The sequence below is a fragment of the Sturnira hondurensis genome, unplaced genomic scaffold (genome assembly GCF_014824575.4).
Source record: "Sturnira hondurensis isolate 20B ecotype Veracruz unplaced genomic scaffold, ASM1482457v3 Scaffold0015596, whole genome shotgun sequence".
In the NCBI taxonomy this organism is placed as follows: domain Eukaryota; kingdom Metazoa; phylum Chordata; class Mammalia; order Chiroptera; family Phyllostomidae; genus Sturnira; species Sturnira hondurensis.
The window spans coordinates 17,246,005-17,309,023 of NW_028088227.1; the positions used below are offsets into that span (position 1 = coordinate 17,246,005).

Consider the following 63,019-nt stretch of genomic DNA (forward strand, 5'->3'; position numbering starts at 1 on the left):
CAGAATTTTTCATTTTGATATAGTGATATTTATCTATTTTTTCTTTTGTTCCCTATGCTTTTTGTGTTCTTTCTGGATTTTTAAGAAGATATGTAAACATCATAAATTCACACTGATATGTTCCAATTTAAATCTACACTTCAGGTTTTATAAAATTAAATTTAACACTATTGAACAGGCCTTTTAATCCCCTTATTCTCATGCTCAAAATCCCAGATCTTAACACCAACTCGATCACTACATTTTTTTTATACCACAAACACATCCAAAATAGAGATACCAACACAACCACAAACAGTTTGGTTACTGAGAGGAGTTTCGGATTTCTTTATTTTGTGTTCTTGGCTGTTCCTCTTTGGCCTTCAGGTATATCCTCCTCAGGCTGTAGAATCAAATTACTGTGTTTAAAATCAGTTGAATTAGTTCTTCTCTATGTTTTATGCCACCAACTCAATATACAGTTAGGTTTATTTATTTAATTTCCTTTCATCTGTGAAGATTGCTTTTATTTAAAATGTTGAAGCTCTGGCTGGTGTAGCTCAGTGGATTGAGCACAGGCCTGCGAACCACACAATTGCAGTTCGATTCCCAGTCAGGGCACGTGCCTGGCTTGCAGGCCAGTTCCCTGCAGGCCAACTCCCAGCAGGGGATGCACGAAAGGCAACCATACATTGATGTTTCTCTCCTTCTCTCCTTCCCCTCTAAAGATACATAAATAAATTTTAAAAAATAAAAATAAAATAAAATGTTGAAATATTGTACAAGGTGATTGCTTGGCTACAAAGTTAAGGTACACAAGCAAGATGTATTTTGAGAAGTCTAGCTTTGTTCCTTGGTGCTTCCATACTCATCTCTTCCTCAAATTGGTAACCTTTAAAAAAATGTTTTGGGTTAAGCCTTCCACTTAAAAATACATATGTATGTTTATTTGCAACTCATCTTTCTTGGATAAATGTTAGTTACTATGTATAGTTTTTTCTAACTTATATTTTCACTTAATATATTCTAGCAGACATCATCCTGTATAATAAATAAGATCTTGCTTATTTCTTTCTTATAGCAGTATAATACTCCATTTCATAGATGTACTATAGTTTATTCAATCAGTGATAGATATTTTGTTGTTTTTGTTCATTAATTAATACCAATGAATAGTCTTGTGCATATGCCTAAACTTAGTAGTTTACACAATACAGTATTCTTTTTTCAATTAGTTTAAGCAAAATATAGATACAATATTTTCCAAAATTGTTTAATATCTATCTTAAAAAATGATGACATCCTAAATAACCACAGTGTCAAAATCACACATTACATAATTAACAAAACAGTAGTTGATTTTCAGGGACAGCAAGAAGAAAAAACCAGTGCTGGCGGTGGTAAGGGGGAAACCTGTGGCCGTGTGCGGGGAAACTGATTCGAGGGACACTGAAGGAAAGGAGGTCGTTATTCAGTAAGACTTCATGCCATATGAGCACTTCTATCGGGGTTCTTTTAAGGTACATTCAGTCCATCTGCAAGGGAATATAAAATCTCTTTTGGTCAGATACCCACTTTCATTGTATTATACTCCATATGGTTTTTAGTTTTAAAGCATATACCTTGAGGAAAACGAGCCCTTGAGAAAACCAAAGGGTAGGCAGAATAAAGATCATTTATGTTATTTGTCATGGAAACTCTGGCCACTCCAGAAAATTAAGGGGCAGACCAAAAATGCGGTAAAGGTGTGTATTTGTTACTCCAGCCTATTCCTCGCCTTCTTCAGCAAAGCAAATTACCTGATTCTGGACACAATCTAGGATGTCTAAAACATCCTGGATATCCTCATGACAAAAGAAGTCTGCAATTTCAAGGTCACACTCTATGTCCTTTATATTGGTATTTTAGAGAACATTGACATAAACAATAGAAGGCCAAATAAATAATATAAAGTGATGAACAATATTTCAAGATGGGCCAATTAGACCTAGATACTATCATCTCATCTCATTCATTCATTCATTCATCCTGTATATTTGTCACTACCAAAAGGACTATCTAGTACTGACTGAGTGTCAGGGACTGTGCCACATTCTGGGAATTCAAAGATAAAAAAGATACACTGTTTGCCAAAGAGGAACACACAGATAAATAGGGAAGGAGGACATGCAGGAAAATAGTCAGTTTAGGGGGGAGAGATATGTAAACGATACTAAAGGAACCAGAGATTGGGGGCAACTCACTCAGTCCAGAGGTGGGGTGGGGGGATGGGTCAGTAAGGGGAGACTTTAATGAGTAAGTGACACATGTGGGAGGTTGATGAATTGGATTTCACTTCATGGATAAGGAGTACAGTGTGTCCTAGAAGCTATATCCTGCAGACAGGAAAGTTTCTGAGATGTTTGTAGTGTGGCTGTACCACTATCTCATCCGTATTTTCTAGAGATCCCTGCACTCCAGCGTGGAAATTAAAGTGGACTTGGGAACTAGAGATAAGAAACTAGTTAGAAAGCCAATCAGCCCCTAAATGAAGGAGTGGGGAGTCAAAAGGAGTTTAGGATATAGAATTAAAAAACCTTAGTAACAGATTAGATATAAGTAGTAAAAAGGGAGTAGAAAATGGATGAGGCTTTTCATTTTTCCAACAGGTAATTAACTAAGAAATGAGATATTGAAGGAAAAGATAGGGAGTGAGAGAATATAATGAGTTGAATTTGGGGTATACCAGACATCTGCTTCTGGGACATCAGGGTGGAGTGACTGGTGGGGTGAGCAGATTGGGAAAGAGGGTGAAGAGGGCAGGGTTTCTACGCAAGGATCACACTATCCAGACGCTGTGTCTCCTTTGACAAAAGTGCCAACCATGGAGGGGAACGAAGGAGATTTAGAATTAATAGCCAACAGAAATACAGGAGAAGAATGGGAATAGAGAACATTCGGGTAAACATTTTAATGTAAGATTGTGCATTTGGAAAACTGGTACTCTTTATCAATTTGAGCTGCTGTAATAAAATCCCATAGACTTGTCGGCTTACACAATTTATTTCTCACACCTCTGGAGCCTGAAATGTCTGAGATCAAGATGCTAGCAGATTTTTGGTCTAATTTGCATATGGCTACTCTGTTGTATCCTCACATGGGAGAGAGAGAGAAAGAGAGAGGGGGAGATTATGTTTTTCTTCTGGACCATTAATCCCATCATAAGGACCCATGCTTATGACTAAATCTAAACTTAGTCCCGTCCCAAAGGTTTCACCTTCAAATAATACCGAATTAGGCATCAGGGTTTCAAAATATGAAAACTGAGGGAGATGGTCAGTCAGTCCATAGGACATTCTATCTGCTACATCTTGTTTTATTAAAGTTTGCCAGTGGAAGGATGTGGGGTGCATTGGTGGCCTATTGGGGAAACAGGACCTCACCCCTGCTGTCTCTTCGATCCACTACAGTGAGGCTGCTTCCTCCCTCTGGCCCAGAAACCACCCTGGGGCAAAGGCCTTCTCCTGACAAAATTCAACATCCCTTCCTTAGCTTTTCTGTGTCACCTCTAATCACTCTGTTGTATTTGAAACTCCTTTGGCCTCAGTGTCACCACTTTCTCCTACATACACCTCTGACTGAAGTTTGGCCTTATTCGTTCTCTTCTTTCTTTGCTGCCTCTTGAATGGTGTTTTCCCTCCAGATTCTGCTTTTGCTCTCATACTGTCTCAAGTCCACACTCTTCCCAGAGGCTGCTGCCTACACCCACCACCTTCACTGGTATCCACATAGTGATCTCCTCTCTTCTGACCCCCTGGAGCTGTTTAGATGTTTCAAAGCACCTCAAACTCAAAATATCCCAAACTGATCAGCTTCTTTCCTGCACTGGCTCGGCCTCCTGCGGGCTCTCACTCAGCCTCCCAGGCAGGAGCCACGGCCAGCTCCCCTACTCACCAGCCCCTGGTCACAATGCACTTAAAGCCCTGCCAAGTTTAGCTCCTTGTCGTTTCCCACCCACCCCCTCTTTGTTATCCAACGCCTCACAGGTTGTTGGGAATATTAAGTGCCATAGCACATAGTTACAGTGCCTAGAACCTGCTACAAATCTCAACTGAATTCAAAACCAAGACAGCAGCATTTCTAGGGGCCTATATAGTTTGGCATGTATAGAACATTGGGAATTAGAATTTTCTCTCAGGTCATTAAAGGCTAGTGATTCACACACTGCACTGAGACAGCGAGTCACTATGTATCTTCTGCTGGCTTGAAAGATTTAGGCCACTAGGAGGCTCCAGAAGTCAGAGGATTGTTCTGACTTTGGAATTCTAGAGTGACTCTTAATGTAATTTAAGTTTCTGTTGGAAACAGTTGAAGCCAGGCTCTGAAATGTATGAGGTTCTTTTTGTTTTGGTTTGGATTTTTGTTTGTTTTTAAAGAGTTCACAGTGCACTGATACAGAATGCCTTCTTTCTATAGAATCTGCCTTTCTTGGGACTTGTGTGATAGGTACTTGAAAACTATAACTCAATTTCCTCTCTTCTCTTCTGTAACCTTTTTGTCTCTGTCAGGACAGGAGCTATTGTGAACCCAAATGTTATTTTGTTGAGCATTCAACTAACTATGTGCAAATGTAATAATGAACAATTCTCTTTGATATTCTCTAGTATGTTGCAAATTGTTTACCACATATTTATAATTCGATGAATTTTGTTGCATTACTGTAACAGAAACCCAACTTACTCTCTGAAAGACTACGGTAAATTTATGGGCTCACATAACAGGCAAGACTTTCTTCACTTCAGTCCAGTCATCCCTGCCCTGGGGTCTGGGGCGTGTCGTGTCTTGACTGCCTTATATGTGGCTGTCAATGTGGTGGTTTTAAACTGGGAATGAACCACCATGGCCAGGTGATGACTTGCTCTGAGGTCGTAGCTGTGGTGCTTAATAAAATGGTGAGCACCTGAACAGAACACTGTCATTCTCTCAGAAGGCAGAAAGATACAGGCAGTCAATAAATATCCATTACATGAAGCGTAACTGAAATAAATGAAATGGAAGAGGGAACAAAGAAGGAAGTAAAGGGGTTGTGGGAAGATTCTAGGCCCTCCATACACAGGGAGAAGAAGAACCTTTGCAGTTATTCATAAGAGTCTGTTCCAACTGCTAAAGAGATCCAGGCTTCTGATAACTAATAGATGGACTGGAGACATCTGAGAAGGCCATAAATAAGTGTAAAGGCTGCTGAGGAAGGTATTCCTGATTCTTGGCAACTTTAAATAGGTAACAGAAAGCCCTCCTCAGAGACCTGCATGCACACCACAATCTGGTGACGTCACTTGAAATCACTAAACTGTCTCTGCCCCAAACCTTTCTTTCCCCTTGGCTTTTCCGAGATAACCAAACTCTCTGCATTGATCAAGATTCCAGATTCTACTCCTGGTCTTCTGTGGAACTGGTTTGAAGGTCCTTCCATTGACGCTACAGCTGTTCCTGTGGCCCTATTTGCTTCTTAGTGCCAACCTCAGCGTCTTTCTGAAGAGACAGCTGGGTAGGTGGGGAACAATTTCCCCATAGTTTTCTAAAGTCTGAAAAGGTGGATTTTCAGTGGTTACTGATGTTGTTTGTTTATTATTGTAATTTTAGATCTTTTCATGTACTATCCTCTCATTTTACAAAGAGAGGAAGAGAGAGATTATACACCTTACCCAAGACCAGCTACTAGTCAGCATCAACTGAGACCACTACAAACAGAATGTGGCCTCATGTTCAGGCTCCTGAGTCCCAGGTGAGGCCGTCACTACCATGGTACTTACAGCAGTTTTAATTGATGGTGCCACACTAATTGCAACCTTTATTTTTAATTTGATTCTCTGCAGAATCCAGTAAACTCTGGACTGCCATAAAGATTACCCTTGTATGTGATGGTCTGGTGAAAGATTACTGTTTATTTAATCCAGTAATTTTAAATTTTAAATACATTCTGGTCACAGACAGAATATATTCTATCAGGTTTTTAGGTGATAAAAATGATAGTAAAAATTATAACTGAATAAGTTTTGAGATAAGAAAACATTCTCAAAGAACATTAGACTTCTCATTGTAGTGATTTTCTGGCCTCACCATCAGTAATATTTCATGAGAAAAGGAAAGAATTAGGTTAATGCCAGTAATCTAAAAATTAAATAAATTAAGTGCATTAAAATTGTTACTTTTAAATGTTACAGAAGTAGCATCCTAATAAATAGTATTGCCCTGTTGATTACAAATCCAGTGTAGCTTCAGAAAGCTGAAGTTATAAGCCACGCCAATACAGGAGAAAAACCTCATTTTTTTCATAAGTATGAAAGATTGGTACAAATGGAGCTGTTTCCACAGAGAATGCAATATACAGGACCTAGAAACTGAATACAGTGGATGGTCTATTGTATCATTTTACCCATTTCTTCATATGAGAAGAGAACTATACCAATTGTATAGGTGACAGAGTAGGGGTTTTTTTGTTGCTGTAAATAAATGAAACGAAAAGACTCTCTTATGCTGGACTATGTAATATGTGCAACATGCTTTCTACCTTATAAGGAGCTATTTGTATATGAAATTTTGACATGAGATTGAAATCGCGTGATTTAAAAGCAGAAGGAAAAAGACGGCCTCCTCTCCTAGTGCACGGCATTTCAAATTTCTGGCTGATTTATAATCCTTTTAAAGCCCATGCTATTAAGCAATTCAAAATTCCAGTGGCTGTATTTGTTTAGCTACCACTAACTCCTCAACTAGTCAGCCTGAGGCATTTTGCATGCTATTTTTTATTTTTTCCGTCTGTATTTTTTCTCATCTAGCTTTCTCAGGAATGTTATTCCTATTTCTGTTACACTGTCGCCTTTTAGTCTGTCTTGCAAGAATGCAACATCAGCATCCAAATGAACCTAGGAAAGAAAAAAAAAACTTGTGTCATTTAGGTTAAAGGAAAAAAACTCACTACATTTTTCCGTCTCTCTTTTCAGCTTTATTTACCACACTAGGAGCTGACTTTCCTTATGGAATGATAAAAAAGAGCTTGCTTTGTGGATGAAGAGCTCTTGACTGTGTGTCTTCCCCAGATGGCCTGGCCATGTGTGAGCTCCGTGCTGTGTGTCTGCAAAGAGATGGGCAGGCCAGGCCAGGCCCAACATGGAGGCCTCTGGGGCAAGCCCAGAGATGTGGGCCCATGCCAAGTTTTGCTCACTGAGTCACTTTATGAATCCATCTCAAGAAGAACATGGATTCCCAACTCAATGATAGCCTTGACCCAATGTGCCTTGCAAGCAGAACTTCCAAGAATAAAAGAATCCTGTCCAACCATCTCATTATAAATATTTAAGCCCTAGCTGAATAGCATATCACTTGCCCTAACAATATTTAGCAATCACTTATGGCTTTGACAGATTTGAAGAAATACAGACTAAATAAATTATGAATATAAAACTAAAGATTGAAAATACAGACATGAATATTTGATACTGAGGCCCTCTTTCCCTCTGTAAAGCATAGCCCATTTCCCAGACATTTAAGTAAGCCCAGAGGGCTAACTTCTCTGTTCATCAAAATATATTCACATAAGAGCAGCATGGTATTGCTGACCTACCCTCATTAGATACCACTCAGCTATTTTAAGTGAGTGTGAGTAAAGGAAATGAATAAGAGAAAGAACCCAATACAAGCAAATACCAATAAGTGGAAAAGCCTGGGCCCACTAAGCAATTAATTAATATAATTACTTAATTATAATCTTACCTGACTCATTCCCCTCTATCACTAAGAATGCCTTGGCCAACCAGCCTGCATTTGTGAAACCACAGACCTTGGTTTGCCAAGTTACTTGGATCAAACAGGGTACACAAACCACAGCTTTGTGAGCCCACCACCCAATAGAAGGGGATGGATGGCACATTAAAATAGAGAAGATAAATTCACCCTTTTTCCTTATAAGATCTTTTTTATCTTTGTCAAAATTTAACAGAAAATTAATTAAAATAACAAGAAGACTAGATTGAATCTTTTTGGATACTTGGGTCCACATGTGGTCTGATGCCTATGTGTAATTCTGCATATATCGTCCACAATTATCCATGAAAGATGAAGTCTTCTTTATCTTATCTTTAACTTGGTTTTCTTTTCTTCCTTCCTCCCTCCCTCTCTCTCTCTCTCTCTCTCTCTTTCTCTCTTTCTCTCTTTCTCTCTTTCTCTCTTTCTCTCTCTCTCTCTCTCTCTCTCTCTCTTTCTTTCTTTCCTTTCTTTCTTCCTTTTTGGTTCATCCCATAAACTGCCAGAACTCTACCTTACTTCAATTCATGGCCATTAATTTTAGGGCAAGCTTTAGAAAATGGTAAGGTAGAAATGTGGAATTTGGTGGGGGGAAGAGTGGGGAGAAAAGACAAACAACTGTAATTGAACAACAATAAAATAATTTAAATTTTAAAAATGTGGAATTTACTGGTGACTAATACATTATTTCTATTGCTTTATTCTTTTGGATTACCGGTTATTATGTCCTTCCCCAACTATCACAAATAATTGAAATTACATGCAGGCCGCATTACTGGTAAGCCAATACATGTCTAGCCTTGGGCTGTAATCTTGTCTCACTATTCTAAATAGCTATGCTTCTGGAAAAAGGAGACTCCTTGATTAATACCTCTGCTCAGCTGCTTTTGCACTATCAGTCTTTGACAGAATGTCTTCTCCCTTCATTTCCCCAAAACAGCTTTGACCAAGGCCATTCCTGACCTTTTGGTCCCTTAATGTTGTGAATATTTTTCAGACTTGTTTTACTTAGCCTCCACTGTACTTGGTCTTGCTACACATTCCCTTCTGTTGAAATACCCTCTTTCTTGGTATTTTCCCAAGCTCTGGTTGCCCCTTCTTGGTGTTCTTCACTGCCTTTATTTTCTCTACCTTACTTTGTTTTGTTGCTTCCTAGGGTTCCATCTGTGACTTTTTTTTTTTTACTCAAACCTCTCTCTAGATGCTCTTTGAGAGTTCCCGTGCCCTGCAGCCCACCTCTCTCTGTGACCTCCAGGTGTGGGTAACGACTGCTTAGCATGTCATCACTGGTGTGTGTAGACACACTGGCCCCAACAACTGCCTGAATGAACTTCTCCCTTTGTCTCCCCTGTCCCCAGAGGTACATCTCCTAGTTTTGCTTTCTTGATTAAGAGTATAACCACCCCTATAGGTTGCTCAGAAGCCTAAAAATCATTCCTGAGTCCTTTTCTCAACCTGTCCCTTTAGTCAACTGATTGCCCACTCTTAAATCTGCTCTTCTTAATGTTGTTGAAATCAGTCTTGTCTCCCCTCCTACTGCCAGGGCTTTATCTGGTTTATCTTGAGGTTACCATGATCAGCTTCCCAACTGCTTCCCCCTCCCTCCTTAATTTCTTCTGTCCACATTCACTTTGTTGACAAAGAATGAGATTTTTAAAACACAAATTTCAACTTCCAGCCAAAATGAAAGTGTAGGTAGATACACTTTGCTTCCTTGCACAACCAAAGAAGGACAACAACCTATTTAAAAAGAAAAAACCTCCAGAACTTCCATGAAGTTGAACTGTATTATAGTCCAGACCAAAGAGTTAAAGAAGGAATATTCATCCAGACTGGTAGGAGGGGCAGAGGTGGGCAGCCAGTGCAGAGAGGATGAGTGGCAAGGTGGCAGCTGGCAGAGAAGACGGGATAGGTAGTGGCTGGTGGACCCAGAGGTCCCACATTCACATGTGGATAACGGGGAGGAACAACTGGGGAGGGAGACAGACTGCACAAAATAGGGTTCCAGTGCGGGAGAATAAAGACTCAAATACTCTGGCTGTAAACACCTGTAGGTGTGTGGCAGCGAGGGGAACTCCCAGTTTCACAGGAGTGTCTGTGGGAGGGACCTACAGGGTCCTAAACTGCACATAAACCCATCTACCCAGGAATCTGCACCAAAAAGGTGCAATACACTTGTGGGTAGCAGTGGAAGTGTCTGAAAGTGTGGCAAGAGCCAAGCAAGTGGCACTATTCCCTCTCTGATTCCTCCTCAACAGACAGTGCCATGATGCAGTCATGTGGGTTACCCTGCCCTGGCGAACACCTAAGGCTCCACCCCTTACAATGGAACAGGTGCACTGAGACAAAGAAACATGGCCCAAATGAAAGAACAGATCAAAACTCAAGAAAAAGAACTAAGCAATGAGGAGATAGCCAACATATCAGATGCAGAGTTCAAAACACTGGTAATTAGCATGCTCACAGAAAAGATTAAGTACAGCCACAAAATAAAGGAAGAAGTAAAGGCTGTGCAAAGTGAAATAAAGAAAAGTATACAGGGAACCAACAGTGAAGTGAAGGATACCAGGACTCAAATCAACAGATTTTGAACAGAAGGAGGAAATAAACATTCAACTGGAACAGAATGAAGAAACAAAATTCAAAAAAATGGGAAGAGGCTTAGGAACCTGTGGTACAACTGTAAACGTTCAAACATCTGAATAGTAGTAGTACAGGGAGAAAGAATAAGAAATCAAAAACTTATTTGAACAAATGATGAAGGAAAATTTCTTCAACCTGGTAAAGAAAATAAACATGGAAATCTAGAAAGGTCAGAGTCCCAAAGAAGTTGGAGCCAAGGAGGAACACACCAAGACACAACATAATTAAATTACCCAAGATTAAAGATAAGGAGAGAATTTTAAAAGCAGCAAGAGAAAAAAGGAGACAGTTACCTACTAAGGATTTCCCAAAAGAACATCAGCTGATTTCTCAAAAGAGACCTTGCAGGCAAGAAGTGACTGGAAAGAAGTATTCAAAGTCATGAAAGGCAAGGACCTACATCCAAGATTATTCTCTCCAGCAAAACTTTCATTTAGAATGGAAGGGCAGATAAAATGCTTCTCAGATAAGGTCAAGTTCAAGGAGTACATCATCACCAAGCCCTTACTATATGAAATGTTAAAGGGGTTTATCTAAGAAAAAGAAGAAAATCAAAAGGATGAAGAGTAAAGTACCAACAAACACAACTATCAACAACTGAACCTAAAAATCAAAAACAAAAAGAACTAAAGAAACAGCTAGAACAGGAACTGAATCAAAGAAATGGAGATCACATGGAGGGTTATCAGCAGGCAGGGGAAGAATAGGGGAAAAGGTACAGGGAATAAGAAGTATAATTAGTAGGTAAAATAGACAGTGAGTGGTTGAGAATAGTATAGGAGATAGAGTAGCCAAAGGACTTATATGTAGGACCCATAGCAATAAACTAAGGGGGGAGAAATGATGGAAGGAAAAGGGTGCAGGGCAGAGGGGAACAACTGTAATAGCATAATCAATAAAACATACTTGAAACAAAATAAAACACAAATTTCAAAATATCATTCACCTGCTTATAAAACTATAATGGGTCTCTGCTATTTTTAATACAAAAATCTAATTCCCAACTTGTCGTGTGAATCCCTTTATGTATCAGGCCTCTGTGAAAAATCTGTACCTCCTTTCCCACAGTGAGTCCTCTTTCAATCTACATGTCAGTTGTACTAAACTAATTCAAGTTCCTTGTTTCTCGAAGGAAACATTTTTTGTGCCTCTGGACATGCTGCTCCTTCTACCTAGAATATTGTTCCCCCTGCTTCTCTTACCAAGGCCTCCACCTCACCTAATTTCTCTCTGTCCTTCAGGTGCCAGATCAGAGTTTTTTAAGTCTTTCCTGACCTTCCATCCACCCCAACCCAGGTCCTCCTGTACCCTTAGTCACACTGCTTTATAAATTTGATTTCTCTGCAGGACAGAACCTTCGTGAAAGGCACCAGCTGTGTCTTGTTCATCTTTGTAAGTCCAGTGCCTGACTCTAGCAGGTGCTAATAATTGTCTTAGTTAAGTCATTAATGAAGGGTAATGTAGGTGTGGAAGCCAGGTTCCAAAGTGGCCTGCAATGATCCCTGCCTCCTGTTATTCACGCCTTCAGGTGTCCCCTCCCACTGTGCACCAGAGTTGGCATCACCTACTGTGATTAGATGGACAGAGAAGTCTCTTTAGCAAGAAGGAACTTCGTGAAGCCTCTAGCCCACTGCCAGCAAGGCACTGAGGCCATTTGAGTGGGCTTGCAGAGTACCAACAGATCCTCTAGTTTCAGTCAAGCCTTCAGGGACCATAACCCTGACCAACAGCTCGACTGCATGAGTATCAAGCTGCGAAAATCTCTCAGCCACAACCTCCCTGCTAAACTGCTCCCACATTTCTGGTCCTTATGTAAGATAATCAACACTGGTTGTTTAAGCTGCTATATTCTAGGGTGATTTGTTACCCAGTGCTCGATAACAAATGTACCCGGCAAAATGAAGTAGGAGCTTTACCATTTCCAGGGCACCTCTGATAATGCCACAGAGCAAATTGCAGTAACACAGAGAAGACCGCCCAGCAGGGAGCTCTTCCACAAACTCCACCAGAGGATTCTTGTCCAGAATCAGTGAAAATTCATTTCTGCTTGAATTGTTACAGGCCACGCTTGGTGTGATTCCCAAGTACATCTTGAAAGCAACCTAACGAAAGAGAAAAAAAATTACAAAAAGCTCGGTCTGGAACAAATGTCTATGAACAGGGCAGCCAAACACCCTGTTCCAGGCAGTGCTGAGGAACGGTGAAGCTCGTGGAGTTCACATCAGGAAGCCCGTGCTCACACCTAGCTTTGAAATGTGCAGACACCGACTAGTGTAAGTCTTAAATCCTTTTGGTTTTATGGAACTAGACTAGGCTATCTTAATGGACTAGTGTCTGAGGAAGCAATATAACTTTATGAAAGCATTAAGTATTATTTCATAAAATCTTTTTCAAAAATAAATGTCCTTTAGGAGGGCAGGAGATTGAAGTATGACTAATTACCCACGTGTTAGTATGAATTAGGACAATATATTTGTCACACTAGTAAACAATGAGATCATGATTTAGAAGGCACACATCTGCCATATCTTCAATGATAGAGGGAAGGATGTTACAGGAAGCTTAGACTCAGAAGTACATTTTGGGAAGTGGGGGTTGTCACATGACTGAGGATGGCAAGTCTCGGATAAGGAGCGAAGAGAAGTGGCGAGAAGCCCAAAATGAGTCATGAAGTAGCTTCTCAAAAAGTCTCCTGGTTTTACAAGGCTCAAAAAATGTTTACAAAGCATACATGGAGGAAACCTTGACGATTATTTCTGTTTCATTCCCGTCTTCACAAATGAGTGAACTGGGGTTCGGAGAAGTAAAAGCACATTGTCAGGGCTTAACTAACCCTGGTTCCGTGGCTCCCAGTCCAGGGTCCTTTCTTTTCACAACACGCACAGGCCTGGGATGTGAGGGTTCTTCGTGGGAACGTGGCAGCTTGATGGGTTACTGTCTTCGGGTGCCTTCCTTAACTTAATTTTAAAAGTAACACCAGTGTAGGAGAGAAACGAAATAATTTCCTTGATTGTTTCTAATTAGAAGTACCTCTAATTAAGACTCTTTATTCACTCATTCACTCATTCAGTAAATCCTCAGTGAGCACTGCCTGTCTAGCATAGTATCTGGCACACAGTGTGAGTTCAGTAACTGTTTGACTTTGACAGCGTGTTGGACCCAGAATACAGGTTAATAAAACGCAGTTCCTACTTCATAAGAGCTTATAGTTAAAAGGGGGCTAGATATTAAGCAAACAACTGCAATGGTGTAGTAAGCCCTGCAGTACACTGTTATATATGGGGTGGGGTAAAAGTAGGTTTACAGTTGTGAGTATGTGAAATGCAGACTTTGTTCTTATATTATTATTTATTCATTAGTGCATTGCTTTCCATGTGAATAACTGCAAATCTCCATTTGCTCCACCCAGTATTATGAAGCAATCCTGAAAATAATCACAGAAAAAGAAACCTCTACCCTGTTCACGAATACTGACTGAGACTTTGTCAGAGGAACAAAGTCAGGAGGAGTGGGGATTTCTAGGTAGAGGGAGCAGGTCATGGGCATGGAAGACCATGATAAATCTCATGGGGGGCTGGCGCTTATCAACCTGTGGGCCAAGGGGAGGCCCAAAGCCACAAGTAAGCTAAGGCAGAATCAAATTTCTGCCTTAGAGGAAGCTCCTCCCGTGTCAGCTTAGGGGGTGGAGTTAGGATCGAGGGTGGGCTGGGCACGAGGCCAAAGGCAGAGATCGCTATCAGATCTCCTCCCAGGAGGAGATCACTATCAGAACCCAGGAAAGAACTGATGAAGACTCTCCTCATTTTCTCTTTTAATCAAAACTCAAAGGCTACCTATACTTTTTTACACAAATTTCTAACAGCCCACACCTGAAATTCGTTTCAAGTCTCTGACACTAGCCAGCTTTAAAGGATATAAAGGAAATCTTCTACCCCTTAAGTCAAGTACCAAGAAAAAAAAAAACCCAGCACAAAACTCCAGGCTTGGAGATTGGTTTGGCTCCTGACCAACTGGCTGAAACACATTTGTGGTAGTGTCGATTTCTCCGGCTGGAAAATTCCTAGACCTTTATTTGTCTGAGTGAGAATTTCTTTCAGATTTTCTATGTGTGGAAATAACATAAAAATGGAGGCTTTGCTCTGTGAAGTTAATTCTCCGTGTCTTGGCCCTCGGGTCATAGCCCAGCACAGAGCAGTAGGAGGCATTGTTTGGGCAGGATTGGGAAATATTCATTCCTCGGGAATGACCTTGTTTCCTTATCTGTCTGAATTCAGTCTGAGAAGGAGGACTGTTGTTGCAGATGAAGGGCGAGCTCCACCCTCAGTGCCGGCCACAGCGTCTCTGCCAATAAATAAGGGCAAAGCACTTGCCCTCTTTGTTTATCTCCAAAATGGATGCTTTCAATGGGATTTTAAAGTTCATCCTGAACCAGAAAACTGTGATTGGCTACAGCTTCATGGCTCTGCTGACCCTGGGAAGTGAGCGGCTCTTTTCACTCGTGGCATTTAAGTGCCCCTGCAGCACCGAGAATGTGGCCTACGGGCTGGTTTTCCTTTTTGCTCCTGCCTGGGTTTTACTGATCCTGGGATTCTTTCTGAACAATAGGTCCTGGAGACTCTTCACAGGCTGCTGCGTGAATCCCAGGAAAATCTTCCCCAGAGGCCACAGTTGCCGCTTCTTCTATGTCCTGGGGCAGATCACTCTGAGTTCCTTGGTGGCTCCAATGATGTGGCTGTCTGTGGCTTTGCTCAATGGGACTTTCTACGAGTGTGCCATGAGCGGGACAAACAATTCAAGACTCCTGGCACTGATTTGCAAGCACAGACCGAAAGAATGCTGGGAAGAGCTTCATAAAGTGTCCTGTGGCCAAACCAGCATGACAGCCACAGACAGTGAAGAGCTGAAACTGTCCCTGCAAGCCCAGTCTCAGGTAAAAAAGGACCTCTTGCCTTTTCCTCCCAGCTTGAAAGTATTCTCCCAGTTCTCCTTCCAGCCTAGGCTGAGTCTGAATCCGGCTAGAACACTCTGATGCAAGAACTTGGAGCCTGATGCGGTGTGAGGGCAATCTCAGGGGAAGTTTTTAGGCGTTGGATGGCTCAGTAACATGGTTGATTGAATTGTCTTTTGCATTTCCAAAAAGAAAATAGCCTCTGGGATTTGTGTGTTCGTAAATACTTAAGCACATTAAAACTATCTTTCTGGGTTGCCTTTATAAATAATGTATGATGTAAGTTAGAATTGAGTGTTAAAGATAGAACCGTGATTAGAAATTACTGCTTTTTATCAATTATTTATTTTTAAAACAGTTTCTGAGAAAAAACCCTACAAATACAGCATTGGTCTATTAAAATACAGCTAAACCAAATGAGCTAATACTTTGCAAAGTTGCATGTAATATAGTTAATACCAAGAGTCCCTTGACTGATTTCTGGCAGCTTCTATGTCCGTGTATAAATATTGCCAGGATTGAGAAATTTTCCCATATAACATAAGAATTTTAGTCTTCAAATAGTGTGCAGTGAAATGCAATCGTATTCTCTGGGGAGGGCACGTCCCACGCTTCTTGTACTACACAGCTGGAGAAGTCTTACGTGACTTTAGCCGCTAAAGATTTCGGGCATTATTTCATTTAACAGAAGGAAATGATAGCATTATCCAACTGACATAGGGAAGTAACTTGTCATCCTTGCAGGGACATGAGCACAAATCCAGATGTGAAGCCTTGTTCTGGCCTCCAAAAAGGCTGAATTCCTACTTGGGAGAAGAAGGAAGTGCATTCCCCAAACCAAAACCAAGCAATAAGAGTAGATAAACGATCCACAATTGCTCGGCAATGCTATTTGTTTCCAAATAAATGCATGGAATAGTAGCCTTTCATTTTCTCAACAAGAACTTACCTTTACAACAATACAACATGGCACTGTCTGTTTTTTAAAATCATGCATTCCAAAGCTAGTTGGCAATACCGTCATGTGCTTCATAAACCGATAAACCCAAACATGCCCAAAGTCTTTTGTGTAATGCATAAAGTACATTTTAGATAAAAACATGCCAGGCTCCCAGACATCCTCCTTCTTTTGTTGAAGGAAGACATTAATTATGAGTGTTATGACACAATGAGGGATTTATAATCTATGTCCCCAGGCACCAGGCTCCATTCAGTTAGTGCCAGATCCAAACACTCATCAGTGCGTAAGCTTTTCTTCTCCAAACACAAACACAAGGAAACCCTGCACCTGTTGTCATAGCTTAGCTGGGCACACTGACCTGTTTATTTTTCAGCAGAATGAAATGAACCTGGGGCTGACACCTAGGGGCAGGTGCATGAGAGATGTGGACAAGGAGAGCTGTATCAGTAGCAGGTGCTCACAGTAGTCCAGATAAACAGGAGAAACAAACAGTCCGGACTACTACCTGGCATGTGGGTGGGGCTAAAACAAGTGTCCCATCCATGGGTGGGATGGAGACACAAGCAATCCAGCTGGGCGGCACTCTTTTTCTAAGGAGAGTAGAGTGTAGTAGCAGGTAGAACCCTTGCAGATATTTTTTCCTATTTTCAAGTAGGCCCTGCCGCTGAGAAACACTAAGGGTCATTTTACTAAAATGTCAAGAGAAAGTTAAAAAGACCTCTGTTGGTTGTCCAAATATGAAATCCACTCCAATAGTTAAAAATGTAATTAGAACAACAAAGAAGTTTAGGAGAGAACTTGAACTGTTTAGACTTCTGGTTTTTTTTTTTTTTTAAGATTTTATTTATTTATCTTTAGAGGGGAAGGGAAGGAGGGAGGGAGAGAAATATCAATGTATGGTTGCCTCTCATGCGCCCCTTGCTGGGAACTGCATCCCCTACTTGGAACTGGCCTGCAACCCAGGCATGTGCCCCAACTGGGAATTGAACCGTGATCCTCTGGTTCACAGGTCCACGCTCAGTCCACTGAGCTACACCAGCCAGGGCTAGACTTCTGTTTTTAATATTCAGAGGGGAAATCCCAGCTGAACCAGCATGTACTTGGAGGGGAGTTTCTTTTTTCTAAATATCAAAATGCAGAACCAGTAGCCCTGAAGGTTGGAAATGACTGCAATTGTTGCCTCAGCTTTTACCAGGGTTCCAATTCTTACCATTTCAGTTTCCTTATTGCATTATGTCTGTTTCGTTGTGTCGTGGATGAAGAGTAATGATATTTCTCTCAGGAGGCATTGCTGCTCCCTGCAAACAGTAGAACTTGGGAAATGTCAGTCACCAGACCTGCGTACCCATTTTTCGACGCTTGAAAACATGTGGCTGAGGAATGGGTCTCTTGCTCAAATGACCACATTTACCCTCGCAAAGACTTTTTTCCTCTGATAGCTAATGGTATTTGAAGGCTTGCTTTATCTGATTAGGTAAGCTCTAACTGCATTTGACTGTTAAAAAAGTGTTGTTAAAATAAAAGATGAAGCGTTTCAACTGAGATATGGCCATGACTGTGGTTTCAATTTAGCCATATGCTTCCCAGTTATATCCCCCCGCTCCCTGAGAAGTGGCTTTGCTTTTACCTGTCCTAAATATTTCTTTCTTTCTAAGATTCTAGGATGGTGCCTGATTTGTTCAGCATCTTTCTTCTCTCTGCTCACCACTTGTTATGCTCGCTGCCGATCTAAAGTTAGCTACCTGCAGCTGAATTTTTGGAAGACATATGCACAAAGGGAGAAGGAGCAGTTGGAAAGTGCATTCCTGGACTATGCCAACCAGCTGAGTGAGAGAAACCTGAAATGCTTCTTTGAGAACAAGAGGCCAGAAGCCTTCCCCATGCCTACCTTTGCTTCCTGGGAGGCTGCTTCAGGGCTGCATTCTTTCGACCAAAGCCAGCAATACTACAGCACCCTCCATAAGGTGGTGGAGGATGGCCTGGAACTTAGCCCTGAAGAAGATGAGACCACAATAGTCCTTATGGGTAGCACTGACAACGTGTAGCTCATCTGCCATCGCTGACTCAAGGCGTCCAAGGGTTCACTTCTTCTGACATCTTCTTACTGCATCTGTTAATGCAAACTCTGAATATCTGCATTTTCTCACATTTTGTGTTTACAAGATGGTAACACAAAGGGAAGCAGCTTCGCAGCTCCCAAGTGCAGACAGTGTCATGATATGCTCAAACTGCTGCTGAGCGACTAGTCGGTCAAGGACATTGACAAAGGTGCTTTTGCACTGATGGATGGGTGGGTTCAGTCTTTTCAAGTTCTAAGATTTTATGATTGGGCCAGAAGACTCATGCAGCAAGGTCTGCCCCTCTGTGTAAATATTGATCATGGCAGACCTGGCAGCTTCTGAGTAAGACAGTTACTCTTAGCAGACTACACAGTGGGGTCGGCGGTGTGGTCAGCAGCAGACCTTGTTCTGGAAATCTAGCCCACTGCTCTTCAAGGCTGTATGAAGTTCCACCATTCAAAATTCATTTCCTCAGGTTCTCAAGACATCGATTTTCAAAGATGATATATTGAAAGGATATAACACCTAAAATTCAGACCTTTCACAAGGTTCCAAAGTACAATGAAGGTTTGCCCCTGCAGGTAGGGTTGTATTTTGACTTTTGTGGGCTCTAGATACTTTTGCCTTCGTGGATCTCTTTCTACATTAAAATACACATACACACACCAGTATATATTCATGGCTATATTGATTTAAAGAGAAATATATTTGTATAATGGACAAATATTATATGTTGAACCATTGCTTTCAACAAAAAAGTTCATTCATTTCCCTTAGGTTCTCCTAATTTTTTAAAATAATTTTTTTAAGTGTCTTAAAATTTATTTTCAGAGATGGGAAAGGGAGGGAGAGAAACAACGATGTGCGAGAGAAGCATCAATCTATTGTGTTTCGCACGTCCCCATCTGGGGTCCTGCCTTGCACCGGGGAGTGTCCTGACAGGCCATCAAACCAGTGACCTTTCTTTTTGCACTCAATCCACCGAGCCATGCCAGCCTTATACTAAACTATTTTTTTCAACCAAAAAAGTACATTTATTTTCATCAGATGTTATCTTTCTATACAGTTTTTTTATCTGTTTGAGTTCATTTTCTTCAGGTTTAAAAAATATTAAAGACACTTTTGTGGGCCCCTAGCAGTACCACAGGCACACTGCTTACCATGCTGAATGGTCAGCCAGTCGCACTGGTGGTCTGGGAAACAGATCGGAGCAGTGCTGTGTAAAACTGCCTCCCAGTTTTGTTTATCAGAAATAATGCAAATTCTGAATTCTTTATGCTGTGGCTCACATCTTATATCATTGAGAGTTCTTGTCTCTTAGATGGAGAATCCTGGGGATGAACTAGGTATTACTATGGGACAGTCTCCCAAACTGCGAAAGCTCCCTATAGGTATAAGGCCCAGGAATATACCCTTGGGAACTTGGAGGTATGGGGACAGGTAGGGTGTGTGTGTGTGTGTGTGTGTGAGAGTGGACAGTGGGGACTGTGAGATTGCAATAGTTGAAACAATCTTTGAGTGTCAAACAGTGGTGTGATAAATATTTAACAAAGCCTCCAAAAAAAGGCTTGATTTGAAATATTTACTAATTTCTATGGTGCAATTTCAAGTTACCAAAGTAATGTCACTGAACTCAGGGTTAGAAAGAGATGCTCCCAAGAGCTCTCTGGGGTTTTTTTGGAAATATATTTTATTGATTATGCTATTACAGTCATCCCATCCCCCCTTATTCTCCTCCATCCTGCACACCTCCTCCCACCTGCATTCCCCCGTTTTAGTTCATGTCCATGGGTCATACCTATAAGTTCTTCGGCTTTTCCATTTCCTATTCTATTCTTAACTTCCCTCTGTCTATTTTCTACCTTGCAACTATTTATGCTACTTATTCTCTGTACCTTTTCCCCTTCTCTCTTTCTCCCACTCCCCACTGATAACCCTCCATGTGTTCTCCATTTATGTAATTCTGTTCCTGTTCTACCTGTTTGTTTAGTTTGTTTCTGGTTTGCTTTTTTTTTTTTTTTGGTTTTTAATACCTGTGAGTTTGTTGTCATTTTACTGTTCATATTCTGATCTTCTTTTTCTTACATAAGTCCCTTTAACATTTCGTATAGTAAGGGCTGGGTGAATTCTTTATGCTGTGGCTCACATCTTTATGCTGATGAACTCCTTTAACTTGACCATATCTAGGAAGAACTTTATCTGCCCTTCCATTCTAAATGATAGCTTTGTTGAATAGAGCAACCTTGGAATTAGGTCCTTGCCTTTCATGACTTTGAATACTCCTTTCCAGCCCCTCCTTGTCTGCAAGGTTTCTTTTGAGAAATCAGCTGACAGTCTAATGGGAACTCCTTTGTAGGTAACTGTCTCCTTTTCTCTTACTGCTTTTAACATTCTCTACTTATCTTTAATCTTGGCTAATGTAATTGTTATGTGCCTTGGTGTGTTCCCCGCTGGGTCCAACTTCTTTGGGACTCTCTGACCTTCCTGGATTTCCTGGAAGTCTATTTCCTTTGCCAGATTGGGGAAGTTCTCCATTGTTTTTTCAAATAAATTTTCAATTTCTTGGTGTTTCTCTTCTCCTCTGACACCCCTATGATTCAGATGTTGTAGTGTTTCAAGATATCCTCAAGGTTCCTAAGCCTCTCCTCATTTTTTTGATTTCTTGTTTCTTCATTCTGTTCTGGTTGAATGTTTCTTTCCTTCTTGTGTTCCAAATTATTGATTGAGTCCTATTTCCTTCCTGTCACTGTTGGTTCCCTGTAGATTTTTCTTTACTTCACATAATGCAACCTTCATTGCAGCCTGGGTCTTTTTTATGTTGTTGAAGTACCCAGTGAGTTCCTGGATTATCCTGATTACCAGTGTTTTGAACTGTGTATCTGAATAGGTTAGCTAGCCCTTCGTTGCTTAGTTGTATTTTTTCTGGATCTTTGAACTGTTCTTCCATTTGGGCCATTTTTTTGTCTTGGTGCACCTGTTACATAGTAAAGGGCAGAGCCTTAGGTGTTCACCAGAGCAGGGCAACCCACGTCGCTGCGTTGTGGTGCTGTATGTGGGGAAGGGGTCTGAGAGGGAACAATGCTGCTTGCTCTGGTCTCTGCCAGATTTCAGTCATTTCCCCCACTACCAACAATCAAATTGGGCCCTTTTGGTGCTGGTTCCTGGGTGGGTGGGTTTGTGTACATTCTAGGACCCTGTGAGTCTCTCCAATGAACTCTCCTGTAAAGCTGAGAGTTCCTCCTGCTGTCACCTCAACCCCATAGGTGTTTTTGGTCAGAGGTCTGAGGCTTTATTTCCGCCCTGGAGCCCTGGGTTGTATAGTCTAACTTGTTCCCCAGGTAATCCTCACGGTTTATCTGCACATGAATATGGGACCACACAGTCCACCAGCTGCCACCTTGCCAAGAGTCCTCTCCACCTGGCTGCCAGTCTCCAGCCCTTCTACTGGTCTGGATGAATGTTTCTTCTTTAACTCTTTGGTTGTCAGACGTCCATACAGTTCAATATTCTGTCAGTTCTGATTGTTAGTTGCTTCTAAATTTGTTGTTGTCCTTTTGGTTGTGTGAGGAAGCACAATGTGTCTACCTACGCCTCCATCTTGGTGGGAGGTCCTCCCATGAGCTCTCTTGAGTCAGCATGAACTTTCAAAGAAAGTTTTACAGTGAGCATTTCTTTTTGCATTTACATCGACTCTAGCCAAATCAACTTCAGAGTATCATTGGTACATGTAGGTTTCAGTTTAATAAAACATAACCATAATGAATTAAATATGGTCCAATGGCTCCAACAGAGAGATGGAGTCTTATTCTCCTGCCCTTGAATCTGGCCTCAACCAACCAATAAAATGTAGTAGAAATGTAGCCAGATTATAAAACTCTTACAACTTATGCCTTGGTCTCATGCAATGTTCAACCTGGTGAGAGCAGGACACCATGTAAAAATTCCCATTACTCTGAGACCCCCAAGTTCTGAAGAAGGGAGAGAGGGGTGGGGGGGGGTGGGGGAAGAGAGAGAGAGAGAGAAAGAAAAAGCAAGAGAGAGAGAGACTGACTCTTGGCTGGCCCCAACTGTTCCGGTCATTCTGGCTTAAGTGCCAGACATGTGAGTGAAGAACACTTTTAGAAATTCCAGTCTCAGTGGATATGACATGGAGAAGGACCAGGAAATCCAACCGACAGACAGACACAGAGCCCAGAACTATGGTCCTAGTGAAGCCGTTCCAGGCATCTAGACCTTTGAGCCACTTTATCTGAGGCTGCAGACCATATACAGCAATTCCCACTCTGTCCTTTCTAAATCCCTGACCCAGGAGTCTATGAGCTTAAATTAATGTTTATTATTTTAAACCACCAAATTTTCAGGCACTATGAAGCAACAGACAGACTAAACACTAATACATGAAAATGATACTTTTTTAAAACACAGAGCTTTTCAGAATTAGAAAATAACCATTTTGCAACTCCTAATGAAGTTGATCTAGGTAATAAATAATGAATTTTAAACCGCTAGGAGAAAGCATGATGGGTGAGAACCATGCAACTCAAAACCATTCATCTATCTTGGCATCCCTAAAAATGACACAACTGGAAATTATGTGCCTCCCAATGTGATGCAATGCAAGAGTAAGTACACAGTGCCACCTGTGCAATAGTTTCCTTAAAAAAAATTAAGTCTGGCCCTGGCTGGTGTAGCTCAGTGAATTGAGCACGGGCTGTGAACCAAAGGGTCGCCAGTTCAATTCCCGGTCAGGGCACATGCCTGGGTTGCAAGCCTGGTCCCCACTGGGGACCACATGAGAGGCAACCACACATTGATGTTTCTTTCTCTCTTTCTCCCTTCCTTCCCCTCTCTCTAAAAATAAATAAATTAAATATTTAAAAAAATAAGTCTGAATGTAATCAACCATTTACACCTAACTACTAGTTCATAGGAAATGTTGGCAAAAGAAAACTAATTAATTAGCACCACGAGGAAGCAACCAAATGAATCTAGAATATAGGACATTCTATTGGCCATATGACTCAATTTTTCACAGACCAATGGCACAAGAAAAGGAGAATAAAAGAGACATAAAAGACATAACAATCAGAAGCAACCTGTGTGCCTTATCTGTATTCTGTTTCAAACACTACGCCACTGCTATGTTCCTGTTATAATTTCCTTGATTCAGTAATAGTTTCTAAAAACTCAAGTAATTTACTCCTGTTGCAGCTCAGTTGGTTAGAATATTGTCCCATAAAACTAAAGGCCATGAGTTGGATTCCCAGTCAGAACAGATGCCTGGGTTGAGGGTTGAGTCCTCAGTCCAGGCTTGCACCAGACGTAGCCAATAGATGTTTGTTTCTCTCACATTGGTGTTTCTTTCCCCTTCTCACTCCCTCCCTTCACTTCTCTCTAAAATCGATAGGCATGTCACCAGGTGAAGATTTTTTAAAAACTCAGTGAATTTTGTGGTAATTCTTGTTTTACCTATTCCTACTCACTCCTTTCTTTCTGTCCTTCCATGCAACCAGAACAGAGTCAATACCTGACTTTTTGACATTTGCAGCCTCTCCCCTGTGAGGTAATTACCAAGGACCAGTGGAGCTTCCAGTAAGCATCTCTTATGTGGAAACTGCAGGAATAAAGATTGTTCCCTTTTGTGTGGCTGCTGCTTTGATGATTAGATATTCAACCCAACCTCATCATTGCCTCGCATTCCCACAGGAGCCTTGGCTGCCTCCAGGAGCTGACACCAGGGTCTGGCTCCGATCCTAGTCATCTAGCAGTGACTTCTGACTAAGCCTTAATGGAGCCCAAAATGTGTGAGCCATGAGCCATAATGAGATTTTAGGAGCGGCACAAGGGCACGCTGAGCTGCTGAGGCTGGAGTTTGAGCACAGAGAGTGACCCCAGGAGGCCTCCATTACTGGTGAGCAAGGCAAGTGCCAGTGGCTTTAGAGTCACTCCTTTTTAGAATTTAATCAAGAGCATTAGGTTAGTTTAGTCTATTTTGTAGGCTGGAACGTATTTTGTATTGCAAACGTAAAATGTCATATTTGAATCTGAAAAGAAATCTGCTTTTCAGCAACTTCGGATAATATTTTCAACGTTCAGTTGTTTGTTAAAATTGAGGCTACACAGAAAGGATATCTGGGTAGTTATAAGACAGACCATATTCTAAATTTTATTCTTCCACTACAGAGAAAAGGCAGAATTAATGTTTGTGAGAGCAATTATGTGCTGCATACTTTCCACATGATTTCTACTTAAGACCCACAAGTACACTGGGAAGGAGGTATTATTGTTTTTATTCTTATAAATAACACTAAAGTTTAGCAAGGTGAAAGTTAAGCAACAGGTAAGAAATAGAGACTGAATTGGCTCCCAAATTTATCTGACTCAGCTTCTACCATATAAAATGTTGCACGGTGATGGTGTATTCTCAAATATTCATGTAACCATACGAAGCAGGTTTCTTCATTTTTTAAATCAGAGTGTTAGATTAGATTAGCACATCTCAGAGTTTCCTTCAACTCTGCTGTCTTGAATCTTACAGCCGGTAGTGCACGAATTACCAGTCACCTGGCTTCTTGCTGTACCCTAGGGGATCAGTGTCTATCTCTACCTTTCCTGGCTGATGTAGAGGTCTCTGAGCTCTTTCCCATCTGCACAGTTTTTTCACCTTGGATTTCTGGATACTTGGGACAAATGTGCTCAAACTATCCTTTTAGTTCACTATAGCAATACGGTTAACTTCTTATTTTATTTCCTTAGGTAGAAATGAGAATTGATTTTAGAAAAAGGAATTTCAGCAATAGAGATTCTATCAAGTATTTAGACTAGTCTCCAAACTTTAATTTTTACATCTTTAGCACCCACATTTCTTTTGTTCCATGTGACTAGCTATCTTTTTCTAGTTTGAGGTGTTCTGATCACATAGCCACACCAATGGCAGAGAAGTATCTTTCAAAGGTTTAAATTGTTGTGAAAAGTGAGATAAAAATGGAGAAGTAAATTCATTAATTCATCTAGTCACATTCTCTGGGTCATTTCAAGGAGGATCAAGTAAGGAAAGTCTAAACTTAGGTGATGTTGAGTAAGTTTGCTAAGAACAATTCTTGGGAAGAGGACACAACCTATAAAATAATTACTATTTGCATTGTGACAGTATTTTATTCCTAAGTTTAAATTAAAAGGGTGCACTTCTGTAATAATAATGGTTGCTGATGGAATCAACACTGCAAGATTATTGCTCCCAGGTGGTTTGTTGGTATTTGTGTTGTGAGAGGAAACATGAGGGATCATAATCAGTCTTAAAAAGGCTTGCTTCCTTAAACAAGTGGGAACCGTGAGCGCATCTCACTAACCCTGTGTATGAAGTCAAGCAGTTAAAGAAATACGCACTGACAAACTAGCGTTTAGTCAACCTGCATCTTCTTTGGACTCGATGTCCTGGAAGACACAGCTGCTCCCTCCACCTCCTGCCCCAGGGATAAACCACCTTTAGGGTGGGCTTTGTTACAATCAAGACTATCCTTTATTATATCTCTTTAGTGTTTTCCACCTTTTTTTCCAATGACATGTTATTTTATTTGCAATACTTAAAAGAGTTAAAGTGAGAGGTAACTCTGGAAAAATCTGGACTCGGGGTTTGGAGGAGTGGCACCCCTCCCAGGACACCTCACCCCCAACCACTCACCCCGGAGTGCCCAGGCACACAGTTTGAAAACCTTTGCTCTAGAATTGTGGATGCCCATTAAGATCACTTGGGGAACACTTGAGAAGTTCTTATGCTGAGACTTACTTTCAGAGACCAAGATTTCATTGCTTAAAGGTAGGATCTGAGCCCTGGCAAGGTGGTTCAGTTGGTTGAGCACCATCTTGTGTACAGAAAGGTTGCAGGTTCAATCCCCAGTTGGGGGTGTGTGAAAGAGGCAACCAACCAATGTGTTTTCTCACAATGGTGTTTCTCTCTCTCTCCCTCCCTTCCTCTCCTAAAGTCAACATGCATGTCTCTGGTGATAATTTTTAAAAAGGTGGGATCTGGGCATCAGACTTTGTGGGGGTCCAAGTTATTATACAGAGAAGAACTGATAACCATTTCCCTGGAGAATGAGCAGTCAGGCCAAGTCTGGACAAAATCTTATTTCTGACACAAACTAAGAAGGAAACCAAGCAGGGATGACCCAGAGTTTGGCGGGCCTTTCCAAGGTGTCTCTGAACCCTTAGACACAGGTAGATCTTGCTTTTTCTTTTGGGATTTTGTTTCACATAGTATTTCCTCAATAGTTTTCATCTCTGGTAAGGAATTTTACTGCAAAAAGGTACATTATGTAATGCTTCCAAAGCTGTTGCTATTTTTAGTTTGTAAATAAAAGGGGGGATATATAACAAACCTGACCAGTTCAGAGGGGCCATATGGAAGGTCTGACAAGCTCAGTGACCAAAAGTAGCCACATAGGATGGTCTGATCACAAAGTCCTAACTGGGCAAGTCATAGTGGGCAGTCATGTCCCAGACATATAGCTTCATTAGCAAAGGTCAACTTTGACCTTAAGTGAGTTCTCTTCATTGTTCTTATGCATCTTGGGTATTACACCCTTGAAATGACGGAGTAATTTTCTTTTTGAAGGCACCAGAGCAGAGACCACAGAACTCTCATTATCGTTGTGTTCCCCAAATGCCACCTCTATGTGCTGTAATGGTCATTACTAACTACCCTGTACCCTGATGTTAAAGGAGTACGTGCTTCTTCATTTGGCTTTTTATCCAGTCTCAGGGCTTTCCCCACTTTGCTTTCCTCCTACATCCTTCATGTACCACCAGTGACTTTCATGTATGCTTCCTTATATCTCTTCTCTTGATTCTAGCGTATAAAACAAGCTGCAAAACTGCCATTCTCTGGAGCAGCTTCTCCAACCATTCATATTTTGCTTTCAGACATATTCATGAAATCTGCCTCAAATAAACTCTTACAAGACTTTGCTATAGGTTGGACATTCTTTGGTCAACAAGTCCACACAATTAGATTTGTTTTATAAATCAGCATCTCAACGAGTTTCACCCTGATACGTTAAGCGATGGAAACAGCACCAAGAATCTGCAATAGAAAGTTAGGGTAGGCCTGGCTGGTGTAGCTCAGTGGATTGAGCACGGGCCTGCGAACCACAGGATCGCTGGGTTCAATTCCCAGTCAGGCCACATGCCTGGGTTGCAGGCCAGTTCCCAGCAGGGGACTCACAAGAAGCAACCATACATTGATATTTCTCTCCTTCTCTCCTTCCCTTCCTCTCTAAAGACAAATAAATAAAATCTTTAAAAAAAAAAGAAAGTTAGGATAGACTAGATTTTTTAACTTTTGTTAGCCATTTAAAAAAATTAGATTTCTTGGGATAACATTATATAAATTTTAGCTAGCTTGTCATGGGTTCAGATATCTGGAAGATTGTAAACTTTCTACTGGAACAGAATAGTGCCAAGAAGACAATATGCCTATTTAAAGTCAATTTTTTGTATAAGGACTAATCATAATAAGAAGCGTGAGATGGACATTTATAAGAAAGGGAAGATGACTTGTAGAATTTACTGAGAATTGAACCTTCAGAAATACTACTCTGTGACTAGAGGAAACACACACATGTAGTCATAATAAAAGTTTAAGGGTAATTTTCCTGGTGGCACCTTGCTTTCAGAGTGAACTCCACCACAAGCAATCCATTGAGTTAGACCCAATCAGTCTGCAAGATCCACAGACCCTGAGGCTGTGCGTACACTCTTTCCCACAGAAGAAAGCTTCCTGTATCTTTATTCTTTTGCCTCTTCCAGAGGTGCAAAGGGAAATAGTTCAAGTGTGTGGGTGTTTCTCTAAGGCAGTTCTCGCCTACTTAGAGAAGAGAATTGAGCCTAAATGGTCATGTTTATTTTTAAAATTCTTATTATTAATAATCTGTCTGGCAGGTTTTTTTTGTTCAAATGGTATAGTTCTGAAAATATTTTATAAATTGCTTTTGTTGTTAATCTTCATGTTTTACATATTAAAAATTTTATAAACATGAAGGATTTTTCTGTCCTTCTAATCTTTCCACTCTCTTTTTCCCTGCTTAAAAATGCCACTAAGTAGGAGACTGGCGTGACATTCAGCTAGCTGTGATGCCAGTTTCTCTGGAATGCTGTGTGGTGTTGTGTGCTGTGACTTCCATGGAATTCAATCCCCACTCATCAAGAGCTCCCACTTATAATAACATATGTTGGAAAACGTGGAAAAAGTTCAACAGGCTCCTACCACTACATTGTGAGTTAACCTTTGAAAAAGGTGAATAATTAACAGCAAAGAGAAATGTTCTGTTGTAGGTTTAATCAGATTGGCTTCTATTGTTCAGCTGAGGGATTAAAGGAGGTGGTCATATCAGGAAGGTGTTGAGAATGAGCCACAGATGGCGCTTGAACCCTGGCATCCACACCTGTGTCCTCATACTGAGCGCTGCTCTCTGTGACCTGGTCACCCTTGCTCCTCTGTTGTCGACAACCTGCATTTTCAGGTCTGCCGATGCTGAGCCTTCCCCTCGGCTCCCTCCCTCCCCTCGGCTTCCTGAAGGAGTCACAGGCTAAAGAATGCCCGACTCCCCAATCCAGCCTGGACTCTGAGGACTCTGCCACTTCAGTACCTCAGTTTCCCACTTCTATCTTTTGGATGGAGATGGGAGGCACATGCAATAATGGCTAAATTCTCAAACCTCTATTGACAAATTATTCTCCTACAACACATGGCAAGGTGCTAAATATTTTAGAATTGGGCGATCTTTGCAACTAAAAGGGTCATAACTGCTGATCATCTGAAATAAGTGAAAGGAATGGTAATCACCCTGCCTCGCCTCCCCACTTCCCGCCATGTGCTGTAGGGGTTCCCTGGTAGGCATCTTGGATACAGCACCAAGTTGCCCGAGGTGAAGTAGATTTGAGCTGAGTGTAAGGTGCCAGCCTTTGGGATCTGCGTGGGGAGCACAGAGCCCCCTCTCCATGTCCCGGGAGAGGAAGGCAGAGCCAGGGCACAGGATCATCTGCAGAAGCTGACAGCTTGGTGTAGCAGTGATGTGCTCCCAGGCCTGATGAGGTCAAAGCAGCATGCATGAGTCACATGTTGCAAGGACCGTCAGGAAAACCAGCTCTCCACATTAGTGAGGGATTTTAACACAGGGCAAAAATTGTCTGGTGATAAAAAATGTTCCAGGTGTCTCTGTGTTGTGACGATCAGGGTGCATTTCTTAGTCTAACCCTTAAAGCAAGTTGTGTTTAGGAGGGAGGGGTTTGTGTGTATCTGTGCGGTCATGGGAGGGGGAAGCAGGCGAAAGGACACTTGAAATTTGAAGTTTAAATTTTCATCTGGTAAATGAAAGCTCATTCAAAGAACAGAAAAGAAAGCCTTTCATTTTGGGCTTTGAATTATGTTGTCAACATAATTCAAATGCTGTGCATTGTACTGGGTGCATCACAGTTAGGCTGATACTCAGAATTGTGAAATGTAGTCATTTTTTTATCCTCACCTGAAAAAAATTATATATCTTTTAAGAGAAACATCAACTGGTTGCTTCCTGTATGTGCCTGAACTGGGGATTGAACCCACAACCTAGGTATGTGCCCTGACTGGGAATTGAACCTGCAACCTTAGGTTACAGTACAAGGCTCTACTTACCTAAGCCTCACCAGCCAGGATATACAGTGATTTGAGAGAAAGCATTTCTTTTTAAAATGTACATTGTTTGGAAAATTAAAGAAGCCAAATGGAATAAGAAAAGAGGGAAAATAAGCTACAGAATCCTAAGGAATAAAACTGTTCTGATTGTAAGAGAGAGAAAAAGACCTAAGATATGCTGATATCTCTGACTTGAATGGCCTGGTTTGAATTCATTTCCTCTGGGCAGCTTTCTTATGTACATAAAAAATTATGTCATTGCTGGTAACAATCTTTGAAACATACAGAACACCAAGAGAAAGGCCTGGAAAAGATTCAAAATGAGAAAAAAGCAAAAGCTCCATGGGATTATAGGAGCAGAGCAAAGTTTTCTGATTTGTTCCCTTAGAAGAACTTCAAAAGAGGGCCTAGGACAACCTCATTTTTCCCAGGAGAGTTTATTTCCCTCCTACCAAAGCATCTCTTGGAGTTGACTCTTCTGAGAAATGCCTGCCATGTCATTGCTAGCTCTCACCTGATGTGGTTTCCCTTGGAATGCTTCCTAGAGGAAACATTTTTTGAAAAGATTTGCTTACTTGATTGTAACCAGCAAAACACAGAGCAAAGACCATTCTTTCTACTTCAGTATATTACAGACAGCATGTGACATGGAGCCTACCACACTAGTACATGCAGGAATTCTACCTCTGGGGCCAAGGAAAACAACCAGAAGCCTCAATAGGATGAAGAAGGTGAGTGAGGGCTCATAGGTAAAGTAAGACACATAAATGACTGTTAACTATCGTCCAGGCAGAAAGAACCAGGTCTATGACAATTTGCCCTGCTTTAGAAAATCTCAGAATGTTTGCCACCCCCCAGTCCTCCTTCCTGAGGGGTTTCCTGTGCTGATCATGTTTCGTGTCTCATTATGCTGCTGTTCTGGCCACAGTTAATGGACTAGAATAGGCATTTGAGAGCCCTGGCAATCAGTCCACAGCTGGGCTGCAGGCCTTAAAGTGGCCTAGCACGAGAGCTCTGCCCAGCACAGGGCTGCTGACTGACTGCACGGGTTAGACAGAGACTCTCTTTTGGGGACTAAACATGAGACCCAGAGAGAGACAGTTTGTGTAACTAGGCAGAAGACAAACGAGACAAATAGAAAAGAAAGTGAGCAGAAGCCACGAGGCAGCAGAAACTATGAGGCAGCTGAGCACTAAGGTGAGGAGAAGAAAGAAAAGATGAAGGGATTAAATGTACAAATTGCCAGTGATAAAAACAGTCATGGAGATGTAGCCAGCAGAGAGTACGTCAATAATATTGTAATAAATGTGTATGGTATTCAGTATGGTGTCAGATGGCACTAGACTTACTGGGGTGATCACTTTGTAAGGCATGTAAGTGTCTACTTGTTACCAGTAGATGAAGTCTGGAGGTTTGAGTACAGAGGCCAGGCAGCAGTCAAGGGATGCCATCACAAACCTCCTGGGGCCATATTGAGGACATTGAGTTTGCAGTGCAGCTCCTAGTTTGCATTGCATTTCCACAGGATGTGAGACCACACTGCCTGGGTAACTGCCCTTGACCCTGGGTGGAGTTGACAGAGTGACAAAAGGGGCCCCAACACTGACTAAGATGGAGGTAGAGAGAGCTCTTGCACTGAGCACACATAAGTCTAGCAAGATAATCAGATTAGAGAAACAAGCCCTCCTATCCTTTCTGATACCAGATGGGAGGGGGGACTGGGGGAAAGTCAGTCACATGTGCAATAAAAGTCAAAATGGTGCAGGGATGGTGCTGGGCCAAAGAGGCCCATCAGTCTAGCCTGGGGAAAGGCAGCAAGAGGCCTTATCAGCCACATGGCCCAGGGCCTCCAGCAGGCCCCTGAAACCGCAGCCTCGGGGAACAAGCTCAGCTGCGTGGGTGACTGCTTCGCAGCCAACCGCTGGCTCCAAAACACAGCACATTAAAACAGGGCAGGGACTCTGGGCACTGGCTTTTGTTTTGGTCTTGCTGAGGATGGTTGAACTTTGGGTTTTGCAGCATAAATGAGCTTGGAGATGGGGAGTCCGCCATTCTCCCAGATCACGCAGCATCTGAATGAAACCTCTTTCCCTTTTTACCACCAACTGCCTCGTAAGTTTGGCTTCTGCGGCAGCAGGCAGACAAACCCCCTTTTTGTTCGGTAACACACTCAGTGTGCTAGACCTGAAACTAATATACTGTATTTTATTTCTTAACTGTGATTGACAGAAACCTGTACTTGAACAATAATTAAATAAAATTATATTTAAAAAATATATATATATATACTAAAAAAAGAAATTAGTAAGTAGTTGTAAGAGTAAAATAAACAGAGGATAACTGAGTAACCAAAATGGCAGAGTCCAGAAGTAGGTAAGAACCCACAAATTCCTGCTCCTGAGATAGCAAGACAGACTGAAGGATTTTCTAGTTTCTGTTCTTCCGCGAAGCCTAGTTATTGTGGCCCAGGACATCTTTACAACTAACCCCAATGACCTGACATAACCCAAAGGCTGGCAACCTGAAGGAGTCTAGCTAACGCAGTTTGGCTCCGTGATAAATTTTAGGATATATCTTAAATATTTTCCAAAATAAATGGAAATGACTGATTTTTATCTAAACCAGCTGCTCTTAATAAAACTATTACTATAAATGTGTTTGAAAGCCAGGAAGTATATTTTTGTGTAACTAAGAAGATTTTTGTAGATCTTAGGCCAAGGAGAGGCAAAACGGTATTTTCTATTTATCTTTACAATAAACTGAAAAAGATATTTGCCTATTAGTCTAATGGAAATGTAATATCTAATCATTTGATTACCTATTTAATACTTGCACTTTGTAATCATCATTGACGTCAGTGTAGCAAGAATGAACCTCGCTGCTCTCCTGAAACTTTCTACAACTGTATGAATCGTGGAAAAAATAAAGAGTTTCAATAAAATTGTGAAGATGGATTCGTTGTCTAAATATGATTTTTATTTAATAAAAATCAGATATTTTCCTCTCCAAAATTCTGTTGCAGTTCAAATCTTGCTATTACAAAGTTGTTATTGTGAGCAACCAGACAAATTTGAATTTTCAGTGCAGCGAATATTGCTTGAAATACGGGACACCNTCAGTGTAGCAAGAATGAACCTCGCTGCTCTCCTGAAACTTTCTACAACTGTATGAATAGTGGAAAAAATAAAGGGTTTCAATAAAATTGTGAAGATGGATTCACTGTCTAAATATGATTTTTATTTAATAAAAATCAGATATTTTCCTCTCCAAAATTCTGTTGCAGTTCAAATCTTGCTATTACAAAGTTGTTATTGTGAGCAACCAGACAAATTTGAATTTTCAGTGCAGCGAATATTGCTTGAAATACGGGACACCGCATGGGGGAACTAAAGTGGGAGGGAAGTCGTAGGGGTCTTAAACTTGAAGATGAATGTGGACTACTGCCCTCTTCTGGAAAGAAAATGAAGAGCAACAGGGTGCAGACGTGGGCAGATTTTCAAGCACTTGCTAAATTCACTTCAATCATGTGTAACGTGTGTCTACAATGGTCTGGTTTGCCATGGCACAGTTGGCAAAACCCTAAGAATGCCTGGAATTATTCTCCTTTTAAACTTATAGATGTGATGGGGAAATAAAATTTCCCAGAAATAAGGATAACTATAATAGATAATACAATAAAATATCAAATCAAACAAAGTGCATTTATATTACCATGACTCAAGAAAACTCTGTGTTATTCCTATTTTTTTTTTTGCCATATACTTTTACTCTAGTTAGATGGGGAACAGGAATATATACAAAAGAAGCTAGTCACTGGCAAATTTTTGGAAGATCTACAAGCACAAAACACAATACAAAATTATATTTTACACACTGATTAAAGCATTAAACTGAAATGCAGACTTATGTTGCTCTATTTTCACAATAAAAATGTTCTAAGGAAGGTTAATCATGAGTCCTCTTATCTGTCCAAGGTACTTCTGTTGTGTTTACTTAGGTATCCTGGTACTGTAATTCCTGTCTCTGACAATGCAAACTAAGTTCTACATTAAGACCTATGAACATTTCAGAAAGTGGACCTCATCAGTGTGAAACCTGTAAGGCCATTACACAGCCTATGAGACCAAGCACCAAGTTCTCAATGTGCACTGCACAGGGTGGTGACGTAAGTGTCAATCTGCCATTTGCCTTGCATCTTGCTTCCTTTGAATTCCAAGGAAGAGATTGCACGGTAGTAGCCAGTCAGCTATATTCTGGAGTTCTGTACAATAATATCCTTAAATAGTACTTCTAAGAGTAATAAAATAGAGTAGATTGTATAGTCATGACAGAAAGAAAGAGAGTGCATGAACAAAAATTTAGTCATAGAGACATTAGTAAAAAAAAAAGGCAGTGGCTACATTTAATAAACTTCAGTGTTTAACAGAAAGCCTATTTTAGAAGAAAAGTGTGCACATTGGGAACTGTGCTCTTTGGTCTATACTACTTTGCATTTTAAATTGTAGGCAGCTGACCGCACACTGGTAAGAAAATAATCCAGCTTCCTTTGCCACATCTTTCTACCAGGCTGCTCCAGTAGCACTTAGAGGTGCACCAACATAAAAAATGCCCATAGGATGTAAATAAAAGTCGCAATGGCTCAGGCCTCTGTGTTGGTCGTTGGATTACTGCCTCTCAATTCCAAACGTCACCTTGCTTCTAATGTTGGAATTAGATCTTGCAAATATTTGTCCTTTGCCACTAGAAGTTTCTGCAGAGAGAGAGCAGAAGGGAGGTACTTCTTTTCCTGGCTCTAGGGTGCCTTTTCTGGACTGACTCCTGCTGGAAATGACTGGCAGCACATAGGTTACCCCATAACACTCACTGCCCAGCTTGCATGTTCCAGCTCATGCTTTCCTCATGGCTACCCTCAGCCCTTATGCTCCAGTGAGGGTCTCCTGCTTATCAGTTTTGATCCCAAATTTCCTGTCCATCAGTCTCAACCTGGGAACCCAGAGGCCTTTGTACCTTCCAGGGGTTATGATCATAGCTTCTCCAAAGATATTTGAACCCCAGCCTCGGATGAGGAACCCCTTCAAAATATTTCTTCTTCGGGAATTCTCTCTCAGCAATAGGGTGTTCCTTAGCATCTTTTTCTTTCTTAGTAGCTAGTGTCCTCTAAATAGTTCATAATGTTTATATTAAACCTTGCTCATTGCAATGATTGCGTGGTGTCTGTTTCCTGACCAGACCCATGGATCCTCCTTCCAATGCAGGCACACCCCTCTGATCATGTCTACTGAAGTCAGATGTTGAGGGATGAAATCAGCGCTTCTGAGTACAAACCTGTACGGAGATTGCAATTCGGTGGCCATGGAGCTGCCAACACTCTAAAGTGACTGGGGGTTTCAGGCTTCAGAATATTTGAGTAATCTGTGTCAGTTCAGCCCCGGGCAGTTTTGTGCATGCAGATGAAATGAGGACAAAAGAAATTTGATCAGTATGATTTACTGGGGTTCTTCGGTGTAGAATCAACTCTAATCTTAACTGAAGCATTTTATAAATAAAAATGATTCCCCCAGTTTAAAAAAATCCCTCTGCGTTTAGAGTCCTCTCTGCATTGTAGTCCCAAGTGTTTGCTCTAGAGTTCACGCTCAGGACAGCCACCATTTAGATTTCCTTCCCTGCTTTAGGCATTTTCTTTTCTTTGCCTCCTGTGAACATTGCCTTTCAATTATTTCATTGATTCTATATCACTCACCAAAAAATCATTGCTTATAATATTTAATTAAGACAAATTTCAATCTTCACTATCAAAAGGAAAATATTTCATCTTTGCTTTGCAGAATTTCCAATATGGACAATATCAGGTTCCATCTTTTTAACCTAAAGATAAGGATTTCAAGTTTTCAAAGTATTTTTATACTTTAAACATATTTTACACCACCTTTTTCACTATTTTAACATTTCATCCTGCTGTGACAATAGCAAGGATGTGATGTTTACACTGACAAATTATAAAGCCCCTCTATACCCTCGGAACAGCCATCATCACGACATTGGCCAAAAAGTAAGAAGTTTTCCAGCTTTGATGAGTGGTGACGTGCTACGCCAAGCAGTGGCTCACACTGTCAGTAGCTAGAAAGTGTGAATCCTGTGAAGTAGACTTCGGAAGTGCCCACCAGCACACCCAGCTATTTACAACTATAGTTCAATGTATGATTGAACAGATTTTAGGTAGAGAAAGCAATACTTGAAATTCAGGAGAATTTTAGCTGAAAGAGGTCTCACCTGACAGATATGGAACCTGAGATGCAGTCAGGCTTAAAGACTTTCTCAGGGTCACACAGAAGGAAGGTGGCTGAGCAGGATGAGGACTCCTGGATTGGGTTAGACCATTGCTCTGAATCCGATGAAGACCAGAGTTCCTTGTGTTTAAATTACATTTAAAAGGCAACAAACAGCCCTGACTGGCGTGGCTCGGCTGGTTAGGCTTTCTCCCACAAACCACAAGGTTGCCAGCTTAGTTCGCAGTGAGGGCATGTGTGAGAGACGTCCAATCAATGTTTCTCTCCCTCCATCCCCTCCCTCTCTAAAGACGTATAAAAGGCAACATTATAATAGTTCTTGTCAATCTTAATTTTTTATTTGAATGATCAATTCATCTCTAATTAACTTCTCCTAATAATACAGCTTTATCTTCAATATGTTTGAAAACCATGAAATATATTTTTGCCCAACTAACAAGGTATTTTTAGACCTTTACTAGAGAGAGGTACAACTGTATGTTCTACTTTCCCTTATAACAAACGTAAAGAGATTTATTTCTGTTAAATCACAGTTAGATTCTCTAATATTTCATTATTACAACTAAAACCAGCCAAGATAGCTCTACTACAAATTCCACATTTTCCTTTTTTCTCAAAACAATGGACCATAATATGAGAATATCTTCAAAGGTATATTGTAAAGTAACAATTATGTTAAAAAATACTGGAATCAGGTCACAAGAAATAAATTGGAAGCTGACTTTTCTAAGCATCCATGGTGATGTCGTCTAAGTCTAACATCCTCACTAAAATGGGGCTCGCCATAGAGGGTCAGCCCCATTTGCTGACCATCAGTTTCACAAAGCTCTTGTCAGGAAGGAACAGGTGACAGGCAGAAGTTACTTGGAGCTTTTCTTCAGAAAATCTCTATATTACTACAGTTGTTAAAGGTCATGTTATAATGCTAACTACGAAAATTTCTGGTTGTACTTTGAGGCAACAACCACACAAAGTAAACTTGTAGGTGATGAAACAGAATTTAAAAGTGAATGCCTCTTTTCCAGGTTAGCACTTGCCATGTTGGGGGAGTTCGTTTCATAAAGTATATGATGGTCTAACCACTATGCTGTTCATGTGCAACTAAAAGAAAAGAATATTGAATGTAAACTGCAATTGAAAAATTAAAGAAAAAATAAAAATGGACACATTTTAATGTTGCAGGAAGATGACTTTGAAATAGCTTGCCATCTATTTCTACATAAAACATAAGGCTGCTGAAACGTTTTTTTGATCATTGTTTGGCCTCCGTCATGGGATTTCTTCTCATACTACTAGATGGTGCAATTTGAGGTCTAAAGCCTGTCGAGAAAATTATCAGAAGCTTGGTGATACAGATAGCTTCCCTGTGGAAAAGGCACAGTGAGGAAAATGAGAGAGATGGGAAGGTCATTACTCTCTGAGGTTACATAATTGACCTCCCCCGGAGGCAGAGAAGTACAGAGCAGAGAATGAGGTCAGGAGACCCGTTCCTGTGTGTTGTCTTTCACCAACTAGCTCTTAGATGACTCACTTCACTCTTCGTCCTTCTTTCTCTACTTCCCTGCAACCAGGTCAGAAATCATGAGTTCGCAGAAGCCACGGTATACAGGTGTGAAGCCCCCGAGAAGGATGATTGATGTTAGTGTTCGGCCTAAGTGCAGGGTCTCAGAAGTCAGCCAAACAAAAGTCACAACCGGTGGGTTCTGTTCCTAACCCTGCTATTCTCCACACGCAGTGTCTGACCACTGTAAACTTCCATCTTGCCCACTTCCCTATCAAACTGACGCTAACATTTAACACCTGCCTCCTCTGAGAGTCTCCAGGGATTAATGAGATAATGCTGCCAAAGGCCAGAACTTTAGATGACAGCTGCTAATTATAAGCCAACCATCTGTGGGTGAATACACAACTAAAATCTGACTCTTCCTCTGTGTTAAAAAGCTCCTGAACTGAGTGACATCATCCCCACATGTCAAATAACATTTTGATGGAGAAGTGAAAATTATTAAGAGCGAGGAAATCAGGCCTTTGAAGGAAAGTGGAAAGACCAGGGACAACCCCTGTTCATGAAAGAAGGGGGTGTGTGACAACAGATTCTCTTCATTGGCAGAAGGCGTCTCGCATAAGGGTGGGAGTTTCAAATCCACTTCGAGTTGATTTGTGTGTGTGCTGTAAGACAAGGGTCCAACTCCATGACATGTGTGTCGGTATCATTTCTCAGAACCGTTTGTGAACGAGGTCATCCTTTCCCCTCTGCCACAGTCAATGGTGAAAAATTTTAAGTTTCACTTCTAATCAACACAGTACTGGGAGTCCTAGCCACATCAATTAGGCAAGAAAAATAAATAAAAGGCACTCACACTAGAAAAAAGATGTAAAATTATATCTTTTTGCAGATTGATATGATCTTATATATAAAAAACCCTAAGGACTACACACACACACACACACACACACAGATTAAAACTAAAACATGACTTCCGATGAGTTCTGGATACAAAATCAAAATGAATCATAAGCTGCTAAATGGAACTTTTATTGCCACTAATGTGAATAGACCTGTAGACTAAAGGAATTCTGGCTAAGTGCATTTCCCAATCTCATATCANGATGTAAAATTATATCTTTTTGCAGATGATATGATCTTATATATAAAAAACCCTAAGGACTACACACACACACACACACACACACACACACACACACACACACAGATTAAAACTAAAACATGACTTCCGATGAGTTCTGGATACAAAATCAAAATGAATCATAAGCTGCTAAATGGAACTTTTATTGCCACTAATGTGAATAGACCTGTAGACTAAAGGAATTCTGGCTAAGTGCATTTCCCAATCTCATATCAGAAATCTGTGCTAATCCCAGATACTTCCAAGTCGTCCTTCATATATTAGGGCTGTGAAAGTTCTTAGTACACACACATTCATAGGAAGTCTTATTTTTTTCTCTTGGGGAAACATTGTTCCTGGAATGAAATGGCTAGAGCAATATTCTCTGAGATGGATGAAAATCATTTCTGAAAATAATTACATGAAGAAGTTGGTTTGGGACATGTATGTTATAAGTCTGCCTTATTGTACTTGCCCGTTGTTTACCCTCTCAAAGCACTTTCCCCAGAGTGGGACATATACTCCACACATACCGTTTGGTCAGAAAAATCAATAGATGTTTAAATGCCTAGAAGCATTTATCTCTGTTCACAATAGCTTTATCTCTGGACTGAAATTAAATGTTTTTTTTATCAGAATCTTTTCTTTTAGTGCCTAATAATGGATACAGATGGAACCTGTTCAATCAGAGCAGAAACCCACCAAACTCAGAATGGATCAAAGATTTTCAAAACATATTGACAGAACTAAAAATGTCCTTACCTGGGCGATTATGTCTATAATTTCTGAATAACTGTGGCACCGTCTCACACAAGATCGAGCCAAAAAGTCTTCCACCAGCCGTGTGCCAATGCCGTGTCCCCTGTGAATGAAGGGAAGAGTGTGGTCTGGAAATGATATTTGAGTCTTAGTGAAAATTATCAATGTTTAAGAATGGATTCATCTTGTTAGCACATGCCCAAGTGGATAACAAATTTACCAAGGTGACAATTCAAATGGCGATTTGGCAGTGGGCTCCTTCTTTGTCCCACAGGCCACAGAAACAGTGAGGAACACATCCAGGGAATAGTAGCTAATGTACAAGCAAAGGAATTTGAGGATTCAAGGCTGACCAAAACTTGACCTTGTATACTAAATGTAAAAAAGGTTAGTTGGTGTTTGTGATCCAATGTTTCTCATTAGCAACTAGCTTTCTCATCATTAGCTGTTGATGGACACAGAACGCAGGTCTAGTTAACTTGTCTGCTACAGGTGTGGTCCCGAGTGCTCATTCTTCTCGTGGCAGCTTTATCACACAGGAGGGCAAGCATGTCTGCCGTGGCTCTGAAAAGAGGGGATAAGTGGACTAGAGAAATCGATTTTTGTTGCCAGTGTAGTTGCCAAGAGTTAGACTCTGAATTTTAGTAAAAAGAAAAAACAGCAAAGTCCAGAGAATTCATTTCTCATTTCAGGGAAATTGAATCTATGGGACTAAGGAGAAAGTATTTCTATCAGCTCCACGTCACAACGAAGAGCCTGACAACTTGAAGTACAATTGTAAAAGCATTTTTTGAGGTGCGATCTGGTGACTGAGCATTCACCCTCAATAAGAGCAACCTGAGAACTTTCAGCCTCGTTGAGGAAATAGAACCTTAATGGTGGAAGTAAAAATAGAATAAGACTGCCTCCAAACAATTGACACAAAACTGATCGAATTTCACAGCAACATGTACATAGACAAGTGAAATGATTTGAATAGAGCAAGAGAAGACCCAGTAAGATAAAGACACCAAGGTTTGCAGAGGCCACATTTACTCCATTGGGTCTAAAAAGGGGGGAGATATTTGGTGTCTGGGCAATTGGGGATGGATTGATCTAATGTCAGAGTGCTCACCCTTTCACTAAATCTATGAGATATTTATATTTCTGAGTAGATAGCAACACTCAGTTTAGCTTACTTGCCTTTCAAGAAAAATATTTTCTGATTCTTGTCAGGAAGATCACACAGAATAGACTTTTAAAAAACAGAATGTATACTTTACAGAAATAGTTGTACTAGGATTTAAAAAATGTTTCCAGTGTTTTCTAATTTATATGCATATGCACAGGGTTGACCCCTGGGAACAGTGATTAGAAGCCAGGACATCATAGTCAGTGCCACATATATGCATATATATATTGTTTTGGTCAAAGGGTATGCTTCTGCAAAGCATATATTTTGTATATTTATGTATTGAATTAAAATAAGATGCTTTCAGATTCAGATATTGGAACATTTAAAGTTGTCCTGGAGGTTCCTAAGCCTCTCATCAATGTTCCAACATCCAAATCATAGCAGTGCCAGAAGGAGAAGAGGAAGAGGAAGAGCAAGAGATTGAAAAGTTATCTGAACAAATAATAAAGGAGAACTTCCCCAATCTGGCAAAGAAAATAGACTTCCAGGAAGTCCAGGAAGCTCAGAGAGTCCCAAAGAAGTTGGACCTAAGGAGGAACACACACCAAGGCACATCATAATTACATTAGCCAAGATTAAAATGGAGAGAATCCTAGAAGCAGCAAGAAATAAGGGCATAGTCACCTACAAAGGAGTTCCCATTGGACTGTCTGCTGATTTCTCAAAAGAGACCTTACAGGTAAGAAGGGGCTGGAAAGAACTATTCCAAGTCATGAAAGGCAAGGACCTACATCCAAGATTACTCTATCCAGCAAAGCTTTCATTTAGAATGGAAGGGCAGATAAAGTGCTTCCCTGATAAGGTCAAGTTAAAGGAGTTCATCATTACCAAGCTCTTATTATATGAAATGTCAAAGGGACTTATCTAAAAAAACCAAGATGATAAAAATATGAATAGTACAATGAAACAAACAACTATCAGCAACTGAACCTAAAAAAATAACAAACTAAGCAAACAACTAGAACAGGAACATCACAGAAATGGAGATCACATGGAGGATTACCAGTGGGTAGTGGAAGTGGGGAGAATGAGGGAAAAGGTACAGGTAATAAGAAGCATGAATGGTAGTGAGAAAATAGACAGGGAGAAATTAAGAATAGTATGGGAAATGCAGAAGCCAAAGAACTGACATGTATGACCCATGGACATGAACTAAAGGGGGGAAATGCAGGTGGGAGGGGGTGTGCAGGGTGGAGGGGAATAAAGTGGGGGGAATGGGACAACTGTAATAACATAACCAATAAAATATATCTTAAAATTTTAAATAAAAATGTAAGACGCTCTCAGCAGAAGCTATTAAGGATATTCAAATGTGAATTATTTTTTTGAAGGCAAGTCCTTTCGGCAGCCTCTCAAAATTTATTCTTTAACTAATATTTTATTCAGATTTGTTGAAATGTGCACTAACGTAGTACCTAACCAGCAATATTTTCTTAGTCAAATAAGTGAATTGCTACATTTTACTGATTTGCTGTACCTTCTGGAAATGCTGTGTGACATGTTTAAGTATGGCCTAAGTGTAAACGGACCGAAGCAGCGCCCAGTGAGTTGACTTGAGAAAGTGCTCCTGACTAACTCAGAAGGAGTGAAAAAATAAAAGTATGTGAATCAGAATACATACAGGACAAAATAACCTTTCCAATAGAAAAAGAATAAACATGTAGAAAAGAAGAAGACCAAGTGTTCAAGAAAAAAATCTTTAATACTTCTTTTAAGTTTTTATTTCGGTATTCCAACAAAAAATATAGTGAAGCCTTTTAAAAAGCTAAAATGCTCAACTCAATTAGGCTAAATTTTCCATTCAACCTAAATTTTCTAACTAGTACAGATTTGTCAGTCATTGCCCTGTTAGAGTCCTTTCCAGGATCTGTGGTTAAGAAGTTAAAAAGTATTGACAGATATTTTATTATCAGGCAATAATTTGATGTTCATATAATTATGCTGAGTCATTTAAAGGCTGAATTTGTGTAGAAAAAAATCCCCACTAATAAAGACAAGTGGAATGGACTTTATCTTAAAAGGAAGAAGTGTTTTCTCCAGTACATTTTTTAAGTAAAGCGTAGTAATGGTAAACACATTCAAACAACAAACAGGAAAAAGTAAATTTGCCTTTTACCTGTCTAATCCTCCGCCGCCCAGTTCTCCCACGCAACTACCATTAGTAGCCTTTCACGTATCCTTCCACAGGCGGCCTATGCTTATGTAAGCACGTATTTACACTGGAAGGAGTTATGTTAGAGCAAAAGACTTCTGAAAAGAATCGTACTAGGTGATCTATCACATTAAAAGAAAAAATTCAGTTTTACCACCTGCTTTGCTTACAAGCAACTAACAAAGAAATAATTTCCAACTAAAAAGAAAATATTTCATGCTTGACATTCATGGAAAAAAAGTCCCTTTGTATTACTTTCTACTTTATAACAACCTAAATGGCAGTTGGCAGAAGTTATGTTTAGCTTTAAGACGTCATTTATTGAAGTAGAATGAGAGCTGGTAGGATGGAGCAGGAGATGTCATCAGAGGGGGACAACATGCAGAGATTGCTGAGAAACAATGCACATGCCATGTGAATTAAAGATGTCTACTTACATTTTATCTAAATATTTATTCACATCTTCATCTTTCTCATAATCTTTGCACAGTTGAGCAACCAGAGCTCCATAGGTGAGGACAAAGAGATCTTTGTTCTGGAGAAAAATGGATGGTTTCGTGTTATAGGCAGTTACAAATAATATACTATTCTATCTTCTGGTCGGACGCAGCCTTCCAGGTCACCTGTTCATTCTGCCACCCTCTGTTGTACCCACATTTAGACACATTGCTCGGAGGGAGAAAGAGCTGTGAAATAAAATTAATTTCTTAACAAGAGAACACCTCTCTATGTATTGGCTTGTATTATATAACTTGCAACATATTTTCATGGAGGAAGTTTCTACAGAAATACTATTGCTAATGTGAATTGCTGTTGTTCTAGAATAGCCTTTGGTACCTGCTGCCCATCTTTGCAGTGGGAAGGAGTAATTGGGTGAGACTTCTCGCGAGTCTGCACCCTCCCTAATAGGTTCCAGATCTGCCAGGGAGAACAGGAGGAAAAATCCAACTGCAGCAGCAAATTTATCATTTTTCCTTTATACTTAAAAATAAAAAAACAGGAAAACGTGTATGTTTTTTATAGATCTCCAAAATATGTCTTATTTTCAGAGTGAATTAAAAATTAAAACTAAAACTGAGTATAATGTAGGTTTGGTTTAGTGTAGACAGGTTGAAAATATGGGGAAGAGAAAACACAAAGTGCAATGAGTCCATTTATATAAGTCTCTGTTTTGCATCTACAACTAAACACCATATAAGAAAGGAAAGGGGCTATTGAAGATCATTTGCTCCAATGCTCTCAGTCCCGCAGAAGAGGGAGTGAGGCTTCGGGAGGAATGGGTGGCTTTCCCAACCAGCCAGCCGTCGGCAGAGGCAGGATGGGGCCTGGGACTGCAAGTTCGCTTCTGGAAGCAAACATCTCCGAAGTGCCCAGAAGAAGGCATGTTTGAACGGAGGTGGGAGGGAGAGGGGGGTAGGGAGAATCACCACTGTTGAATATTATCTTGTTTTGTGCATAATCTGTGTTTTCATGAAAGGTCAGATGTGGATTCCAGGTTAGAAGAGACGTCCTTACCACTAGGCCCAGGTCTCTTGGACAGCCAAGTCTTCAGGGGTAAATAAGGCCTGGTATTACGTATTTAGTTTTTGTTTTATCATGGGCAGAAATGGCTCAACAAATCAATAAATTTTTTTATTCAACAGAGGGCCTTCATTACATAAAGTGTTATATAATTTTGATCCACATACTCCCAAACTGGCCCAATACCACCTGTGTCCATACTCCTACCTAATGGGCTTAATCATGACAAATTTTTAAAAATCAGATAGAACATTCATTATCACTAAATAAGTTTTAAATGGATAACATCTAAGTATTATGCAACACAAATAGACATAATTTATGTTGAAAAATATAAATCAAAATGTCATGAATGTATGTAGAATATATTTTATATACATTAATTGTCATTACACTAAGAATGTGAATATATACAATTAAGGTATAGGAAAGTAATAAATACATTAATATTTCTACCAGGAAACAAAGGCTGTAAAGCAAAGCAAGAAATTCGAACAAAAATATTGTTGTTGAACAGATTATTGAAGAGTCATCATATATTTAATTTTAATTTTTTTTACTTAAATTTTCCAAGAACCTAATTATAAGTCACAAGAAATGCCTATACATGAAATACCTGCATAGTATATAAAAAGCCACAGCAGAAAATAAGTTACTGAAATAAGCGAACGTGAAGTGGGGAGAGAGAGAGAAAGAGATAACATAGTTGTTGTCATTAACAATAAAAAAAGGATTTGAAAAGGAGATAAAATGATACCCACCTACATCCTATAGCCTCAGCATTGTGCCCACTTATAATTAATATAATAATAATAATAATAATACCAAGCTGAAAAATAGTATTTCTCTCTTTCTCTCTCTCTCTGATGGGGGGGTAACACGTATGTTTTACTTCCAGGTAAGTGTTAAGTTGAGTGCCCATCGAGGTCAGTTTTCTCCATTCGGCTTCATGGCTGAAGGTTGTGCCTTGACCTGCCAGTTCAGTAGGGTCTCAAATCCATACAACTTATCACAAGGATGTCAATATAACTTTATCAATTTTAAAACAATCATTTTCATGTATGAAAAATAGACGCTAACTTGTTCTTGACGTTTTGGATATATCAGGATTAGTATCGAGTGATTTAGGTATAGTGTGAATAAACTACACACAATATTTTCAGCATCTGAGAGCTCCACATAAAATAAATCAAGATCCCAGAACGTCAGAGGGGGCATCTGTAGGCGTCTCCAACTGGGGTGGACATGAGTTCATCATACAATTTGAAGTGCTCATGGCTGAAATTACTTAATTTTATGCAATGCCCAGCAGTCTCCTGAAATAATTAGTAGAGCTTTAAACTTAATGATGAACTTTCACTTACATAACTTCTGGATGTCCAAACCTATAACAAGAAAGGATATCCAAATCTGATCTGCACTAATTAAGTTTCAAAAATAACTCTGAACTGGGAATGTATAGAAAAAATAATAGCACATGTCAAATTCCAATAATAACGCCTAACATTTCAGACCAGGGGATATATTTTTAAAGGCAATCTTTTCATATCACATTTTTGATTATCTATTCCTAGTTAATTTAATATATAACCAACTATTCTCTACGCATTTCATTTTCTATCTCATAAACTATGAAAAGTTTGACACTTTTGTAGATATAACCAGTCAGAAAATAAGACTCTGGAATACAGATAAAGAATCAATGATTCTGTTACAGTATGTAGGAGACTGTTGTAACTATTCCCAGAGGTGTCACTCACGGTTCACTCCACTCTACACTCTCTTGTTCCACTGAAATATTCTCCTTGCCTCTCAAAATGAATCAGAAATCATTTATAACGTTTTTTCTGAAGTAGAATACGATATCTTTGAGAACATGATCATAAACAGATCTTACTATTTTATGGTATTCTGGTCTTCTGTGTGCAGGGCGAGACATCGTGCTTGATAGACGAAGAATGGGACCTTCGATGTCTTTCCCTCGGTTTTGCTTTCTGTCTGCCGGTTCCTCCTCGCTGCGAGACACCTGCGCTACTTATGCGCTCGCCTGCTTTTACTCTTTGCTGAACGGAAGAGAACAATCACAAACTGAACTATGAGATGGCCACGTCCCTTGCTATTGATCAAATAAGTACCGCTTCACTTGTGAGGCTGAGTTGTGTAATCCAGAGACATAAAAACTGAGACTGGGAAGTCAGATCAGAAGCACAAACTGCTGAAAATTCTTTGGCCCCAGAGAGTACGAGAGTGGTGTTTTGCTCTCATGCCAAAGCATTGTTTTAAAATCACGGACAGAAACCTTCACATTCCAAGACAAATCTAAATGTTACCATTATTCAGCCTTCGTATCGATTGCTGTGTGAACTCAAGACGGGATCAGCAATCTGTCGGCACTAAATCCTGGGTTCAGACCTAATGGGCATCACATTATCCCCTAAATAATGGACATCACAGACCCCATCTTATGTGATTAAAAAATAAATTTCAAATATATCTGGTAACTTTTTACCCATAACCAGTAATTTGAAGGAGTGATAGCATTTGGATGCTGATATTTTCTTACAAAACTGTTGCTCAGAATGGCTGTTCTACACCTATGCATTAATAATGTATGATGGTACTGGCAGAGAAGGCGAGCCCTTAGCTTTCTTTTGAGAGTCCTTGAGATGCTGGCTATTGAGAGCTCCCTTATTTATGCAGAAGCACAGATATTTAAAATTGAAACAAGAATCCCTCTCATCTTGACAACTGCAGGGTGTGGAGGATCAAAACATCTCTAGAAATAGAAGTTGAAACTAAGTTTAAGAAAGTAGTTTCCTGCTTCTTAGGCTTGAGTCAATTCGCTCCCCATGCTCTGAAAATTTCTCGCTGTAAAGTGACAGCACTTTGAAGAAGAGCATGATGTAGTCGAAGGAGCCTGGGAGGACGTGGAAGGCTCAGGCTAGGCTGCAGCTCTGCCATTTACTGGCTGTGTGATGCGAGCAAGCCATTTTATTGCTCTCTGGCTCAGTTTCCACATCTGTGAAATGGCGGTAATAATACCCACCTCACAGAATAATTGTGACTATCAAAGAGATTGTGCGTGCTATGAAGCATATTATAACATACTACATAAATAATAATTACCATAGATTATTCTTGAAGTTGAATATATTGGATGGGATTCTACAACATATATTTGATTTCTATTAATACCTATGTTCTATGACCCCATTCTCAGGAAAATCAATTTTGCTGAGTTGTAGGTTTAGGGGGGCTTTTCAGTAGTTTAGGGGGGTTTAAGAACACCTCAAATTTATATAAATTTTATACTTTACAACATGATTCCATTTTCTCTGTCTCATTTTAATTCACCTACAGTTTGTGAAGTAGTCAGCACTGTAATCATTACCATGTCATAGGATAGGAATCTAAAACTCAGAGTGGTTAAGAAATTTTTTCAATGTTAACTAGACAATAGGCAACAAAGAAAGATTTGGGCTAAATTTGCTGACTCCCAAGTAAAGAAAAAAATGTTTTTACCACACACACTGTATGTCACAAAAAACATTTTGGGAATAGATTCACAAAAGCTACTGAGGCCCAGTTTGGGACAATTCTGAGTTCTGCATGGGAAATCCCTGAAAAAAAAAAAGTCATAGAAGAGTCCTGTGTACTTGGTGGGAGGGAGAGATGATACAGGAATCAATTTTACCAAACTCTAAATGTTGTGGTATGGTGACAACAGGATCACCATGAGAACCCAGGGGATCATGGGCACATTAGAGAAAGCCAGCTCTTCCTCCAGACTGATGTCAGGGGGGCTATGCAACAGTAGGCCTGTTGCCCAGGCCTCCCAGCCCTACAGCCAGGACCACGGGGCTTCAGGAAGGAGTCGCTGCCAGGACGACTATGCAACAGCACAGTCTGCACAACCACAGCAGTAGGTGCTGACTCTGGGGAAGTGGTTTGCTGGTTTTCAGACTGAGAAACCCAGCTGCCTTCAGCAGCTCTTATGATCATATTTAGACCTGTGTCCCCCAGCCTCCTTCGTTTTATGGAAAACCACCCTTCACTTAAATGGAAGAAGGCATGGAGGTTGCCTCAAACATGTAGACCAGTGATTTTCAACCTTTTGTATCTCATGGCACACAGAAACTAATTACTAGATTTCTGAGGCATGCCGAAAAGTGTATTTTTTGCTGATATAAAAAAAGGTATAATTTTGATTCATTCACACTGGATGGCTGTTGTTGTGTTGACTGTTGACATTTTCTTAAAATTTATTAATAGAAAGGAAAAGAGATCAGTGCCCCTGAAAATACTCAAGTATCACATGTTTTAAAATTCTTGTGGCACACTGGTTGAAAATCAATAGTGTTTGCTCTGGCAGCAAACTAGAAAGGGGAATCATTTTAAAATGATGTAAAGGAGAAGTTTTTCTTCTTTTATTTAGAGTTATTTTTTCCTTTTTTAAAAAAAGATTTTATTTATTTATCTTTAGAGAGGAAGGGAAGGAGAGAGGGAGAGAAATATCAATGTATGGTTGCCTCTTGTTTGTCCTCTGCTGGGAACTGGCCTGCAACCCAGGCATGTGCCCTGACTGGGAATCGAACTGTGATCCTTTGCTTCACAGGCCCACACTCAATCCACTGAGCTACACCAACCAGGGCCACAATCCTTTATAAGTTACACAAAGGTACTGCAAGTGAAAGCATTATTTCTTCCAACAGTAAACAACAATAAGAAATTAAGAATTTGTCATAAAAAAACCCCTTTACAGCAAGACTTTGAAACCCTAACAATGACTTCTAATCAATCAATGCTCCCACCATTTCTACATAGTTCCTTGAAAGAATGGCCTACAATTTCCTTCTCTACTTACTCACTCCCCATAGACTCTGTTCAACTGATTTTTAAATATGAAATTATTAACTTAATTATTTTGTTTTAAAACTTTACATAATGTATCATATTGCACAAACCTTACAGCTTGAATTTTTCCTTCAAAGTTTTTTGCTAAGTACTCAGCCTAAATAAAGGGCACACCTCAAATACCCAGCTTGGTTGATAGGGCCCAACAGGACACTCACTACATCAGGCCACACCACCAAGACACAGAGTCATAATAGCTCTATCTAACACATAGAAACAAACTCAGGGAAGCTGCCAAAATGAGGAGACAAAGAAATATACATAGTCTAAATGGAAGAACAGATCAAAACTCCAGAAAAAGAGCTAAATGAAATTAAGATGAGCAATCTATCAGATGCAGAGTTCAAAACACTGGTTATAAGGATTCTCAGGGAACTTAGTGAGGGCTTTAATAGAATTAAAAGATCCAGTCAGAAACAAAAGATACATTAACTGGAATAAAGAACAATTCACAGGGAAACAGTGAAGTGCATGAAGCCAAGAATCAAATCAATGATTTGGAACATAAAGGAATAAAAAACAGCCAATCAGAAAAATAAGAAGAAAAAATTGTCCCCCCAAATCAGGACAGTACAAACAGCCACTGGGACAACTCCAAGAGGTCCAACACTCGTAACATAGGTGTGCCAGAAGGAGAAGAGAACAAGCGAGAAATTGGAAATTATTTGAAAAAAATAATGAAAGAAAACTTCCTTAATCTGGTGAAGGAAATAGACATGTAAGTCCAGGAAGTACAGAGAGTCCCTAACAAGATGGATGCAAAGAGGCCCACACCAAGACACATCATAATTAAAATGTTGAAGGTTAAAGATAAAGAGAGAATCTTACAAGCAGCAGGAGAAAAGAAGTTAGTTACCTACAGAAGTTAGTTCCCATAAGACTATCAGTTGATTTCTCAAAAGAAACTTTGCAAGCTAGAAGGGGTTGGCAAGAAATATTCAAAGTCATGAAAAGTTAGGCACCTACAGCCAACATTGCTCTACCCAGCAAAGCTAACATTTAGAGTCAAAGGGCAGATAAAGAACTTCCTAGACAAGAAAAAACTAAAGGAGTTCATCACAACCAAACCATTATTATATGAAATGTTTGAGGGACTTATTTCAGAAAAAGAAGAACAAAACTATGAACAATAAAGTGGCAAAAAATACAAATGTATCAACAATTGGATTTCAAAAACAAACGAAGTAAACAAGAATAGAAACTGAATCATGGATACAGAGAGGATTTCCATGATTGCCAGAGGGGGAGAAAGGGTGAACAGGTGAGGGGATTAAGAAGTATGAATAGGTAGTTGCAGAGGGGCCATAGAGTTGTAAAGCACAGTATAAGAAATGGAGTAGCCTAAGAATTTATATGCATGACCATGGGGTGGGGGAGGGTTGCCGGAAAAAGTGGGAGGTGCTGGGTGAGGGGAGCAAAATGGGGGCAATCCAGACAACTGTAATAGCATAATCAATAAAATAGAATTTTAAAAAGTTACTTGTTAAGATTTACACATATCTATAGCGGTCAGTCTAGTCAATTTATTTATTTTCACAGCTCTATTGCAAACATCGGCAAACCTTTTCTGTGAAGGGCTGGATAGTCAGTATTTTAGGCTCTATGGCCATAAACTCTGTCACAACTGCTCATCTCTGTGGCTGTGGTGGGACAGCAGCTATAGATACTCAGGAGCCAGCATGGCTATGTGCCAATAAAACTGTATTTATAAACACTGAGATTTGAATTTCATGTCATTTTCACGTGTCATTTTAAAATGTAAAACCCATGTTTAGCTCAAGAGTCATGTCAAATACCCAGCAAATCAGTTTGGTCCCTGAACCAGAGATTGCCAGCCCCTAGTCTGTATGTCACATTCTGTCACCAAGGTTTTTAAATTGGTTTTCTTGTTATTGGATATTAATGCTGAAATGTCTCGTGTGATTTTATACATGATCAATATGTTTTGGCAAATAATTTGTTGGGAATTTGTAAAAATGTTTTTTGTCTATCTTTAGGGTATAGGAGACTATATTTATCTTAGAACTTGTTAATATTGTTCACCATATCTTTTATATCACTTCTAATGTTCACTTGATCAATCATTTCTGATAAGACTATGTTTTAAAATTCTATGATTTCAAGGATTTCAGTCTATAATTGTATCAGTGTTTGCTTTATATATTTCAAAGCTATGCAGTCACAGACATACAAATTGACAAGTGTCATATCTCATGGTGGATTGTTCCTTTTCTTATGATAGAGCATTCAAAATTAGCGGGACACTTGTTACCTTTAGTTCAGTTTTGCCTCATATTAACACTATTCTCAGTAATATGTATTTCAAGAACTTTATTTTTCAGGCTTTTTGTGTGGCCTGGTTTTAGGTATGTCACTTGCAAGTAGCGTGACTGTTTCTGAATTGCTCTGCAGGTAAATTCAGTCCAGCTCTGGTGGGGTGGTCAGGAGCATGTTTCAGACCATCTGGGTCCTAATCCTGGTTTTCCCATTCGTCTCTGGCCCTGTGCAATTTCCCTAATCTCTGTACACTTCCGTTTTCTCATCTGTCAGAAAGCTGAGGATGATATTAGCACCTCATCACAGGGTGGTCGTGAGGATCAAATAGGATCAAATTCTTAGAATAAGGCCTGACATGTAGTGAGTACCCAGTAATTGTTAGCTATTTAATTTTGTGTGTGTAAAATTGATGTGTTTGGTATCATTTCTACCATTACTTTGTGTTCTTTGTACCAGCTTTTCCCCTCTATTATCTCTTTTCCTATCAATATTCCTTTTTATTTTCTCTGTTTGAGTGAGTCAACAGTGTACTAGAGTTCTCTTTTCTCTACAGTCTCTCCAACACTTGTTTGTTGATTTGTTTATGATGGCCATTCTTACCAGTGTGAAGTGTTATTTCACTGTGGTTTTAATTTGCATCTCTCTGATGGCTAGTGATGTTGAGCATCTTTTCATATGTCTCAGGGCCCTCTGAATATCCTCCTTAGATAAGTGTCTATTCAGGTGCTTTGCCCATTTTTAATTGGGTTATTTGTCTTCCTGGAGGGGAGTCCTTTCATTTGCTTTTAACATATTTTAATTATTTGTCTTTTTGTATTGCTCTTTGGGTAAATCCTTGAAACAGCATTATGTTTCAATTCACTAATTATGTATTTAACCATGTCCAGTTGAGTGGTTTTTTTTGAAAATAGAAATCTATATCTTACTCACTTTTTATAAGCCCAACCATGCTTAGTCCAGTGGCTCTTATATAGAAAGTATCCAAAAAATATTTGTTGATTAAGCAAATATAGAAAACATCTTACAAATTATTTCTTCTTTATGGATATATAACTTTCTTAATATATAAATATCACATTTTCATAGAACAAAAGGATATCACATTAAAAATTTGCATAAAGTAGCACATTATTATATTGTATTGTGTCGATACAAATAGATTTTTATACAATGTTAGAATGCTTTTTTGTGATTCAGTTTTAAGGCTACCCAAGCCTTGTTCCTCTCTTTTTGGGAAAGCATTTGGGAACTTCTGGCAGAACTCTTGGGTTATGAACGCTGCAGAGAGCTCTAAATATTGGATCAGTTTATTTTTTAACAATTTTCTTTATTCTTTATGTCGTAATTTTATGGTAAGAAAATCCTGGACTAGTCCAAAGGCAAGGACGTTCTCTGTTTTGCTCCCAATGCTCTGTTTGCTGGTACAGAGCATTTTGTGTCCCACGAAGCCGCACAGGGAACGCTGTCAGTGGTCGGCTTTGCCCACAAGCCATGCTCTCTTTAGAGGAAGACACACTGAAGAAGTTTTCCCCGTCCCTCACACCAGATGAACCCCTCTCTCAATTTCTTCCAGCTATGAATGTAATCTGAAGTGCATTTATTAGGTCAGGACTCCCAGGGTGCACAAGGAAAGATGCTAGAATCCTTTCAACATGTAAGGATGTTGGATTGACTGACACAACCAGTTGAACCAGTAAGATCCCATAAAATGGTTATAGCTGGAGGAGTCTAATGATCAGAAAGGGATACCAGCTGATCTGTGGAAGAGCTTCCCAACAATGGGTGCAGCTCTCAACCGTATTGCATCTTCTCTGCAGAGAAGTGGAACATGGATCAATTCTTTAATTGCTGCTCTGACGATTGGTGGGCAACAGCTGTTCTCCTCTTTCACATTCAGATGTCCCTGTCAAGTTGGGAAAAATTTCTATTATGGTTCTGCTTTCCTAGTCATCCCTGCCTTGATCCTTCTGGTTGCTGGCTATGCTCTGAGAAGCCAGATGTGGACAATTTCCAAGGAATACTGCTGCAGATGTGCCCCTCCGCACCGGAGAGTCAGCCTCCTGGAGCGCAAGCTGGCTTGCCTGCGGTTCTGCAGCATCACCGGGAGGGCACTCGTTGCTCCGCTGACGTGGCTGGTGACGACCCTGATGACAGGCACGTACTACGAGTGTGCGGCAAGTGAATTTGTATCAGTGGACCATTACCCAGTGTTTGACAACATCAATGCCAGCAAACGGGAAGAGATCTTAGCTGGGTTTCCATGTTGCAAATCAGCTCCATCTGACTTGAACTTGGTAAGAGATGAGGTAGCTCTTCTGCACAGATACCAGTCACAAGTAAGTGTTGGATTTCTTTTTCTGTTACCCTTTCCCATATTAACTACAGTCTACACTCCCTGGAATCATTTCACACTCCTGCTGCTTCTCACATTGTCTGACTATAGAACACACAACACTCTGACGAGTGGCACAAACTAGACGCCCTTGGTCAAAGTGATTTCTACTGAGCAGCTATATAAATACAGTTAGGATATTGGGCTTTGGAGTCACAGACCAGGGTTTAAGTATTTCTTTGTTGTTTATTAACCTGCAAAACCTTAAGCAACTTATGTAACTAACCCATGCTTCACTTTTCTCAGCTGTAAAATGAGGATGTTAATGGGATCTACCACATAGGACCGGTGTGAGGAATAAATGACCTAATATATATAAAGTACTCACCACTGTGTCTAGAATTTATATACACAAAACAATGAATTTTAGATATTGTTATTAAACTAAATATTACCATATTAGTAAATTTCACCTTGCCACATGCATAGTCTTAAAATGCACTTTTATAAATTAAAATCCCTAAAATTACCGTAAGCTTAAACATAATTGAAAATATGCTTCAGTGGTGGTTTTAAATTCTGTGTCCTTGGACAGGGCTGTGTGAGGAGTGGGACAAGGGAGGCTGGGGGAGACCTGAGCCTAATACAGTTATGAGTTCAACAGAGAGTCAGTGGCTTTCCTCAGTTTCTCCAAAAGATGTAGGGAGGAGAAAAACAAATTGTCAAACCACCGCCACACAGTAAAAACATTTTTTAAATGACTTATTGTAAAGACATTTTTGACCCATTACTTTTCAGTTATTAAAATTTAGAAGTGCTAATGATATTTAGTTGAAAAAATACTATCAGCTCACAGAACACCGCAGCGTTGCCTATGGCCCAGTTTAAGCAAAATGAGAAGTCCCACTAAGGTGGGCTTTGTCTCAACCTTTTTATACCAGCCCTAAAGCTCAGGCAGAGGGGCTCTGTGAATATAGGTGAAAAGTCAAGGAACCAGTGGGAAAATTTTAACTTTAAAAATATCCTTGCTTAAGAAAAACTAAGAGGTAATATGCAATAGTCACATTTTATTAAGGTTAAAATAAAATGTCTCATTTAATGATATACAGACTTCCATGAAAGGATGTTTTTGCAGTTCTGAGTGCTCTTGGCAAGTGGATTTTTTGCTTTGGTGACAACAAAACTAATATTTACTTAGTCGCTCATCACATAGTATACATTTTATATCTTAACTCCAGTCCTCAAAATCTTATGAGACAGATACAAGCAATCCTGTTTTAGAGATGAGGAAACCAAAGCTCAAAGAGTTTATGTAACTTTCATAAGTTCACAGAGCTAATAAATGGCCGCTTGAAAACATTATGCTGTTTCTATTTCATCAGGGCCCTCTGTGGTTACCTTAAATATCAGTCTCACTTGAGAAATACACACTGTCTTCAGTAGAACTCCTCTGGGTTGACCACAAGATCAAATTCAAATTCCTTGCCCTGGCTGGTGTAGCTCAGTGGATTGAGCACAGGCTGCAAACCAAAGGGTCGCCAGTTCGATTCCTAGTCAGGGCACACACCTGGGTTGTAGGCCAGGTCCCCAATAAGGGCCTTGTAGGAGGCAACCACACATTGATGCTTCTCTAACCCTCTCCCTCCCTTTCCCTGTCTAAAAATCAATAAAATCTTTTTAAAAATTCCTTCTCTACCCATACCTCACTCTCAGATATCTTCCTGATCTTTGTTTCACTTCATTTCAATCTGCTTTCTATCCCAAGGTTAAAATTATTTTTCTAAATGCAAATCGTGATGAGCCTGCCCTCGCATACTCCACATAATGTCCTTCAGTGATTTCCTACCAACCCAAGTACAAATCCAAATTCTTGGCAGGACATACTAGACCTTCAATATCTGGCCCCTGACTACTTTTCCACATGACTCCTAGGACCCTGTGAATCCAAATTTCTTGAGGTTTTCTGAACTCTTTATGTTCTTAGTTGTCTGTCTCTTTGGAACTCTCCTCAACTTCTTGCATTCTGTTGAACTCCTCTTTAGTAATTTTAGTGTGAGCATCATCTCCTCTGAGAAGTATTCCCTAATACTCTCCTTTAAACAAGTTCATTTCTTTCACTGTGCCCCCTCAGGCCCATAGTTACATGTATCAAAAATTAACATATTTTACCATATTTCTTGTATTGCTCTTTTGTTTCTCTCTTAAGGCTTAAAGGTTGTGGAAAGAATGCACATATCTTAAATTGTGTACATCTGAGTTTCCGCCACCAATCACCATGGTAGCCATCCACCTGGGGCTCAATAAATGATAGTTGATGAATTTATGGGTATCCAATATAACCTTTCCTCTACCTTACCAGCCTCCATTTAGTTGAACTGTGATGTGTATCGCCTTGTAGGATTTAACCTCCACAGAGTGCAGCTATGCCCCTGTGCACACACGGGCAATTCCAGGCCTGCCAGTGAATCAGACTGTGGAAGAGACCTCCACCTCCCAGACTGCAGCTGCCTACTGCTGGCTTCCCTAAATGTGTGGAAGTTGTGTCTCTCACTTTTTATGACAACCGCTGAATACTGGGGAAAAAGAAGAAAAGTTAAAAGAAAATAAAAGTATTGTAAGAGTAAAAGACATTCATTCACATCAGCCTTTAATGGGGGAGACTAAGCGATTGCAAATAAAATCTAGTTCATTTTCCTTCCCAAGTACATTTCAAAAAAAGTCATAAAACTAGCCAGCAAATGACTATTTGAAGGGGGAAGGAAATGGAGAGGAAAACAATAAGGTGTTATATATTTAGAGACATAAGAGTCTGCTGACTGACTTCCATCTTTGGTCATAAAAAATAAAAGGAAAGAGCAACCAAGGCAGAAATATTAATGAGAACTTGTTGGCACATCATTGAAGGTGCTTAGGAGGCCACCATTATTATCCATCATGTCATCATTTTCATCACCGTCATTATCAAATACTTAGTAAGCCCTCAGACAATGCACCGGCCTGTACCTGATGGCTGAAAAGTAAGATTGGGCTAAAAGCAAAGGACATACTTTGTGTTCCTTTATGCGAGGGTAATGTGCGGGCTCTAGCATCTGCTACTTCAAGGACAATACTTAGAATCCATTAGAAGTGAACTGAGCAAAATCCCTTATAATCCCCAAATGAAGTTGAAATGGTTGGGCCTACACCTCCATCACACCCGTAACCATATCAAATGGTCATCACCTTGTTAGTGTGTTAAAAACTAGAAAAACACATATCTTGTCCACAGTTTAGTTCTCGATTTTGAAGGAATCCTTCGGACCATGACTGTTTCTTGAATAATCGATGCACTGATGTTTTCTGTTTTCCTCTTAAATAATTACATTAAGATGCTGGGCTGGATTTTGATCACCCTGGCGAGCATCACTGCCCTGGTCTCCTGCTGCGCGGTCAAGTGCTGCTCGCCCCTCAGCGCTCTGCAGCACTGCTACTGGACCAACCACCTGCACCACGAGAGGGAGCTCTTTAAACAAGCTGCGGAGCAGCACGCGCGCCTCCTCATCCTGCAGCGCATAAAGAATCTATTTGGCTTTGTTCCTGGAAGTGAAGATGTCAAGCACGTACGTATTCCTTCGTGTCAGGACTGGAAAGATATTTCAGCACCCAGTCTTTGCTGCTTGGGTGGTGACTTGCAAGGTCGCTATAGCTTCCTTGGGGACCAGGAACACGAAGATGAGGTTAATGAAGAAAGCAAATCAAGAGGTATTGAATTAAAACCTTGATTATAGCACCTTTCGCAATTCAGGTTGCTTGACACCTGCTCTGTTCCAATAATAGAGTTTCGATGCAATTTATTCATCTTTTTCTCTGTCTCCTAATATTGGTTTACATAAGTCCATTCAAAATGCTATTTCCAAAATCAGTTTGTCTGACAATTGTGCCAGTCTCCCTTTTTGAAATTTCATTGATGGTCTGGTAATGCCTGCATTGGCCTTACTAAAATAATACAAAATCGGGAGTCCTACCAACATTTAAATCTTGGTTCTGTTACTTAATAGTTGTGCAAAAAGTAATATTTTCGAGTGCCATTTTGTTGTCTGCACAGAGTAGCTACTTCACAGGGCTGCGGAGAGGATTAAATGTGGCAATAGAAACAAAGTGCTCTCTACACGGTGCCTTCCTTAAAATAAGTGCTAAGAGTTACCCTTTCCTTCCTCTCTGCACTCTTGTATCACTATTTTCCCTGTCTCTAATTTCTGGTTTTCTCTTTTTTCTTTTTGCCTACCTCTGTATTCAGAAACTTTTCGCTACTTCTTCCTCCAAGCTTACCTCTCTGACCTTCTGGAAACCAGGATAAAAAGCCCTTTCAAAGCTGGTGACATGTAGGGGAGAAGCCCATTGAAGGTCATGAGTCATGCTGTTACAACCAGGGAAAGATGATGCATTAGTGTATCATCGTTAGTGTCATAAATGTTATTTGTAGCAACTCCATAGTGGGAGCATTTTTATAGCAATGACACATAAAGCTTCCCCTCTGGGCCCCACTACAGAGACACCATCTGTGCTTTTTCATGATCAAACTGCACCTTGCACTCAAGGTCTACTTGGGAAGACAAGGCTGTAAACTATGTTTGTATATGCATTTTCTAGAACTCCAGAAGGGGAGACCTGCCTAACTTTTTTCTGCATGACCTTGCACTTCTGAGATTTACAGCTTTCTAGTTTATACTGATTATTTCTGATATATGTAGTGTTTTGTGCCTGATTTTTGCCACATTAATGTACTGATTCATTGGCCAAAATGAGAACTTCTATTTTTTTTAATCAAAACAATGACTGCTTACTGGGCAGTGGACCATTGCCAATATAGTCAAGCTGACTTTCAAGATTCACTTTCAGGAACACCAGGCAACTTGACTATCTGAAAACCAATTACATGGTAATCTAATTTTACATAATCATTAAAATAAGAGTCTATTTTGTGTGGAACTTTAGGTCCCTTGAACTTAATAGAAGCAAGTAGAAAATAAGTTTTCAGGGAACCAATTTTTGTTTTAACCAACGAGAGATGCATAGTGTAGCAAATTGCTAGGACCGGAGACCTGTTCCTCCTCCCCATCTCTTACTGGGCAGCTCAATCTTTCTGAGGCTCAGTTTCTTCATCTATAAAATAGGGATAATGAGACCTTACCTGCCAGAAGGCAAAGGAATGAGCAGACAAATTCTTGAGGTCCCTTCTGAATCGAATAGGATTTTTATGTTTATGTTTACATGTATACATGTATACAGGGCAGTGTATGTACAATCTTCTGGAACAGTACTAGGCCTGGGTTGTTTCTACTGAAGGAAAAACATCCTTGACTTCATTCTGAGTTTTCTCTAAAGACATTTGCTGGCATTCCACTTTTGATAGGATGTTAATGTACTGATCTTTTACAAGTGGCCAAGGAAAATCATTCCACTTTGTCACCTAACTCTGTGTACAGTATTTATGCGACATTACCAGAGGGATCTTTAAATAATAGAAGTACACGTGGAAGGTAAATTGGGTTCTTGTTTGGCTTGGGTATAAATGAGCCATGTAAATAGAGATGATCACATCCACTTTGTTCACTATGCTTTCCTCCAACTCTGAAATTCTAGGGCTCCATTTACCTGAAAATTTTTGAAATTCCTCTATATTGAGACACACTACTTAAAGCAACACTTGATATCATGCTCAGAATCATTTTAATAGTCTTCAAGGATTGTACCAAAGTAAATACTCTTCAGTAAGATTTTCAGTCTACAGCAAAATCAAAGTGTGTGAAGTTCAAGGGTTACATCATCAGAAAGAAGATAGTAGTTGTTTATATACTAACACCAGGAAACTCTCTTTCCACTGGTTTCTGGGACCCCTTTCTATAGGAAATTCTTTCAGAGTGTGAAATATACAACTTATATTTTGAACCACTTAATCGTGATCGTCTACTATAGCTTTGTAGCAAAAAATTGTTAAGTATTTTTTGACTTTTTTCCACGTGGCTTCATAGGTTTTTATACCATCAGTGAATATTAAATGGTACATTTAATATTATAATATTAAATGAGATATATACAATTATATCTCACATTCTTGAGATATATACAATTATATCTCACATTCTTGAGATGTAATTGTATGTATCCATTTTAAATAAGTTAAGTTCCCTAACAGACTCATAGACACGAGATCAGAGTTATAGTTGCAAAAGGGGGGGTGGGGTGGGGGTGTTGAAGGGCTGGGTGAAAAAGGGATTAAGTAGTACAAATTTGTGGTCACAAATAGTCACAGGGATGTATAGTTCAGCATAGGGAATATAGTCAATAATATTTTAATAACCATGGGTACTGAAAAGTGGGTACAGGAAATATCAGGGGGACCACTTTGTGAAGTATGTAGTTGTCTAACCATTATGCTGTACACCCAGAACTAACATAAAACAATATTGAATGTAAATTGTAATTGAAAAAAATAAATTCACAGACTTGTTTTCTCCAGAGTATTCTTTTGTTTGACAGCCAGTTAGATAAAATTTTTCATTAGTAAATATTGTACTTTTTCCTCTTCATGTTTAATGGATTTATGTAACTTTAAGACATATTTACTCCCTTATACCTTGTTACCAAACCTTTGACTACTACATCAAATGCCGTGGCCTGGTATCACACAGACTTGCTCATTTTTCACTACAACTTTTTCAGTTCCCCTGCCCCGCCCCCCACCACAATTTAAGTTACCTCCTTTCCAGGAGACAAATACAACTCCGCTTTTTAGACGTGTTTTACTTGGCTTTTTGGGGTTTTGTTTGTTGGTTTTGTTTGGTTTGGTTTTTTGTATTGCAGAATTATATTTATACTCATTGTCTTCTTTTTCTCCTTTCTCTGTGCTCGATTGCCAATTCCATTTAAAAAAAATTGAAAGCACTATTGCAATAAGGAACAGCAATATGACTTTACAAATGTTTTCTTGCATTCTGTTTTTAGCACAGAGAGAAATCACATTTACCTTAAAACTTTGAAATGTCACAGCCAACCAAAAGCCTTCTAACTGCAAGACTAAAAAGCCACTAGTTACCTCAAATTATAAAGTATAGCGATATAATTTCAGCTTCTAAGTAAGTCTATCAAAATTTGGCACTGGTCACAAAAGAGCAGACTGTCCTCAGAACAGCTACACAACTGGCTCCTTGATCCACGGGACACAAACCTATAACCGTGATCCATGGACCACCGAACAGTGGATGTTATATTTCCAGGGACAAATCACGTCAGTCTTGACTCAAATTATTTTTCTGTACTAAGCACTGAGTACAGTTAAACTTTTCTAATGTCAGTGTCCCAGAACTCCAGTAAGAAATGGGTTTCACAAATTGTGTCCTCTGCTATCCCCCAAAGGTCCAGGCGGGTGGCCACACCCGCCTGTAGCAGTGATGGCGGCAGTAGTAAAAATAGTATGGTATTTATTATTATGTGCCAGTCATTGGAACCAAATTATCCCGTTTACTACTTATAACAAACTGGTATGCAGAGTCACATATTATAAAATAATTTCCAGAAATAACATTAGATAATGATAGAGAATGTGAAGGAACTTTGTGTAAAGTCTTAGACAAATGAAATGCTTTCCTATTGAGATGTTTCATTACATAACTGGTAAATCATGGAATCCAGGCCTACCTGACCCCAATAAAATAAGGTCCCCCATTTCACTGAGGAGGTACTGAGGTACAGAGAAGTCTATCAGTTTGTCAAAGGTCAAATACCTATAGGTGATGGGGCCAGAATCCAATCCCTGTAGTGTGATGTCTGACCCTGTATTCCATAAAAGACCCAGGGCCTTGCAGCTATTAGGAAAACTCTCCTCCTACTCCCGTCAATGAATAACTAAAGCATCCTGAGTTCCAACAGTAAGATGCCGTATCACATCTGAATCCCTCTTTTTCTACTTCCACAGTTTCTGCACATGTAACGGCTTTGCTTCAAGGTACTGTGGTTCCTAGCAAAGTGACTTTTCCATGCTCACCGAGGCACAACTTTGGATCTGGGCTACACAACAGCCAGTGGCACTGATTCTATTAGCCACAGACAGGTGTGCCCAGGAAGCTTGGGTCTTCTCTTTCTTATTCAGGGAGTGGCAGAACACCACAATAATCCATCCACTTATTTTCAGTAGATCATAATTATGAAGGGGCAAAATGAATATCAGGAAATCACACTCTGTCATCAGCCATATGGTCTTGTACAAGTCAATGTCTCTGGGACTTTACCCTTTGGAAGAGATAGGGGAGGGTGATTAAGCTGTGGGACTGGGTGTACCGAGTCACGAACTTCTTTGAAGAGGCACTCTGGAGAAAGCTCTTCTGAGGAAATACCCAGAAAACCTGCGCACACACAAAGACACAGACCCACGTACCTCAGAGTTTGCACACTCTGGTGGACTGAATACTGGCTTTCCCGAAGCTATTCATGTTTCAGTCCCTGAAACTTGTGAACATTACCTTTTATTTTATATGACAAAAGAGGCATTGCAGACATGAAGGTTCTTGAGATGGGGATATTACCCTGGACTATCCTAGTGGGCCCAATATAATCACAAGAGTCTTTATAAGAGGGTCAGGGAGAAATCAGTCAGAGGGAAGGCAAAGGAGCAACAGAAGAGGACTGTCAAGGACGGTGAGAGCAATGCCTGGGAAATTAGCCATCACTGGCTGTGAAGATGGAGGGGGTCACAGGCCAAACCAAGGAAAAAGATTCCCCCCTGCAAGCCTCCACAAGAAACACCCAGTAAGAAAGGGGGTGGAGGGCGGTAGGGAGGGAGGGAGGGGAGAGACACAGAGAGAATGAATGGGAATAAACATAAATAATTCTAGTGCAATTATAAGTGCCAAAGGAAAATAAAGGGGTGCATACTAGTGAGAAAAGGTGGTTGTAA

The 63,019-nt window shown here is 40.0% G+C and overlaps 3 protein-coding genes across 3 annotated transcripts; 2 read left to right on the forward strand and 1 right to left on the reverse strand.

Annotated features, from left to right (window-relative positions):
• Positions 1-6,351: 6,351 nt before the first annotated feature.
• On the reverse strand, positions 6,352-46,503 carry TRAPPC3L (trafficking protein particle complex subunit 3L). Its single transcript, XM_037065097.1, has 5 exons — positions 46,462-46,503; positions 43,481-43,578; positions 39,721-39,820; positions 12,321-12,506; positions 6,352-6,884 (listed from the first exon to the last, which is right to left on the reverse strand). Exons 1-5 carry the CDS (start codon positions 46,501-46,503, stop codon positions 6,765-6,767), a joined length of 546 nt encoding a protein of 181 aa, XP_036920992.1. The 3' UTR covers positions 6,352-6,764.
• On the forward strand, positions 14,693-19,041 carry CALHM5 (calcium homeostasis modulator family member 5). Its single transcript, XM_037065096.1, has 2 exons — positions 14,693-15,334; positions 17,969-19,041. Exons 1-2 carry the CDS (start codon positions 14,795-14,797, stop codon positions 18,356-18,358), a joined length of 930 nt encoding a protein of 309 aa, XP_036920991.1. The 5' UTR covers positions 14,693-14,794; the 3' UTR covers positions 18,359-19,041.
• Positions 46,504-53,434: 6,931 nt separating the features above from the next.
• On the forward strand, positions 53,435-58,123 carry CALHM4 (calcium homeostasis modulator family member 4). The gene is made up of 2 exons (XM_037065099.1): positions 53,435-54,091; positions 57,456-58,123. Exons 1-2 carry the CDS (start codon positions 53,534-53,536, stop codon positions 57,846-57,848), a joined length of 951 nt encoding a protein of 316 aa, XP_036920994.1. The 5' UTR covers positions 53,435-53,533; the 3' UTR covers positions 57,849-58,123.
• Positions 58,124-63,019: the final 4,896 nt, after the last annotated feature.

What these genes read in the sequence shown, in the direction of transcription:
- CALHM5 (XM_037065096.1), top strand. Translation starts at nt 14,795, where the DNA reads ATGGATGCTTTCAATGGGATTTTAAAGTTCATCCTGAACCAGAAAACT. An exon ending in CCCTGCAAGCCCAGTCTCAG is followed by an intron (nt 15,335 to 17,968) that starts GTAAAAAAGGAC and finishes TTTCTTTCTAAG; the next exon opens with ATTCTAGGATGGTGCCTGAT.
- TRAPPC3L (XM_037065097.1), bottom strand. Translation starts at nt 46,503, where the DNA reads ATGTCTCGCCCTGCACACAGAAGACCAGAATACCATAAAATA. An exon ending in GACCAGAATACCATAAAATA is followed by an intron (nt 43,579 to 46,461) that starts GTAAGATCTGTT and finishes ATTTTTCTCCAG; the next exon opens with AACAAAGATCTCTTTGTCCT. An exon ending in TCAGAGGTGCCCTGGAAATG is followed by an intron (nt 6,885 to 12,320) that starts GTAAAGCTCCTA and finishes TTTCTTTCCTAG; the next exon opens with GTTCATTTGGATGCTGATGT.
- CALHM4 (XM_037065099.1), top strand. Translation starts at nt 53,534, where the DNA reads ATGGGTGCAGCTCTCAACCGTATTGCATCTTCTCTGCAGAGAAGTGGA. An exon ending in TGCACAGATACCAGTCACAA is followed by an intron (nt 54,092 to 57,455) that starts GTAAGTGTTGGA and finishes AATTACATTAAG; the next exon opens with ATGCTGGGCTGGATTTTGAT.